The sequence below is a fragment of the Mobula hypostoma genome, chromosome 11, assembly GCF_963921235.1.
Source record: "Mobula hypostoma chromosome 11, sMobHyp1.1, whole genome shotgun sequence".
NCBI lineage: Eukaryota > Metazoa > Chordata > Chondrichthyes > Myliobatiformes > Myliobatidae > Mobula > Mobula hypostoma.
Genome location: NC_086107.1, coordinates 88,013,226 through 88,076,549, shown reverse-complemented (window position 1 = coordinate 88,076,549; position 63,324 = coordinate 88,013,226). Strand labels below are relative to the sequence as shown.

Below are 63,324 nucleotides of genomic sequence, written 5' to 3'. Positions count from 1 at the left end.
CTGTGCAGGTGCATTTCAAAGCTGAGATGCAACTTGTTCAAGGCAAAGTCACAGAAGGAGTTGGTTTGCTGTTGGAGTTGGAGTGAGCAATTTGGAGAGGAGTCGATGTGGAACAGTTTTGATGCCGTCCACCTAAACCACATGTGAGTTTGGATTGATCCAAGTGCTGAGCTGATTTAGTGAGATTGATAACGGCTTTGAGCTGTGCGGCTCAAGTTTGTCGCTGTGCTGGGATCTGAGTCCTAGACTGAGACACTACCCGGTGCTTGGACAATGTAAACACCAGTCCAGATAGATGGGGAAGTCCAAGTGTTGGGACCAGAGGGGAGGGTTGGGTTGATTTTGCTCGCTCTCTCACAGTGTTCATCCCTCTCTCTGCAGCACCGAGGCTGTGAACTGCTCGTCTCTGAGAGTCTTGCGGCATTTTTGCCCTGTGGATATGATGAACTCAGATCAAGGCTTGGGCCTATTCCTTCTGCTCCAGGGAGTTGATCTAAGGACTTAGTCTGGTTTGGAATGTCGTTTGCTCCAGTTTTTTGCATGATGTGTGTGTGTATTTTATTTTCTGGTTCTCAGCACAGTGGTTATAGTCGTTTTTTAAAAATTGTGTTCTTCAAGCTTCTTGCTTTGTGGCTGTCTGTAACCAATCAAATCTCAAGGTGTATAATCTATACATTCCTTAATAATAAATGTTCTTTGAATAATGAGTCTTTGAAATGGATGCTGTTATAGGTCAGTCAAATGATCCATAGTCAATGACACTGAAATACAACATCTGATAAGGAATCCATATAAAAGCAGAGGATTTCAAAGGCAAAATAGAGATAATTTTGAAGATTAACCACATCACAGAACAAGAGTGAGAGACCCTACATGGAACATTTGGAGACTGGATCAGAATGACAAGGAACTCCTGGTCAGCATAGACTATAAAGATACTTGCTGGTAATCACAGATTCTCTCTGTGCCTCTCTGACCATTATTACAAGGGGTGATCTGGGGCATTAGTATGGACGACTATTCGTTTGATGGTTATTTGTCATTGAAGTTGGAGTTTTCATATGCAGCTGTGGGAATAGCTGAAGTCCTTGATATACAGGTCAACCTTCAGTAATCTGACTACCTGTAATCTGGTTCCTTCGGTAATCTGGCACTGATTTCAAATTTTCTGCTCAACTGTAATTTGAAATTTCCCGGGCCACCGATCCAATCTGCTGGCATTGTTTTGGTTGCGCTAGATCTGTTCACATGTTGGCACGCTCTTGTAAGCACAGACAGGCAATTCCTGCTTGTTTTCCTGCATTTGTTAATAGCATTTGTGTGAGGCGCGGCCACCCAGCACCCGCCCGTCTCACCCACCAGCGGCGGGGGACCTGGCATGCGCTGGGCCAGTCCACCTTCGCGCACACCTGCCGGTAGTGTGCACTGCCCTCTGGCACTGCCCGGCTGGTGCTCCATTCTCTTCTACTTATGACCTCAGATCAGACGTGGCGACCCACTGAACTTAAGCATATTACTAAGCAGAGGAAAAGAAACTAACGAGGATTCCCTCAGTAAATGCAAGTGAAGAGGGAAGAGCCCAGCGCCGAATCCCCGTCTGCCTGACGGTCAAGTGAAATGTGGCGTATAGAAGACCTCTTTTCTCCAACTTCTGCTTCTGCTCACCCAGATGTGCTGCCACCAACATCAATAGTTTTTGAAGAAACTGTTGTGTCAGTTTCAACACCAGTTCCTGATGCTTCACTCATTTTTCAAGATGAAGATGTTGATGATCCTGACAACCCCACACCTACAGACATGTAACTTTGCCTGAAGGTATAGTAAATGTCTCACTTTAGAAGTGGTAGTGCTCAACTGTTCTGTGTAAGTTAATTCTTGTACATTTACCTGTACCCTTTTTATTTTATCTGTGCCTGCACCGTATATTAATTTACTAAAATTGCACTTGCTACTCATTTAATATTTCTGTTTCATTGTTATCTAACTTGTACTGATTTACCTTACATTTTAAAGGTATGATGAGGCGGTTGGCTATTGCTTAATGTGATCCTTCTGTAATTCTGCCTTTTCACTAATCTGGCATTCCTCAGGTCCCAATGGTGCCGCAGTACAGAAGGTCGACCTGTATTAGTGTTGGTTTGTCCAGACCTGGTCGAGAAGGACGAAGCTTCATTTCTTGTGGGGACAAATACACCTATTGTAGGAGAAAGTTGGAGAAAGCTTTCTGTAAACATTGTCCATTCACCCTGCATTCTGAGCTGCTTTTGAGGAAGCGTGTGGCCACACTGGGCTGGATGATGCACATAAGCGAGGGACTGTGTTGTACACCCGGTCCAAACCAGTCATATTACGGCTTGGGGAAGGAACTAGAATGACAGGACACCCCAAATTTCCCAGAATGCTTGAGGATGAGGCCCTCTTGGTGGATGCTCTGGAAAACCAAGAAGAGGAGTCATGCTTACCTGCTGGGGTACTGGTGAGTCCCGAACTGCAGACGCCATCAGCTATACAGGTGAACAGGATGACAATGAGTGTCAGGAACACTTCAGAGTAGGAAGGGGATGCCAATGGTGCACTCCTTTCCGGTGATGGTAATGTTCAGTGTCCTTGTGAGACAAGCCGGGGAGAAATTCTCTCTGAAAAAGGGAAAGTTGACTGCCAAGTCATTCAACTTTGGGGACTATCCAGTAGCTGAACGTTGGAAGAAAAGGTTGATAGAGAAGATGTTGAAGCTGGAAGATGTTTTTTCTACTGAGGAGTTTGATATGGGTTGTTCCACGAGCACTTGCCACACTAGCTGGCTGACAGTGGCGCCTGCAGAGGTGGAGGACATTCAGCAGCATCTGTGGAAGTTGAAGTAGGTTGGGATCATCACTAAGTCCAGAAGCCCTTGTCCATCTCCAATAGTGATGGCCAGGAAGAAAAATGGGAAGGTATGGATATGTGTTGACTATCGGACTCTAAACAGGCATACAGTCCCCGACCAGTATACGGTCCTGAAAATCAAGGACGTGCTGGCCTGCCTGAGTGGTGTGGTGGTTCAGTGTGGTGGACTTCAGGAGTGCGTATTATCAGATCCCCATTGGTGAGGCTGACAGAGAGAAGACGGCATTCATATGTCCACTGGGATTCTTCCAGTTCGAAAGGATGCCCAAGATCATATCGGAAGCCCCTGTGACTTTCCAGTGTATCATGGAGAAAACGGTGGGGGATATGAGCTTGCTTGAAGTATTGGTGCATCTGGATGATCTCATAGTGTTTGGGTCCACCTTGGAGGAACATGAAGTGCGGCTACTGAAGATGCTGGGCCGCCTGAAAGCTGAAGGGTTAAAACTTTCCCTGGACAAGTGCCAGTTCTGCAAAAAGTCTGTCAACTATGTTGAGCACATGGTCTCATGGGATAGAGTTCCTACGGATTCATCCAAGATAGAGACGGTGACCATGTTGCCAAGGCCCCAGATTGTGAGTGCCTTGAGCTTGTTCTGTAGATCCTCTGGGTATTATGGGAGGTTCGTGAAGGACTACACTAAAGTGAGTCACTCTTTAAATCAGCTTCTGTGCGGTTACCCTCCTCTGGGGAAGAAACGGAGGATGAAAGGAGAGGATGGTAAAGATTATCTTAGCCCTTCAGAGCGTTTTGGAGCGAGATGGGTTGCAAAATTTGAAGAGGCCTTTCAGTTGCTGAAAGAGTTAGATTATGAGAACACTCAGTCCTCTTTTATTGTCATTTAGAAATGAATACATGCATTAAGAAATGATACAATGTTTCTCCAGAGTAATATCACAGAAAACAGGACAGACCAAAGACTAACACTGACAGAACCATATAATTATAACATATAGTTACAGCAGTGCAAAACAATACCATAATTTGATGAAGAACAGATCATAGGCATGGTTAAAAAAAAGTCTCAGAAGTCCCCGAGTCGATCGACTCCCGTGTCCCCGATAGCAGGCGGCAAAAGGGAGAAACTCCCTGCCATAAACCTCCTGGCACCGTCAACTTACCGATACCTTGAAAGCACCCGACCACAGCTGACACTGAGTCCATCCGTCCGAAAACTCTGAGCTTCCGACCAGCCTCTCTGATACAGCCTCCCGAGCGCCATCCTCCACCAAGTGCCTTCGACCTCTCCCCAGCTGCTGAAACACACAAAGCCAAGGATTTCGAGGCCTTCAGCTCCGGAGATTCTGGTTACCACACAGTAGCAGCGGCAGCAAAGCGGGCATTTCAGAAATTTTCCAGATGTTCTTCCGTGCTTTCACATCTATCTCCATCAAATCAGGATTGTGCACTGTCTCCTACTGGACAGATAACAGATATCATCACCGAAGTGGCCGCACATGCTGCCATCGCACTGCCATCTTCTCCCCGCTCCCGGAGGGTTGCTGATGAAAGTGCCTGTGCTGGCTTTTGCAGATCCCTGGTTGCCTTATGTATTGCATACAGATGCCATCAGAGAGGGCTTAGGTGGTGTTCTGTATCAGGATCAAGGCACAGGGTTGAGACCTGTAGTGTTTGTCAGCCAGAGTCTGTCACACTCTGAACCAAACTACCCCACACACAAATTGGAGTCCTTGACATTGAAATGGGCTGTGGTGTATAAGACAAGTCACTATCTATATGGTGCCAAATTCGAGGTGAGGATTGACAACAACCCATTAACTTATATCCTGACCTCAGTGAAATTGGATGCCACAGGCCATCGGTGGTTGGTGGCGTTGTGTGCCTATGATTTCAGCCTGAGGTACCAGCCAGGTAGATGGAACATTAATGCCGATGCATTGTCCTGACGTGCACATGAAGGGCTAGACAAGGATGGAGAGTGGGAGAGTGTTCCTGCCCCTGGAGTGAAAGCTATGTGCCAGTTTTCTATCTCAGGGAAGGCAGATGGAAGGCAAGGGCAGAATCGAGCAGTGGATCATTTGGGAGCTTCTGATGGTGCCATTCAACAAGCTTAATGCAACCTGACTGCTCTGAAGACGAAGCAGTTGCCAGAATTGAGCCCTGAGGAAGTGGCAGCCGCTCAGTGACATGACCATGTGTTGTTACTATTTGGTCAGCGGTTGCAAAAGGGAATATGTCCAAGCAGACAAGATGGAGCACTCTGCAGTGTCTCTAGTACTGACAGAATGGCCCATATTGGAGTTGAGGAACCAGATCCTATACTGGGTCACATTGCGTCCGGACTGGACTCGGCGTTTCCAGCTCATTCTGCCTGAGAAGTATCAGAGGATTGTGTTGAAGTCACTTCATGATGATTCTGGCCATTTGGGAGTTGCCAAGACCCTATGGATTGCTCAGAGATTGGTTCTACTGGTCCTGAATTAACCCAGAGCTTGAAGAGTACTGCAAGTTGTAAATTTGATGTATATGGAGGAGGACACTGACTACAAGGGCAGCTCCTTTCTACCACTTGCAGAGTGTGGGGCCATTTGACCTGGTGTGCATGGATTTCCTGGCAATAGAGCCAGATGCCAGCAACATGGCAAATGTCTTACTCATCACGGACCACCGCCAAAGACCAAAGGGTGTCCACTGTGGCCAAGGTGTTATGGGAGAAGTATTTCATTTATTATGGCCTCCCCAGGTGGATACATAGCATTCTGGGATGGGATTTTGAGAGTAGGCTCATACATGAGTTACAGTGCATGCTTGGAGTCAAGAAGTTGAGAACCACACCGTATCACCTGCCGGGTGATTCCCAGCCCGAGAGGTTCAATCGGACCTTGCTAGACATGTTCAGGACCTTGAAGATCAGCAGAAAGAACAAGTGGAGTCAACATATTGGACATCTGGCCATCTGCTACAACTGTACACTGAATGAAGCTACTGGGTACTCACCATATTATCTGAGATTTGGGTGTGAGGCGAGGTTGCCCATCGTCCTCTGTTTTGGAACTGGCGAGGAAGATCTACTGCAGAAGACTTATCTAAATTATATGTCTGAGATCAGAAGGAAGCTGAAAAAGGCTTATGAATTAGCTGAGGTGTGTTACATACCCCGTAACTGGGTTGCCAAACCAGCAGAAATGGACCGCTTAGTTGGACTCTGGATTACTGGAACTAAGAAAGTTTTATTAAAGAAATAAGCAACACAGTACTCTAAATAGTAAGGATGTAAATGCAACAGGTTAGCAATGAATAAACACACATGTACACAGAACTAGGATAAATAGGATCAATCAAGCTCTATCGCAGTCTAGGGGTAAAATGATCAATCACAAGTGACAGAGTTCAGTTCGCAGTAATCGCCATCGTGCCGTTGGTGGGGAGAGAGAGAGAGAATGAATGAATATGCAAATCGGATTCCAAACAGACCTTTGATATTCCTCGCAGTTAGCTTTCGGGCGAGCCCTTTGTAATGTCTTCTGAGGTCACCGACTGTGACCCCTCCATTCCAGATACGATCGTTCTTCTGCAGTGAACCCGGCACCCAGGCAAGGGCGGACACACACACCAGGTTCCCGCCCAACCGTATCTTTCCACCCTGTGCGTCTATGGCTGGTCCCGCGACCAGACCTCCAGAACTCTCACCAACTTGTGGGGGCACACCGCTTCCAGGGTCTCGTTACCTCGTGGTGTCGTGTGTCTCTTGCCTTAGCGAACTTGTCCCTTTTTATCCCCCTGCTGGGCTATCGCCTGTCCATCAAACTTCAAACAGTTCAGGGTTCAAAGCAACCGGTCTCTGACAATACTTGGAACTGTGTCTCCTTTCGGTAATCTCTCTCGTCTCTCTCTTATTAGCATTTTTAATGTTCCCCCATTGTCCTCTTATCGGCATCAATCTTCTGATAACTGGGTCTTTTGTCACAGGTGTCAACTACCAAACAGAATCAAAGAAATAAGAGGAGGCATGAGCAAAAGGTTAGGTTCTCCCAACGTGCCTGGAGACCAAGTCCTCACAAATAATTTGGGGCTACGCCCTATGTAGTGGAAAGTCAGATGCCAAATGTACCGATTTTCCAGGTGAAACCAAAGGATGAGAATGGGCCTGTCAAAATTCTCCATCGGGACCACCTTCATCCTCTGGGACAAGAGATGCGTGTTGTCCCAGAGCCTGACTTAGACCCTACATTTAGTAAGAGGACTCTGTGGTGACGTGGAGAGACTGAAGGACCATTAGCAGAAAGGATTAGACCGGCCCCCTGCCCCTGAATGAGATACGGACTTAGAGGATGATGAAATGGGGGTGTGGTATATGCTGCCTTTCACTAACTCCCCACTAATTGAGCAAGAGATTCCCAATGCTTCTCACGATGAGGTTGGTGAAACTGGGGAGACCAGCAGTCTTGCAGGTGGACCATGCAGGGGAACTGGGCTGGAAAGGAATTGTGTATGATGCTGAACTCAGTCAAGTGGCAGAGGGATCTGAGTTGCCAGAAGGCATAAGTGATAGACCAGGGAAGGCATTGCCAAGTAGACCAGAAGTATCCCAAGGAGTGTCTGAAATTGAAGAAGTAGATGGTGGGATAAGGAAGTCTCAACGAGACGGGAGACCCTCAGATAGGCTGACCTATGTAGCACCGGGATAACAGCATGTTACGACTATCGGCCTAGTGAGAAATGCCACTACCATTTACAAATGGATTGGAAATTCTGACATCATGAAATTCCTTTGAAAACGGTGTTATTGATGACAGGATGACAAATTATTTCAAAGTCATGAGGACATGACTATTTGTGGTGGGGGAGAGTGTCATGCCCTGGTTCCCATTTCATTTCATTTAGCAGTTCTTCAGAGCAGTCTGTTCTGCTTTCAGCCTGTTTGGGTTATTGTTGAAGATAAAGGATGATGAGGAATGTGGGCCATTCATTTAGGATGATAAAACTGAGGGACATTAAGGTTGGTTTGGGGTTTATTTTTTTGTTTGGCGGAAGATGAAGAGAGAAGAAGCTGGGGAGAACTGGTCATAAGACACAACCCAGTGGGAGATGCGTTTGTTGATGGATTGTGAGTGACGTTCGGAAGGTGGTGTAGGCTTTCACGCAGACTGAGGGCCCAGTGCATGAGTGACAGGGAAGTTCATGGTGAGCTCCAGCTTTTGCACATTTGACTGTATAAATTAAAATGGACCCTTTTCCTTTTGTTTTTCTTTACTAACCCTTTGGTTAGGTGAAGATTCATAAATATAATTCCTTTAATTGTAAGCAGTATACTGTCTGTTATTTCCTGGCATTGAGCTGTAACAGGAGAGCAAATTGCACCGCATCCACACAAGCTGGGGTTTTGGGGTGGTAGAGCCACCTCAATCTCACAAGTTTGGTGGGGCCACAAAGTGTTTTTCCAAGACTTAAGCAGCCAAGGAAACCGGGAATTTCACAAGCAGCACATACAAAATGCTGGAGGAATTCAACAGGCCAGGCAGCATCTATGAAAAAAAATTACAGTCAATGTTTCAGGCCAAAACCCTTCGGCAGCATCCATAGATGCTGCCTGGCTTGCTGAGTTCCTCCAGCATTTTGTGTTTGTTGCCCAGTTTTACTCCCCAACTCTTCCTCCATTACATTGATGACTATGTTGGCACTTCTTCACGCACCCTTGCTGACCTCATCAATTTTATCAATCTTGCTTCTAACTTCCACCCTGCACTTAAATTCACTTGGTCCATCTCTGACACCTCCCTTCACTTTCTTGCTCTCACTTTCTCCATCTCTGGAGAGAAACTGACAACCAACATCTTTTATAAACCTAATGGTTCTTCACTCTACTTCTTCTGTGGCTCAGTCAGTGTGGCAGTGTCAGAGCCCTATGGAAAAGGAGCAGATTCTGGAGTGTTAGGAAAGAGAGAGGAGCAGGTAAAGGGGGAGGATAGATATACAAGTAATCAGGGACAATTTGGGTAGAACTCAGGAAAAGGAAGAGTGCAATCAATCGGATGGGATTTTACTGCCGACACCGTAAAAACCATCAGGATATTGAGGAACAGATATGTAATCAGATTAAGGAAATGTGTAAAAATAATAGGTTTGTTGTAAGTGGGGTTTCAACTTCCTAATGTAAACTGGGAGCTTAATGTAAAGGGTTTAGATGGGCAGTATTTGTTAAGTGTATCCAGGAAGATTTCTTAAATAAATATGTGGATGGTCCAGTGAGAGGAGGGGCTATACTGAACCTTGTGATAGATAATGAGCCTGCCAGGTGACTGGCTTTCAGTGGGTGAATAGTTAGGGAACAGTGAACATAACTCCTGAACTTTCAGGATAGTGCTAAGGTACCAGTGACCCCTGTTTCCATCCAGGGGGTCAGTGTGGAAATGGTGGAGGACTACAAATACCTGGGGATACGAATTGACAATAAACTGGACTGGTCAAAGAACACTGAAGCTGTCTACAAGAAGGGTCAGAGCCGTCTCTATTTACTGAGGAGACTGAGCTCCTTTAGCATCTGCCGGACGATGCTGACGATGTTCTACGAGTCTGTGGTGGCCAGTGCTATCATGTTTGCTGTTGTGTGCTGGGGCAACAGGCTGAGGGTAGCAGACACCAACAGAATCAACAAACTCATTCGTAAGGCCAGTGATGTTGTGGGGATGGAACAGGACTCTCTCACGGTGGTGTCTGAAAAGAGGATGCTGTCCAAGTTGCATGCCATCTTGGACAATGTCTCCCATCCACTACATAATGTACTGGTTGGGCACAGGAGTACATTCAACCAGAGACTCATTCCACCGAGATGCAGCACAGAGCGTCATAGGAAGTCATTCCTGCCTGTGGCCATCATACTTTACAACTCCTCCATGGAGGGTCAGACGCCCTGAGCCAATAGGCTGGTCCTGGACTTATTTCCTGGCATAATTTACATATTACTATTTAACTATTTATTGTTTTATTACTATTTATTATTTATGGTGCAACTGTAACGAAAACCAATTTCCCCCGGGATCAATAAAGTATGAATATTACTATGACTATGATAGGTATGGTCCTCGCGAGAGATTTTAAATGGAGGAAGGCAAATACCAAGGGCATTGGACAGGAACTAAGAGATAATTGGAAACACCTTTTCTCTGGCAAATACACATCAGACATGGGGAGGGTATTTAAAGATCAATTGCACAGTGTGCAGGAAAGGTATGTTCCTATTAGAGGTAAGTATGGGGATGGAAAGATAAGAGAACCTTGGATGTCCAGAGAGATTGATGAATTTAGTGAAGAAGAAAAAGGAAGAGTTTGTAAACCTTCAGAAGTTAGGATCAAGAAAAGAACATGAGGAGTCTAAGTAAACCAGAAAAAAACAAAAGAAGGGAATTAGGAAAGCCAGGAGTGCCTGTGAAAAGTCCTTGACAAGTAGGATTAAGGTGAACCCCAAAGCATTCTATCCATAAATCAAGAGCAAGAGGATAACTGGGGAGAGTGTGGGACCACTCAAAGATAAAGGGGCAACATTTGCTTGGATGCGGAGAACGTGAATAGTGTACTTAATGAGAATTTTGCTTCACTATTTACCAAGGAAAAGGATATGGAGGACCATGAGATCAGTGCTGAATGTGTAAATAGATTAAGGTGTTTGGTGGTTAAGGAGGAGTAATGAGTATTAAGTTGGCTAAGTCCTCAGGGCCTGATGGGATTTATTTCAGGTTATTGAAGGCAAAAGGTGAAATTTCTGGGGCCTTCACCAGTATCTGCATGCCCTCTCTAGCCACAGGTGAGATCCTGGAGGACTGGTGAGTGGCTAATGTTGTACCTCTATTTAAGAAAGGAACAAAGGAAAATCAGTTGTATGTCAGTTGTAGGGAAATTGCTGGAGAAAACTCTTAGGGATGGGATACACGAACCCTTGAAAACTCATGGCCTAATTAGAAAGAGCCAGCTTGGCTTTGTGTGGGGCAGGTCTGTCTTCCTAACTGGATTGATTTTTTGACAAGTGACGAGAGCGATTGATGAAGGTAGAGCAGTGCATGTTGTCTGCATGGATTTTAGTAAGGTGTTTGACAAGGTCCCTCTTGGGAGGCTAATCCAGAAGATTAAGATGCATAGGATCCGCAGCGAAATGGCCATTTGGATTCAGAACTGGCTTGCACATAAGAGACAAAGGATAGTGGTTGAAGGGACTTACTCAAGCTGAAGGTCTGTAATTAGTGGTGTTCCACAGGGATCTGTGCTGGGACCTCTGCTGTTTGTGATCTATATACAGTAAATGACCTGGATTAACATTTAGATAGGTGGCTTAGTAAGTTTACAGATGATACCAAGACTGGTGGAGTTGTAGATAGTGTAGAAGACTGGCAAAGAATAGAGCACTATATAGATCAGTTGTAGATATAGGCAGAGAAATGGCAGATGGAGTTTAACCCTGATAAGTGTGAGGTGTTTCACCTTGGTAGGGCAAATGCAAGGAGACAGTACACTGTTAAGGGCAAGATCCTTAACAGTGTTGCTGAGCAGAGAGATCATGGGATCCAAGTTCATAGCTCCTTCAAAGTGGCTATGCAGGTTGATACAGTGGTTAAGAAGGCTTATGGAATGCTTGCTTTTATTAGTTGAGGCATTGAGTTCAAAATTCAAGAGGTTATGTTGCAATTTCTAAAAACTCTGGATAGGCCACATCTGGAGTATTGCATTGAATTCTGGTTTCCCCACTATAGGAAGAATGTTGAGACTTTGGAGAGGGTGCAGAAAAGGTTTACCAGGATGCTGCCTGTTGAGAGAGCATGTGCCATCATTAGGGGCTGGATAAACTTGGGTTGCTTTCTCTACAGCGGCGGAGGATGAGGTGATATCTGATAGAGGTTTATAAGTTTATGAGAGGCACATATAAAGTAGGCATTGAGAATCTGTTTCATAGGGCCGAAAAAAAGAGATGGCATACATTGATGGGAAGAGGAAGTAGGTTCCAAGAGGATGTGAAGGATAAATTTGTACCTAAGTGTGGTGGATGCCTGGGATGCACTGCCTGTTATGGTGGTAGAGGCAAATACATTTGAGGCTTTAAAGAGATGTTTAGATAGGCACATGAATGTAAGCAGGATTGGGGGATATGGATATGGTGTAGGTATGAGAGTTTAATGTTTGAGTGTTTTTATTTGCTTTTCAGTTGGATCAGCACAACATTGTCAACTGAAGAACCCGTTCATGTGCTGTACTGTGCTACGTTCTGTACTTCATGTAAAGATAGGTCCTGTAAAAATACTATTCCTTTTTCCCAATTTCTTCACCTCTTCCTCCTCTGTTCCCAGGATGAGTCGTTCCATTCCAGAATGGAGTTTTCCTCCCTTTATTATTGATGCTGGCTTCACCCACATCTCCATGTCTCATTCATCCCATCTTCCCACCACCCTAATAGTGACAGAGTTCCTCTTATCCTTACCTACCATCCCATCAACCTGTGCATCCAACATATTATCCTCAGCAACTTCTGCTATCTTCAAAGGGATCCTATCACCAAACATATCTTTACCTTCCTCCCACCAGTTATCACAGGAATCACTCTCTCTGTGATTCCCTTGTCTATTCAACCCTCCCCAGCAATCTCCCTCAAGTCATTAATCCCTGCAAGTGGCCTAAGTGCTACACGTGCCCCTCACCTCCATCCAGGGCTGCAATCAGTCCTTCCAGGTGAGATAACAGTTCATCTGCAGATCTGCTGGGGTTGTCTATTGTGTGTAGTGCTCTCGATGTAGCCTCCTCTCTGCTGGTGAGATCCGTTGTAAATCTGGGGATAGCTTCATTGAGCACCTCCACATCATACGCCAAATGTGGTACTTCCCTGTGGCCAATCATTTAAATTCCAGTTCCCATTCCCGTTCTGACATGCCCATCCATGACCTCATCTTATGCCAAGATGAGGTCACCCTTAGGGTGGAGGAGCAAATCCTTGAATTGTATCTGGGTACCCTCCATTCTGATGGCATGAATATTGATTTCTCCTTCTGGTGAACACATTCTCCCACCCCTTCCTCTATTTCCCACTCTAACCTTTTCTAGCATCATAACTTTTTCATTGAGCAAGCTTTTTCTGAACCCATTATCCGGGATTCCACAAACTATTTTGTCTGTGACTAGTGTAACACCCTGGGAAAGGTTTCACTGCTAATGTAATGGTGTTTCTATAGCAACAGTGACTGGGTTATGGTTAGAGATAACAGGTGCTTTGGAATGTGAGCTGTCCAATGAAAGGAGTGTGTTTTTGTGCTGTGTGCCTGACACTGAGGTGATATGGGTCTTTTGTTCGGCAGGAGATGGAGAGAGAAGGTGCAAGAGAGGAGAGATCGTATGAGCGGTCTTGGAATTGGGCCAGGAGTTGATGAAGCCCAGGGAATTTGATGGAGGTTCGGAGAAGGGGAAACCATGAGCTCCAATTTGTGCACATTAGACTGTTTCATTAAAATGGGCCCTCTTCTTCTTGCTTTTTCTTGACGAATTAAGAATTATGAAGCTAAATCATTTAATTGTATATGGTGTACTGTCTGTTATTTTGTCATACTGATTTGTAACAGGGTAACAAATCACGCAGCATCCATCCAAACAGGGGGTCTCGGGTGAGTCTACACCTCAATTTCACACATTTGGCGGGGCGAGAGATTGTCTTTCCTAGACTTACTAGCGTACCCTTCAGATTTTGTCAGCTGCCTAAGTCTCTCAAGTCTCCAGACTCGCAGGACTTATTCAGTGTGTGAAGCTCAGCTAAGTATTAGTTAAAGCTAACACCTTGTTTCTGTTCACAGGAGAACAACTTGTATCTCTCAAACCTGACTTGTTTACTTGGGACAAAATACTCCTCAAATTTTGTCATCAGAGAGTCCAATTTAAAGTTTGTCTCATCAGTTTGAAAACTGCTGTAGATGTCCAAAACATCTTCATCAATTAATGTGTTGAAAGAAAGACCCGTTCAATTTTCCTCCACCCCTCCGACTATACTCGCCATTAAATATATATGAAATTGCTGTTTGAAGAGTTTCCAGTTCTAGAGTCATTAAGGGGTACTGCAGAGAAACAGGCCCTTCTAGTCCATGCAGAAACCATATCGCGACTATCCATGTACCTAGTCCATGCAGAAACCATATCGCGACTATCCATGTACCTATCCAAACTTCTCTTAAACATTGAAATCAAGCTGGCAGATCATTTCACACTCTCACAACACTCAGAGTGAAGAACCTTCCCCTCATGTTCCCCTTAAACCTCACCTTTCATCCTTAAACTATGACCTGTGGTTGTTGTCCCACCCAACCTCAGTGGAACATGCCTGCTTGTATTTACCCTATTGATACCACTCATAATTTTGTAAACCTCTATCAAATCTCATCTCAGTCTTCTACGTTCTAAAGAATACAGTCCTAACCTATTCAACTATAATGCACTGGTCAGGATTTCTACTGCTATGCTGTGAGGTATTTTTCTTTAAGCATTTTTCTGCAAAAACAGTGTGTCCTGTTAGTAATAGTGCTTTGGCTTTGGCTAAAGGCAAGGAACCATGTCGTCCAATTTAGGAATGTTGGGTAAGACAATCAGGATTATCTCGGTACATGCTGTAATTTTCTGCCCAGTGGAAGATTCGGGAGAGCTGGGCAAGATCAAAGGAACGTGGTCTGGTTTGGGATCTTTTGAGTGGGACACAAGGGAAGATGCTGCATAATACCCTTCGGAGGAGAGACCCCATTGTAAGAAGTGCTTTGTGCAGATGAATGGTTCCAAGGAGGAGGGGCCACTATGCCCGAGAGAGAAATCATTTGCAGTGGACTTCAAGGGAAGTTCAATCTGTGGCCGGTATCCTTCATGCAGAACGTGGGTTCAGAGCATGAGTAAAGCGATAACCCTGACTTCTCCAGAAATTAGCTCAACGATTATGTGCACATTGGACTGGTTTACCTGTAATGGGCCCTTTTAATTTTATTTTCCTTTTTTGTAATTATTTGATCAAGTTGAAAATTTGGTAAGTATATCTCCTTTGTAATTTTATGCCGGTAAATGGCAGGATACTTGGTAGTGTGGAGGAGCAGAGGGATCTGGGGGTACATGTCCATGGATCCCTGGAAGTTGCCTCACAGGTAGACAGGGTAGTTAAGAAAGCTTATGGGGTGTTAGCTTTCATAAGTTGAGGGATGGAGTTTAAGAGTCGCAGAGTAATGATGCAGCTCAATAAAACTCTGGTTAGGCCATACTTGGAGTACTGTGTCCAGTTCTGGTCGTGTCACTATAGGAAGGATGCAGAAGCATTGGAAAGAGTACAGAGGAGATTTACCAGGATGCTGCCTAGTTTAGAGAGTATGCATTATGATCAGAGATTAACGGAGCTAGGGCTTTACTCTTTGGAGAGAGTGAGGATGAGAGGAGACATGATAGAGGCATACAAGATATTAAGAGGAATAGATAGAGTGGACAGCCAGCATCTCTTCCTCAGGGCATCACTGCTCAGTACAAGAGGACATGTCTTTAAGGTAAGGGGTGGGAAGTTCAAGGGGGATATTAGAGGAAGGTATTTTACTCAAGAGAGTGGTTCGTGCATGGAATGCACTTCCTGAGTCAGTGGTGGAGGCAGATACATCTGTGAAATTTAAGAGACTGCTAGACAGGTATATGGAGGAATTTAAGGTGGGGGTTATATGGGAGGTAGGGTTTTACGGTTGGCACAACATTGTGGGCCGAAGGGCCTGTACTGTGCTATACTATTCTATGTTCTATACAATCTGTTAATTTGGAGGCGAATGATGTTTGCATGGAGCCATATTTACACAGCATTCGCTACGATCAATATTCTTCCCCGGAAGATCCCAAATTTCTTGTTTGGTTGAACCCCAAATCATTACCAACCCTAGATGTATATTGCTTATGAAAGCGGGCCTTCTCACAGCTTAGGTAGCTAGTAGTAGTTAGCTAACAAGCCAAGTTTGTATACTAGCCCCGGTGAGAGGATTACATAATCTTTCCTTATAACAGATCCTCCAGACTCGGTTACCCGTTAGATTGCCGATAAACTGCATATGTGTGAATGGACATAGATCAGTGATTTCAGTGATTTCCAGTGGAAGTGGTTACCTGTCCTAAGGGGGCGTTTGGGGACATGGAAGTCGACAGGCGCCGTTCAAGATTCTTGTGGTGGGGTGCGGGGGTAGTGTAGTAAGCGGCGCCCAAACTTGAGGCACGACACCTGACCATTAGTGGAGCAGGCACTTACAAAAAAACGGATTTGGCAGTGGAACACAGGACGAACCACAGCTCTGTAGTTGGTGAGCACTCGTCGACACAAAGCGTTTTAAACTCAGTAATCTCATCCGACCTGACCAACCTAACAGACATTATTGGGGATGCATAAATTAGCAGCCGGGAGGCCTTGACTCAAGACACGGAACGAGTTCGTGCAATTTAACTGTTGGTAATCAAGTAAACCCTCTCACCTTTCTCTTCAGATCTATGGAAAACAGGTCATGCAATGATACAGCGCTGGCCGGAACCACATGGTAAAATAGAGCCACTCACTGAACCTGCCATCACTGAGGATTCCCGTTGAGGCGTTCAAAGCGACCTTGGCTTCATATGTGCGATCAAGAAGCATCATTGGGGGATACGAGACCTTACGTGATTGATCCATCGCGCTAACTGGAATAGTATAAAGGTAGTTGGCCGAACATCAGCTCTATCCCGACTAACATTCAGATTCCAATCTGAATCCTTATCAGCAAATTTCGCTGTTGTGATCGTCTTGATCTTCACCTCGCTGTTCCTTTGCGTGCCGCTACCATCGTTCCATTCGTGTCAACTCGCTGCTGTCGTCAGCGTCTAATAGGCATTCCCAGTTTGTGTTTTTCTAATTTTAATTTAGCCCCATTAGTGATGGATAAAGACGTAGGATCTCCATGAGTCTGCATACAGTGAAGACTTAAATTCTAATCCTGCTAAGAATTAGAAACTACAGAAAGTGCGTCAAAGCTATGTTACATACATGGAGTATGGTTATAGTCCATTCCGTCAGATCAGCAACGCCCCATGTGTGTAATTTGTAATATGTGCTTCTAATGAAGCCAGGAACACATCAAGATTGCAGGAACACTTCTGTAAAAGACACACTGAAAAGGCTACTTATGGTATTATTCAGTTCCAGAAGATGAAAGAAGCATTTGAAAAGCATTGCACATGGTCATGTGCCAAGAAAGCTAATAAAAAACCTTGATTGTGGTCTCATTCCTTCTTATAACATTTGCAAAATGATAGCAAAATGTGTAAAATCTCATACAATTGGTGAAAGATTAATAATGTCTGCTGTATCAGAACCGTAACAACTGTTCTCAAAATGGACACCAGTAATTTAAAATCAATTCCTCTGAGTAATAATGAAATGAATGAAGACATAGAGTATCAGCTATGCACAGAGCAACAAAAAATATAATTCGGGATTCAACTGGATGAGTCAACTGTGTGGGACAATGTGGCATTGCTAATGACATATGTACGTTTTATGAAAAATGGAAAAGTTTATGCAAAGATTTATTTTTTGTAAAATTGAAAACAACCATTGATGGAGAATCAATCTACGATGAGCTCAAAATGTATATTGAGGATAAAAGTATTCTGATTCGGACCAAGATTTCTTGGGCAACAAGATGGAGCACCAATTACGACAGGTCGCCATGCCGGTTTAGAGGCATTTATGAAAAAAAATCCAAGTCTGTTTGCAATCCATTGTGTAATTGATCGTCAACATCTCAGCGCCAAACATCTCAGCCAGCGACTTTTTCAAACAGAATAAGCAAAATATTGAATCCGGCCAGAAAGTGCAGTCTCCACTTTTATTGGAAATATACAAGCAAAACATTGGGGAAGATGTTATGTTTCCCTGCATGGAAAGTATGGCTCTCACTTTCACAGGTGGTGATTCGCAAGAGAACAGCTTACACCTGCAGTTACTGAAGAAGGAGTTTCAGAATTGATTCAAGGATTTGAACCATCTGGAAATTCCGGACTGGGTAATTAACCCATTTCTTTGCAAGGTGGAATAACAGTAAGAAGAAATGATCGGAATTCGGAATGATGAAGAAGCTAAAATGCTTTTCAAAAGTGTCGTCTTTTGTATTGCGTGGTTACACTGTGATACGAAATTTCCTAGTCTTGGAGAAGAGCCAAACTGCTCTGTTACATTTTCATCCTTTTACCTTGTTGAAAGAGACTTCAGTGCAGTGAACCGCATACTCATACAAAAAAAAAACAAAAACCATTTGGACATTGTTACGCATGGGGACTTAAGCTTTTGCTGTCACAAAATGAACCAGATATTTTAACTCTTGCTAAAAACGATGAAGCTCAAGGATCATATTGATGCGGGTACTGTGTAAATTCAGATTACCGGGGCGTTGGGTTTAAAGAGGTTGGGAAACACTGACTTAGATTATCCATAACAGACTATTTCCCCCTACAATTCGCCTACCAACACAACCGATCAACAGATGGCGCAATAGCCACAGCTCTACACACCGTCCATACACACCTGCAGAAGAGAGGTAATTTTGTGAGAAGGCTGTTCTTGGACTACAGTTCAGCTTTCAGCACCATAATTCCCTCTAGGCTTGACAAAAAGCTTGGAGACGTCAGCCTTCACCCTGCCTTGTGTAGCTGGATCCTGGACTTCCTGTCAGATCGCCGGTATGTGATGAGAGTGGGCTCCCTCACTTCTGCCCCTCTGACCCTCAACGCTGTGCCCTAAGCCCGCCCCCCTTTACTCTCTGTATACCCATGACTGTGTCACCACCCACAGCTCCAATCTGCTAATTAAATTTGCAGATGATACTACATTGATTGGCCTTGTCTCAAATAATAATGGGGCAGCCTACAGAGAAGAAGTCATCACCCTGACACGGTGGTTTGAACAAAATAACCTCTCCCTCAATGTCACAAAAACAAAAGAGCTGGTTGTGGACTCCAGGAGGAACAGAGACAGGCTCATTGCTATTGCCATCAATCCATATGGGGCTAAGAGGGTGAACAGCTTTAAGTTCCTCTGTATACACCTCCCTTGGTCTGTACATGCTGGCTGTGTGGTGAAAAAAGCACAACAGCGCCTCTTTCACCTCAGATGGTTGAAGAAGTTTGGCATGAGTCCCCAAATCTCTACAGGGGCAGAATTAAGAGCATCCTGACTGGCTGTATCTCTGCCTGGTATGGGAACTGTACTTCCCTCAATCGCAGGACTCTGTAGAGAGTGGTGCGGACAGCCCAGCCTATCTGTAGATGTGAACTTCCCACTTCTCAGGACATTTATAGTGACAGCGTGAAAAGGAGCCAAAGGATCATTGGGAACCCAAGTCCCCCAACTACAAAATGTTCCAGCTGCTACCATCTGGGAAACAGTACTACAGCATTAAAGTCAGGACAAATAGGCTCCAAGACAGCTTCTTCCACCAGGCCATCAGACTGATTAATTCACACTAAGCTATGTTGACTGTTTTGTTGTATATCTTACTGCACACACTATTTATTACAAATTACTATTAATTGCACAATCAGACGAAGACATAACATCAGATTTTTACTTTTCATGTTTGTGAAGGATGGAAGAAAACAAGTCAATTCAATTCTATCTCCAGAGATGGAGTTGTCCATCCATTTTGAACATCTAGCAATGCTCAACGGAGATCCTGAAACCTCTGAGGTGGCAGGCAGGACAGAGGAGCCCCACAGGACCCTCTCTAAACCAAAACCAAACCCTTGTAAAAGTAGTGATAGTAGGGGGCTCAGTAATCGGGGGTATGGTGGAGAATCAGATGTATACCAACAAAGAGTCTCGTACAGTGTGTTGCCGATCAGGAGCACAGGTAGGAGACCTCCCTGGTCAAGTCAATAAGTACCTGGCCAGAGCTGGGGTGAATCCAGTAGTCCTTTTCCACATCGGGACAGTGACATTGGTGTAACCCTCAGGCTCGGCCAGCTTGGGTTCGTCTAGGAGAAAACAGCCTTTGGCCCCTACAAACTGAGAAATCACGTTTGTGTGGATGCTGTGTGATGTACCACCCAGTTACAAATCCACAATGCAAAATATCGGACAGTACTCCATATGCAATTAAATGATTGAACTTTATGAATCTTAATCTGAATATAGGGTTAGTAATGAAAATAAAAAAGGGATCCAATTCAAGGAAAAGTCAAAAGTGCATGTTTGAACTCACTCAGTCGCCATTCTTTCACCATCGATCTCCTCTGAGAGTCGCCGAACTTCGGGCCCTCAGATCCCAGTCCACTCCGTCTGGTGGTCTACCAGCTCTCTCAACACGTGTCTTCCCTCTTCATCTCTCCTCCACTAAAGACCACAAAAAACCTCCTTCCAGATTCACAAGATAGAGCAACAACCTCTGATTGGCTAACATGCATACCAGAGTCCTGTTATCTCCAGCCATAATCCAAACATTGCTGCTACAGTGAAACCATTACCTCAGCAGTGAACATTACAAAGAAGTCATTACATTAGCCTTAGCAGTGAAACATTACAAAGAAACCATGACATTAGCAGTGAATCCTTACAGCGCATTACATAGGTAAGGGCAGGCTGTCAGTTCTGCAAGACAATTTTAAAGAGTTAGGTGGGAAACTTAGAGACAGAACTGACCAAGTGCTCTTCTTGGAAGTTCTGTCTGCACCACACGCCAGTCCAGGTAAGATGGAGGAGATTAGAGATTTAGCGCATGGCTCAAATCATGGTATAGGCTAGAGGGGCATATGTTTATGGGACATTCACACCTTATGGGGCAGATGGAACCGGTATGACCAGATGGGTTGCATTTGAACTGGAGGGGCACTAATGTACTGGGCAGGCTTATGCTTTAGTGAGTTGAGAGCTGTTTAAATTAGGGACTGGGATGGGCCAGCGAACACAGAATAGGCCAGGCTCAACTGTTTAAACACCGTAGTGGAGAATAACATATTAGAATATAAACCAATTATAGGTTTCAAATATATAAAATGGGTTGGAATAGGATGAAAAACATCAGTAATAGCCTAAGGATAGCCTGTATAAATGCAAGATGTACTAAGAATAAAATAAACAAGCTGGAATTGTATGCAGTGTGTATAAGTATGATATAATAACAATTACTGAAACCTGGCTGACCTCAAAGAATGGTGATGAATGTAATATTCAAGGATATACTTTACTTAGGAAAGATAGGCAAGATTGTAAAGGTGAAGGAGAAGCCATATACATGGGAGAGAAATTAAATTTATGGTAGAAAATAAATCAAGACTTAGTGAAGATCTCTGAGTGAAAGTTGGAAGCTATAAGGATAAAGGAATAACATTGGGTGTATGTTATATGCGCCCTAATGCTGACAGTAATTTTAATAAACAACTCTATCAGAATATTAAAAAGCAAGTTCTGAGGGTGATGTTATAGATATGGGTGATTTAATTTCCCAAATATTGAGCGGGAGAACCCAGTGACTAATAGGTTACAGAAAAGTGAATTCATTGAGTTGTTAAATGATTGTTTTTTGACCCAGTATGTTAATGCACCAAGAGGGGAGGCCTGTCTAGATTTGATATTCTGTAACAACCAGAATAGAAGTTTTGAGGATGGATGTTGTTGAGCCTTTAGGAACAAATAATCATAACATTTTTAGTCTGCATTTTTTGGGAGAATATCAGTTAAAATCAAAGCCATTAAACTGAATTTCAGAAAGCCATAGATTGTGCAGCTGTGGCAAAGGCTTCAGAAGGTAAACTGGAGGAACTGCTTGACGTTGAGTCAGTTGAGGAACAATGGGGTTGATTCAAAGAGGTATTATACTCAGTGCAGGAAATGTTCATATCCAAGGTCAGAAGAAGCAATAAAACAATATATCAACTACATGGATGAATAAAGAAATATATTATTTTTTTTGAAGAAAAGACAGCTATATAAGGAATACAGAAAAAATAGTAATGATGTTAACTGTAGGGCATATGAAAATATGAGAGCTGTCGTCAAGAGGGAAATTTGGATTGCCAAAAAGCAGATTGAGAAGGATATTGCTGATAATGCTAAGATTGACCCCAAGATATTTTTTCAATACATTAGTAGTAAAGGAAATGCCAAGAAGGAAGTCATGTAAAAACATCATGTAATATTGTATAGAGCAGTCCTCTTGTTCTAAGAGTGTTTCAATGAGCCTTTTGCTTATTTTTGCTGAATAAAACACTTCCATATCCATTAGTTTCAGTGTCTCTCTGGTGATATTGCTCACATACCTCACCTCTATTTTGAGCCAATGTCTTCTGGTCCTAGATTTCCCCACCAAAGGAAATGCACTCTAACTAGGCCTTCCAATATTGAATATGTTTCAATGAGATTCCCCCTTCATTATTCTCAATTCTAGTAAGTCCTACCCAGAGCTTTCAATCACTGCTCATACAGTAACCTTTTCATTTCTGGAATCATTTTCATGAACCTCTCTGAATCCACACAAATGTCAGCACATCCTTTCTTAAACAAGGGCCTCAAAACTGCTGACAATATTCCAAGTGAGGCCTCACACTACACTACACCTTTGCTTTTATATTCTACTCCTCTTGAAATGAATGCTAACTTTACAATTCCCTTCCTCACCAGCATATCATCCTACAAATTAACGTTTGGGGAATCGTAACCTGCTGACCCATCGTATCTTTCTCCACAAACAAGAGAAAATCTGCAGGTGCTGGAAATCCGAGCAACACCCACAAAATGCTGGAGGAACTCAGGAGGACAGGCAGCATATGTGGAATAAAGTGCTCATGGATTCGGCCCAAAATATTTTTCCATAGATGCTGCCTGGCCTGCTAAGTTCCTCCAGCATTTTGTGTGTGCTGCCATCTTTCTCCATATCTATTCAAAAATAAAAACTGATTGAGTAATGGTCCCCATCCCTAAATGATCCCAAATAACATTTTAGTTATTTGTCCCATCTCATTCCCTAAGAGGGGTCCAGTATCGAATGCTGTCTGTATGTTGATTAAGACTTCTGAGAGACATCTCACAATCTCAACTCCATCCAAGATCTTTGCACTTTGAGTGTTCTATTCCATGTGGCATCTCCCCTCTTAATTCTTTCCAATACCAACCTCACTTCTTTTTATGAATCATCCAATGCTCACCTGTTTTTTCCCAGACTCCTGATGCAGCTGTAATTGAAAAATCCATCAATCTCAACATTAGAAAAATTCACTTGCACCTCAGATCTCTGAAAGACACAACATATGAGGAGTGTTTGATGTCTTTGAGTCTGTACTGAATGGGAGTGTGGAGGCTAGAGAGGGGTGAGGTGTCTCTTTAAAATAAACCAGATACTGAAAGGCTGGATAGGGTGGACACCAAGAGGATTTTTTCTTCAGCGGGACTGTTTATCTGAGAATATAAAGGGATATCCTTTTAAATCTGAGATGAAGAGGAAACTGATCCCACAGATGGCCATGGAGGCCAAATTATTGGGTGTATCTAAAGCATAAATTACAGATTCTTGATTGGTTAAGGGTTGCAGGGAGTAGCAGAAGAATGGAGATGAGAAGAAAATCAGCCATGGTTGGTTGGTGAAGACTTGATGTTTTCTATTCACTTCTATATCTCATTGTTCCTTTTAATGAGAATTCCTAAGATCCAAAAGGAAAAAATCTTACTTGTCACTCTCTGAAGTGAGCTGACCCTTATTCTAAGATGATACCCACAGTTGTGGATCTTCTTCCTACCATGGAAAACATCCTCTCAAGACTGAAGAAATCATTATGGTTAGAAAAGCTTTGTTCCTCAATATGGTGCCAGTGGACTATGGACCACTAATGGACTATGAAACTATGTTAATGATTTTCAGATCTCACGTTCGATGGCAGGAATCTTTTATAGTCAATTCTAGTTGGTGCAAGGACATTGGGATCATGCCAGCTTCTTGATTCCTGACTTAAAATAACTGACAATTAAATGTACACCATTCTATTTGCCTTAGGAGTTCTCATCCGGGATCCTGTCCACAGTTTATATCCCACCAGTGGCTGACTATAAGCAAGCACTCGTGAAACTGTATGATGCAGTCTTTAAACAAGAAACAGCCCATCCCAATGCATTTCTAACTATAGTCGGTGACTTTCAACCAGGCCTGTTTGAATAAATGAAATCATGAACTTGCTGGAGCCAGATCAGAGGCATTCCAGTCTAGAGATCAAGAATGCTACAAGAGGTGTAGGTATGTTCTCTGGAAAGTCCTCTCTCAGACGAAGTAGAGGCTCTGGACAAGACTGGAATGAATGATGGATGCAGGACAGCAATGTCAGTATTTGAATGCCACAACCTCCTACAGTGATAAATCTTACGACGTAGGGGACAGCAGAGCTTCACTTGCAGATAAGCGCATTGCCTGTTATGTTCACTTTGACCACCAGAACAGAGAGAAGCCATCGCGCACCCCAATGTCTCTCAATGATCCTTTGGTCTCAGTATCTGAAATGACGTGCGGGCTGCCTTCAAGAGAATGAATCCCAGGAAAACATCTGGTCCGGTTGGAGTACCTGGCCAAGTACTGAAGACTTATGCTGACAATTGGTTGGTGTATTCACACATTTCTTCAACCTCTCGCTCCAGCAGTATGTGGTTCCCACCTGCTTCAAGGAGGCTTCAATCGTACTGGTGCCCAAGAAGAGTGTTGTAACCTGTTTAAATGATTCTCGCCCAGTGGCACTTACATCCACCGTGATGAAGTGTTTTCAGAGGTTGGTGTTGAAGCATATCAGCTCCTGTCTGAATGGCAATTTGGATCTGCTCCAATTTGCGTATCAAAGCAACAGGTCTACAGCAAATACTATTTGGTTGGCTCCACACGACTCTGGAACATCTGGATAGCAAAGATACAGTCTATATATATCAGAATCGTCTTTATTGATTACAACTTGGCATTTCACACCAAACACCCCTTCAAATCTAATCAGTAAACTCAAAGACCTAAGCCTTAATACCTCTTGTGCAATTGAATCCTGGATTCCCTCACTTGCAGCACCCAGTTAGCTTGGATTGGCAAAAACATTTCCTCCGCAATCTCCAACACAGGAGCAGGGACGTGTACTTAGCCCCCTGTTCTGCATGCTGTATACCTGTGACAGCTCCAACATCATATACAGTACAAGTTTGCTGTTGTCACCACTATTGTGGGCTGTATCAAAGAGGATGATAAATCAACATACAGGGGGGAGATTGAAAACTTGGCTGAGTGGTGTACTAACAGCAACCTTTCACTAAATGACAGTAAGACCAAGGAACTGACTGTAGACTTCAGGAGATGGAAACCAGAGGTCCATGAGTCAGTAATCTCTGGGGGATCAGAGGTGGAGAGGGTCAGTAACTTTACATTCCTGGGTGTCACTATCTGACAGGACCTGTCCTGGACCCATCAATATGAAGATTATTGAAAAGAGAACACAACAGTGCCTCTACTTCCTCGGGAGTCTGCAAAGGTTAGGCATACAATTGAAAACCTCTGCAAACCTGCATCAATGTGTTAAAGAAAGTGAGCTGTCTGGCTGCATTATGGCCTGGTATGGGAACACCAATGCATTTGAGTGGAAAATCCTACAAAATGTAGATGATTCGGCCCAGTATACCATGGGTAGAACTACTCCCAACCACTGAACACATCTACATGAAACATGGCTGTCAAAAAGCAGCATTTATCATCAAAGATCCTCACAACCCAGGCATCAGGAAGAAGGTACAGGTGCCTCAGGACTCACACCACCAGGTTCAAGAACAGTTCCTACCCCGAACCATCAAGCACTTCAACAAAACTACACTCATTTAAGGATTCTGCTATATTGTTATTTCATGCTTGTTATTTATTGCTCTTTACTTGTATCTACATTTGCACATTTTGTTTACAGGTTATATTTCCTGATGTTTACAGTCACTGTCCTATAGATTTGCTAAGTATGCCCGCAGAAGAAGAATCTCAAGGTTGTATGTGGTGACATGTATGTACTCTGATCATAAATTGTACTTTGAACTTTGAAATATCCTGATTATTTTCTGTCAATTAACTAAACTGTCAAAAATCTCTCAGTTCTTAAATTTTTTTTTCTTATTTCTCTCACCATTCTATAGTCCAGCAGATAGAATCCCCTCTTCTCTGTTCTTTGTGATTTACATCCTTGATGGTGAATCGTTAAAGGTGAATGTTAAAGGGAGTCATACATACTTTTCCTGTTCCCTGCAAGCTGGTCTGGAGACCGGACTTCCCCATTCACGCTTCTGGATTACTGTGTATTGCAGACTGTAACCCACTCCTGGGGATCTGTATTTCTCATATAAACTCTCCAAGCTCCTGGATTAGATCCCGGTGAGTATCACACTGCTAGGGATCTGTTATACTCTAAATAAACCCTAAAGGTTGTTACATCCGGGAGTGGCAGTGTGGATAAGCCTCCACTCCCTATCAAATGCTCCCAATGGCGTGTGTCACAAATGGCCTCTGACAAACAAGTCCAGCTCCTGGCCTTCATGTGTGGCATAGCTATTAAGCCTGGAGGAAGCAGATCTACTGACAGGAGAAGGGGCAAAGATTGGTTTTAAGGTGCCAAAACCTTTCTCTTCAAGCAGATTGTCACAATGGGGGTGCTGGGAACGGACCCAAATGCAAGACACAGACACTGATGTACAAGGAACAGGACTTGACTAGAGCAAGGGCATGACAGGATTCAGGCAAGGAGCAGGGACCAGAGCGCAGACCTGGGCTAGGGAAAGTGGGACCAGGACTAGGAACCGTGGACTAGGAGACAAGGCTTAGACTCCGAGCCCGAGGCTGAACAAGGACCCAGAACCTGGGTCTTGCCTTGGGCTCAGACCCCAGAACCAGGCAAGGACAAGGCTTGGTTGGAGGCTGGGATCTTGGGTCTTAAGGTTTGGCTGGAGGCTGGGGTCTTGGGTCTTGGGTCTTGAGGCTTGGCTGGAGGCTGGGGTCTTGGGTCTTGAGGCTTGGCTGGAGGCTGGGGTCTTGGGTCTTGGGTCTTGAGGCTTGGCTGGAGGCTGGGGTCTTGGGTCTTAAGGCTTGGCTGGAGACTGGGGTCTTGGGTCTTGTGGCTTGGTTAGAGGACCATCGAGGCTAGGGGTCTTGGGACTTGAGGCTTGGCTGCGGGGCTGTCGAGGCTGGGGTTCTTGGAGCTTGGCTGCGGGACCGTCGTGGCTGGGGTTCGTGGAGCTTGGCTGCGGGTCCGTCGAGGCTGGGGTTCTTGGAGCTTGGCTACGGGACCGTCGAGGCTGGGGCTCTTGGAGCTTGGCTGCGGGATTGTTGAGGCTGGGGTTCTTGGAGCTTGGCTGCGGGACCGTCAAGGCTGGGGCTCTTGGAGCTTGGCTGCAGAACCGTCGAGGCTGGGGTTCTTGGAGCTTGGCTGCGGGACCGTCGAGGCTGGGGTTCTTGGAGCTTGGCTGCGGGACCGTTGAGGCTGGGGTTCTTGGAGCTTGGCTGCGGGACCGTTGAGGCTGGGGTTCTTGGAGCTTGGCTGCGGGACCGTCGTGGCTGGGGTTCTTGGAGCTTGGCTGCGGGACCGTCTTGGCTGGGGTTCTTGGAGCTTGGCTGCAGGACCGTCGTGGCTGGGGTTCTTGGAGCTTGGCTGCGGGACCATCGTGGCTGGGGTTCGTGGAGCTTGGCTGCGGGTCCGTCGAGGCTGGGGTTCTTGGAGCTTGGCTGCGGGACCGTTGAGGCTGGGGTTCTTGGAGCTTGGCTGCGGGACCGTTGAGGCTGGGGTTCTTGGAGCTCGGCTGCGGGTCCGTCGAGGCTGGGGTTCTTGGAGCTTGGCTGCAGGACCGTCGAGGCTGGGGTTCTTGGAGCTTGGCTGTGGGATTGTCATCTTGAAATGCAGAGGCTAATAACTCGGAGGCTGGAGCTGAGAGACATACTGGGAACTGAACATCAACATAGAGCCGGGGCTTATCCTTCGACAAGCCAGGACTCTTCTTTAACACAACACAAACATGAGACAAGACAGAACATTGACAGAGCCGGGACTTATCCTACAACAAGCCGGGACTCAACTTCATCTCCACACCAAGGTGGGACAGGCCTCTCCATCAGGTAATGGCCGAACAGCCAGACTTACCCAACAGAGGTAAGGACAAGACAAGACAGATCCCCCCACAGGGCAACAGCAAAACAGCCTGGCTTACCCCACAGAGGCAAGGACAAGAAGAGACAAACACCAAACAACAACAGACAGTTCCATCTCTGCTCCGGGGAAGCACCGAGTCTCAGTTCGGCCAGCAACAGCCAGATTCCTACCTAGCTTGGAGTGGCTGGCAGCCACTCAGCTGGCCCGGGAAACAGCCAAATCCATACTGCAAAGACTACTCCAACAAGTGGCAACAAGGCTTCATGAACCAGTGGTCCTCCAACCAGGCCTAGAGATCACAAATGGTTTCACTAGCCTTCCATCAGCAGGTTGCTCCAAGGGGGACTGACAAGACAAACCAGCAGCCCACACTTCTTCTTTGAGTTTTTACGGCAGTTGGCATCCACATTGTTGCATTACTACCATCTTCAGGATTTATTGTCCTTCATTGTCCATTTACTTTAAAGCCATCTTTCCAGTCCCGTCGCCCTTAAATAACTAAACAACCATTTCCTCCCCTGATCACTCTCCCCATATTCCGATAAACCTTTAACACTGTTCTCTCCCAGTCCTATCTTGCGTAATTGTTGTAACATTTGTTGCCTTTCCTGTGCAAATTTCCGGCATGAAATAAGGATATGCTCTACTGCTTCAGTCTCCTGACATAGATCGCAAAAACCTGTTGGATGCTTTTTTATGATGGCCAGAGTGCCATTAAGGTTGCTGTGCCCAATTCCTTTTATTGCTCTATCCCAATGCTGCTGCCACTGTTGATTTGTCCTTCTCCACACTATGCTCTTCCCCTCTGATTCTGATAGTTTAATATTGACCTCTACAGATCCTTTTTTGACTGCTGCTTTTGCCAGCCTATCTGCTGTCTCATTTCCCATAATACCCGAATGTGCTGGAACCCACATGAATGCGATATTTTTGCCTTGTCTAATCAGTCTTGAATTTGCAAACAGGATTTCATAAAGCAGATCCTGGTGACCTCTAGCTGTACCCACCTTAATGCTTGCAAGGGCCGATACAGAATCATTACATATCACAATATTATTACAATCAACCTGCTCACTCCATTCTAGTGCTAACAATATGGCAAACATTTCAACTGCATATACACTCAAGCAATCAGGTGTTCTCTTGCTGATTTCCACTCGATAACTTGGTACAACAATTGCAGACCCTGTTGCACCTGTTTCTGGTTCCTTTGATCCATCAGTAAAAATCTGTACGCCTTTATATTTACATTCCCTAAAACTATGATATTCACTGAGTATATCAGCCGTCTTATTACTGTGCTTAATCTAAAGCAATTCCAAATCTACAGAGGGATTTTCTAATACCCAGAAAGGTTTGACAGGCCACACCACACTTGGACAAACTCTTTATCTTTTGCTGTTTGCTCTCCTGTTCAGCCAAAACTTTCTTTTTGTGACCTCTCCTTCTCCCAGCATGTCTACAACACCCTTTTTGTAGGATGGCTATCACCATGCCCCCTTAAATTAATCCAGTAATTGGCCTCCAGCTGTTTACACCACAGCCCCAATAGCATTTCATTTGCCTCAACTTGGAGTGCACACACTGGGGAAGTTCTAACCTCTCCCAAGCACAACCTTAGAGCCCGAGCTTGCATGATATCCAGTTCTGCCAGCACAGATTTTGCTGCTGACCCGTATACAATACTTCCATACTCTAATCTTGATCTTATTAATGCTACATAAATATACTTCAGTGATGTAAAATTAGCACCCCATTCCAATCCAGCAAGACACCTCATGAAATTTATCACATTTTTACATTTACTAACTACATATCTAACATGTTCTCTCCATGTTAATCTCAAGTCAAAGAGCACTCCCAAAAACCGAAAACTTTCAACTCTCTCCAGGTTACTTCCATACAGATTCAAATTAAGTCCCCTGAACTTTTTCCTTGTAAAGAACATGGCTTTTGTCTTCTCCACTGAAAATTTAACACCCCACTTTGTCCCCCACTCTTCAACTTGATTAATTCCATCTTGCATTTTCGTAACTATATGTTCAATATTTCTCCCTCTTTTCCACAAAGCCCCGTCATCTGTGAACAATGACCTCCCCACTTCCGTTGGAATATTTACGAATATATCATTTATCAAAATGGAGAATAAAGTTGGACTCACTACACTCCCCTGAGGCGTCCCGTTTTCTACAACATACTGGCTTGATAGCTCTGATCCTATCTTCACCTGAATAGTTCTCCTGTTTAAAAAGTCCTTAACCCAATTGAACATTGCCCCCACAATTCCCATTAAATGTAGTTTGATTAGGAGCCTCTTTCCATAACATATCACAAGCTTTCTCAACATCAAAAAAACTGCAACCACTGTCTCTTTATTTACTTGAGCTTTTCTTATTTCATCCTCTGGACACAACACTGGATCCATCGTATTCCTTCCTTTCCTGAACCCACTTTGATACGAAGCCACCATACCTCCACTTCTCAAGAAGTACACTAACCTCTCATTTATCATACGTTCCATAAGTTTGCATACATGTGACGTCAAGGCAATTGGCCCGTAGTTTTCTGGCCTGTTGGCATCTTTCTCAGGTTTCCTGATTGGAATAATTATTGCCTCTTTCCAGCTCCCTGGTATTCTCCCATCATCCCAGACTTTGTTATACAGAAGCAGTAGTTTCTCCAGACTTCCTTCACTCCTGTTTTAAAATACTATAACATATTTCATCTTTACCTGGCGCAGTCTTTCCTGTTTTATCTAGTGCCTTTCTTAATTCTCCCATGCTGAAAGGGACATCTTGCACACTGTCAAGGTTAGTTTTCCTACATAAAGCCTCCATATTTTCAGCTTTTGTTGTCTCTCTACCTCTTCTGCCCTTCTCAGACAAATTATCGGAACTATGTGCCATAACAAAAGTGTTTGCCAACAACTCTGCCTTTTCCTTATTTGTTACTGCAGTCACATTTCCATCAACCAGAACTGGGTACCTCCACTCTTTCCTGTTCCCTCCCACCCTTTTTATCATCCCCCACACCTCTCCTACTTGAGTTGTGTTTCCGGTTGAATCACGATACTTTCTCCAGTGCGTCCTTTTAGCATGTCTTATTGTCCTCCTTACTACTGCCTGAGCTTGTTTGTACTGAATCATATGTTGGAAGTTATGAGTTCTTTTAACCAGTTTAAATGCCTTATTTCTATTTCTCACTGCTCCCTTACAATTATCATCCCACCATGGTATTATTCTCTTCTTTATTCTTCCTTTACTTTTAGGAATGGATTCTAATGCAGCTGATATTATACCTTGTTTTAATATGCTGTCAAGTGTTTCTATGTCCATTCCATCACTGACCTGACTTAGATATCTATCACTTTTTTCCAGAAATTTCTCCCAACTGGCTTCCTCAAGGATCCATTTCCCACCTGTATTCTCTGTGATCAATGAAGCAGAACTATTTATCTTGCACCAGATTGGGTAATGATCACTCCCTACAGTTCCTTCTTGGTACACTAACCAATCACACACTGATGCAATAGAGTTTGATACTAATGTAAGATCAAGCACAGATTCTTTACCTGTATTAACATCAATTCTAGTACTACTGCCATCATTTAGGCACACTAAATACTTCTCATCTAGCAACTCCTCTATCACCTGACCATTGATGTCTGTTCTGTCACTCCTCCATAATACATTATGTCCTTTAATATCACCACACCAAACAACGTTACTACTATTCTGCCCTTCTATCTCCTCCAGATTGTTTAACTCTAGTCTTTTGCATGGATTATAGTAATTCACAATCACCAACTCTTTCCTGTCAGCCCATACTTTTACTACCACATACTCTTGTTCACTTCCTACACCTATAAGGAATACTTGCTTTACATAAATTGCACATCCTCCTCCTCCACCCTCTCTCCTGTCTTGCCTTACTGCCTCATAACCATATAAAACAAAATCTAAATTAGGTTTTAACCAGGTCTCCTGGATACACACAACATCTGGCTTTTCGCTACTACTAGCTATAAACTGCTTGGAATCTTGTTCATTAGCAATCAAGCTTCTTGCATTCCATTGAAGCAGTAGCATTATTAGTAATATAACCCACACATACCGTCTCTTGACTTGACTGTACCCTGAGTTCATCGTTTACTTCTTCCCATTTTAATCCTATCAAACCCAAATGGTGCTCTGCAGCTTTCACAATAATCTGAATCCTTTCAGTTTTAGATTTGATTTCCTATGTTGCGTTTACCACTCCTGCTATAAAGGTCACCAATTTCTTCTTCTCTATCCATGCATTCTTCTTATCTTGCCTTTCTTCAGCTGCCGCTTGCTCTTTGCTACACCCTCCCTCATTCATTTTCTTCTGTCCTGCCAACTTGACTGCCTCAGCATATGAGACTTTTTCCATCACCCTTATCTGCTGCACCTCCACCTCCTTTTTCAACACTTCACATCCCCAGTACGCTACACTATGGTTACCTCCACAATTACAGCACTTTGGTCTCACTCCCTCTCCACTTTTTCTGTATTTATGTTCCCCACCACACGTTGCACATCTTCTCTGTCCTTTGCACACTTTGGCCACATGCCCAAACTCCTGGCAATTGAAACACCTCATAGGTTTTGGTATATATTCTCTTACATTGTATCTTAGAAATCCAAAATATAACTCCTTTGGAGGCAACTTATCCTCAATTCTACCAGAACGGTTTCAGTCTCCCTTTTCTCTGCTCCCCTTGTCATTCTTTTCACAGTCTTCACTGAACTATTCCTCACCCTCAAGTTCTCCAGTAGCTCCTTCATATTAACACTAAGGGGAACCCCGGATATCACCCCCTTGCAACTATTGACCCTTTGTGCTCCAACTCCTACAACCCTGGACACTTTGACTTTCCCAACATTAGTCACCTTCATTGCCTTCTCCATCTGCTCTTCAGCTTTACATCCTATCAGCAGGTTTCCATCTCCTAAAGTTCTCGCATGGTTCCCCTACTTGTCCTCTAATGATTTTTCTTAGCTTAAGCAGATCGATTTTCTTTACTCCCCCTTCCCCCTCAAATGTTATCACTACATTTAGCAATTTTGCCCTTGGGCCCTTCTCCACAACTTCTCTTCCCTCACTTTCTGATCCACCTACACTAGACCCACTTCCTTTCTTTCTCTTCCGACCCGTCATCTTCCTGTTCTTAGTCCCTTTCCCTACTTCTTCCCACTCACACTCCGTGCTATTGCTGTCACCATCAGTCTCCCTCCCTGCCATCCTATCAGAGTTTGCAAGGGACTGTGTACAAATATCATTCTGGACCTATAAAGGCCATCGGTCAATATTCCCACAGAATGTCCCCCACAACACCCCACAACCAGCAGCTAACTCATAACTCTGGCCCAGCAGTTGGATCTTCACACTCAGCCTTAGCAACAATCAATCTCCGCCCCCAGCAGCCAGCCAGCCCTAACTCAGCAAATGAAGCTGAACCCAGGAGCTATTTATGTAGCCAGCCCAAAATGGTCTGGTGCCTCAAACAGAGCACCTAACCAAACAAGGGAAAACCGGAAAACCTGGAATAGGGATCGATGGACTGGACCATAAATCGGAATGCGGACTTCATGGACGGGACTATGACAAGATTTTCTCAGGGAAATGCACAACAGAAATGTGGCAAATGTACAGGGAACATTCCCTTGATGTACTGCATGAGTATGTTCTATTGAGGCATGGGAAGGATGGTAGGGTAAAAGAACCATGGTGTACAATGTACACAGAAAATCTAGTTAAGAAGAAAAGCTTACGAAAGGTTCAAGAAACTAGGTACTGTTAGAGTTGTAGAAAATTACAAGGGTGTCAGGAAGGAGCTCAAAAATGAAATTGGGGAAGTTAGAAGGGGCCATGAGAAGGCCTTGGCAAGCAGGATCAAGAAAACCCCAAGGCTGTCATGGTCCCTTCAGGCAATCCCCTACCATGCCATTTACCTCAGGAATTAGGCCTCAACCACCTCCTTTAAATTCCAATCATTCCCAGGTTCCAATATCTACACACACCTGCTTCCCATCAGAAACTGCAGGATAAAGACCCTGTGACCACAACAAGGAGTTGTTAGTTCGTTGGTCGACTCTTGGATGAGTAGCCTCGTTCCCTAGTTCTTAAGACTATCAGTTCTAAGGCTAGCAAGACTTCGGCAAAGATTCTCTCTGGACACCAATTCCATGCTCGCTACGACCATAACGCCTCCCAACTCGGCCTCCGCGCTTGTGTTCAGCACTTGGGTTCGTACCACCGCCACGTCCTTGCAACAGAACGAGCGAGCCACGATGAACCCAGCGGACACAGATTCCGTACAACAGGCCCTGGCCAGTTAAGTCTATCTATTGTGCACCCACGACCAACTACTTCGGGATATCACGGGTAAACTTCGGACACTATCCACAAATGTTCAGAAGGCCAGTGAACAAGCGGACCGATTCTCCGCTTCTGTTCCCCCGTCCTCCGTCCCCTTCAAGAAACCCGACTACCCAAACCGCACAGCTCGGGATGGCTTCGCCCCTGGAATCAGCAACACCATCCCCTCGGGAGCCTGAACCATACGCCGGGGACCTAGGTAGGTGCCGGGCCTTCCTGTTGCAATACTCCCTAGTCTTTGAACTGCAGCCGCGTACCTACACTTCCGATAAATCAAAGATTGCATACATCATGGGACTGCTACGAGGGGATGCCTTGGCTTGGGCAACCGCGATATGGAATAACAAACCAGAGATTTGTTCCTCCTACTCCTCCTTTGTCGCTGAAATGAGGAAAGTATTAGAACAGTCTATTCTCGGGAAGGACGCCGCGAAACGGTTGCTTACTCTTCGTTAAGCTTCGCGAAGTGTGGCCAAGTATTCCATCGAGTCCCGGACCTTAGCCGCAGACTCCGGGTGGAATGACGAGGCCCTGCAGGAGGTGTTTCGACAGGGGCTCTCGGATAAGATAAAGGATGAGTTGGCCGCGAGGGATGACACGGATTGTCTGGACTCTGATCTCATTAGCCATTCGATTAGATTATCGACTTCAGGAGCGTCAGAGAGAAAGAACCAGTCGCCCCGCTCCCCGGGAAGGGCCACAGTCCACCTGACCAGTCTCAGCCAGCCCCGCTTTCCTAGTCGCTCCCAGTGTGGCTCCTGCCACGGCCGAACGAATTCGGAGGTGGAGAGCTGGGGAAAGCTACTATTGTGGCCAGCCAGGCCAATTCCGGAATACCTGCCCTCAGCGGCCCAAAAGGGAGGGCTCACCAGTGAGAAAGGGAGTTCGGGTGAGCCGAATGATACTCCCTTCGGAACCCTAGACTCGGATGCAGATCCCGGCAGCCGTGAATTACCAACAACAGTCCCTGTCCCTATCCGCCTTGGTGGATTCCGGTGCTGAGGGCAATCTGCTGGACGAAGAGATGGCTACCCAGGCCGGAATACCTCGGGAGCCGCTAACCATCCCCTTGGAGGCCTGGGCTCTGGACCAAAAACTGCTGGCTCGGGTGCCCCAATGTACGCCGCCCCTGAACTTGATCCTATCCGGCAACCATCGGGAGGAAGTAAAATTCAGTCTCATCCATTCACCTCAAGCCCCGGTAGTTCTAGGGTATCCATGGCTGACCTAACACAATCCCCATATAGAGTGGTCTACCGGGAGGGTAGCCGAATGGAGCCCGTCTTGCCATGCCAACTGTATGCGGTCAGCCCCATCTCCCAGAGAAACTACCGCGACCCCGCCTGTTTTTGGAACCCCTTGACTTGTCCCGCGTCCCCACAGAGTATCATGACTTGGGACAGGTATTCAGTAAACAACGGGCCCTGTCCCTGCCTCCGCACCGCCCATATGATTGTGCCATCGATCTTCTCCCCGGGGCCCCGCTACCCACCAGTCGCCTTTTTAACTTATTCCGACCGGAGAGAGCCAATGGAGAAATACATTAGCGAGTCCCTCGCGGCGGGCATTATCAGGCCTTCATCCTCCCCGGTAGGCGCCGGTTTCTTTTTTGTAGAGGAAAAAAAATGGGACGCTTCGCCCTTGTATCGACTACCGAGGCTTAAATAATATAACAGTTAAGAACAAGTACCCTCTACCACTCATTAGTTCGGCATTTGAACCACAGCATAGAGCCACCATCTTCTCAAAGCTGGACCTTCGCAACGCCTACCATTTAGTCAGGATGAGAGAGGGGGACGAATGGAAGACGGCCTTCATTACACCTCTGGGCCACTTTGAATATTTGGTTATGCCATTTGGCCTCACCAACGTTCCCGCCGTTTTCCAAACCCTGATCACTGACATACTGAGGGACTTTATCAATCGGTTCGTATTTGTTTACCTTGACGATATCCTGATATTTTCTAGCAGCCCCCAAAAACACACGCACCATGTCCATAAAGTCCTCCAGAGACTATGGGAAAACCAGTTATTTGCAAAGGCGGAGAAATGCGAGTTCCACGTTCCTTCGGTCAGCTTCCTAGGCTGTATCATTGAAAGCCGGCAGGTAAAAGCAGACCCCGAGAAGATCCGGGCAGTGGTGGAATGGCCTAGACCCTCGACACGCAAACAACTTCAACTATTCCTGGGGTTTGTAAACTTCTATCATAGATTCATCAGAGACTACAGTCGAGTGGCGGCCGCCCCCCTTACCCGGCTTACCTCGCCTACCACACCGTTTTGCTGGGACTCCGAAGCGGACTCGGCATTCACCGACCTGAAGAGGCGTTTCACCACCGCTCCCATTCTGATCCATCCGGACCCATCACGTCAATTCATCCTTGAGGTGGACGCCTTCGACTCCTGGATAGGATCAGTTCTGTCCCAACGATCAAGTTCGGACGAACAACTTCACCCCTGCTCCTTCTACTCTCGCCGACTGTCCCCCCGCCAAGCGGAGTTACGACTTGGGGAATCGGGACGGCTGGCGGTCAAACTAGCACTGGAAGAATGGAGGCACTGGTTGGAGGCGGCGGAACACCCGTTTGTGGTGTGGACTGATCATAAGAACCTGGGGTATATTCTGACCGCCAAGCGATTGAACTCCCGCAAGGCCCGTTGGGCGTTGTTTTTTGGTCGGTTCAAGTTTACCCTCACGTACCGTCCAGGATCCAAGAACGGGAAGCCGGACGCGCTATCCCGCCAGCATGACTACAAGGATGACACCTCCGGGTCCCGAGACTATCCTCCCACCATCCTGCGTGGTTGCCATCCTCACTGGGGAGATCGAGGCTAAAGTAAGGGAAGCCCAGCGGGACGACCCCGACCCTGGCAATGGACCCGGAGATCGCCTGTACGTGCTCGTCTCCGTCAGGTCCCAGGTTCTGCAATGGGGGCACACATCCCAGTTTGCCTGCCACCCCGGGAGTGATCGGACCCTGGCTCTCCTGAGGAAGCACTTTTGGTGGCCGTCCATGGAGGGGGACACCCGTTCTTGTGTCTCAGCTTGTTACATCTGTGCCCGGGGAAAGGTCTCTCATCGACCACCTGCGGGACTACTTCGTCCTCTAACTGTACCTGGTCGCCCCTGGTCACACATCGCCCTAGACTTCGTCACCAGTCTACCCCCTTCCCGCGGAAACACCACTGTCCTCACCGTGGTAGACCGATTCTCCAAGGCGGTGCACTTTGTGGCCCTCCCCAAACTCCCTTCATCTCAAGAAACTGCAGATCTCGTCCACCACGTCTTCCCCCTCCACGGAATCCCCGCGAACATCGTCTCCGACCGAGGTCCCCAGTTCGTCTTGCAGGTATGGAAGGCCTTCTGCCAAGCCTCGGGCGCATCTGTCAACCTGTCATCCGGCTTCCATCCCTAGACGAACGGGCACACGGAACGGGTCAACCAACACCTGGAGGCGACGCTACGTTGTGTAACGGCAAACAACCCGTCGTCCTGGAGCAACCACCTCCCGTGGGTTGAGTACGCCCACAACTCTCTGGTGAGCTCTGCCATTGGAAGGTCTCCGTTCGAGTGCTGCCTTGGGTACCAACTCCCGCTGTTCCCCGCGCAAGAGGAGGAGATTGCGGTAGCGTCGGTTCAGAACCATATTGATTGGTGCCGTAAGATTTGGGAGCAGACATGCACGGCTCTACTTAGATCAACAACTCGAAATAAGACAGCCGACCGACACCGCACTCCGGCGCCGGAGTACCAACCTGGGCAGATGGTATGGCTTGCCTCCAAGGACATCCCGCTCAAGAACGAACATAAGGCATCTCGCCCCTCGCTTATTGGGACCATTCGCGGTTGAAAGGGTTATCAATCCCACAGCGGTCCGCCTTCAGCTGCCAAGATCCACGCGCATCCACCCAACGTTTCACGTGTCTCAGTTAAAGCCAGTTTCTGTCAGCCCCTTGTGTCCCCCAGCTGAGACTCCCCCACCTGCCCGTATCATCGACAACCATCTGGCATACACCGTCCGACTACTAGATGTGCGCCGTCGGGGCAGGAGTCTCCCATACCTGGTGGACTGGGAAGGGTACGGTCCAGAAGAGTGTTCCTGGGTCCCCCTCTCCTTCATCCTAGACCCTTCCCTCATCCAGGACTTTCATCGGGACCATCCAGACAGGTCTGGAGGATCGCCTGGAGGCTCCTGTTGAGGGGCGAATACTGTCATTGTCCGTTCTGGCAATCCCCTACCATGCCATTTACCTCAGGAATTGGGCCTCAATCACCTCATTTAAATTCCAATCATTTCCAGGTTCCGCTAACTACACACACCCGCTTCCCATCAGAAACTGCAGGATAAAGACCCTGTGACCACAACAAGGAGTTGCTAGTTCGTTGGTCGACTCTTGTATGAGTAGCCTTGCTCCCTGGTTCTTAGGACTATCAGTTCTAAGGCTAGCATCTTTCCTGAATTCTCTACTAAAACCAAGACTTTGGCTAAAGACTCTCTCTGGACACCAATTCCAGACCATAACGCCTCCCGACTCGGCCTCCGCGCCTGTGGTTAGCACTCGGGTTTGTACCACCGCCACATCCTTGCAACAAAGGCATTCTGCAAGTGTGTGAAGAACAAAAAGATGAGCCATGTGAGAATAGGACCAATCAGGAGCGATAGTGGAAACATGTGCATGGAGCCAGAGGAGTTAGCGGAGGTAGTTAATGAATACTTTGCTTCAGTATTCACCAGTGAAAAGGACCTTGGCAATTGTGGGGATGACTTACAATGGACTGAAACGCATGAGTGTATAGACATTAAGAAACAAGATGTGCTGAAGCTTTTGAAAGGTATTAAGTTACATAGGTTACTGACTCCATACGAGATGCACCCCAGGCTACCATGGGAAGCAAGGGAGGAGATCACTGAACCTCTGACAATGATCTTTGCATCATCAATAGGGATGAGGAAAATACCAGAAGATTGCATGGTTGCAAATGTTGTTCCTTTGTTCAAGAAAGGAAGTAGAGATAACCCAGGAAATGATCCAGAAATTATATACCAGTAAGTCTTACTTCAGTGGTGGGCAGGTTGTTGGAAAGGATCCAGAGAGGCATGAGCATTTGGAGAGACATATCTTATTAGGGATAGTCAGCATAGCTTTGTCAAGGTTCATGCCTTGTGAACCGAATTGAATTCTTTCAGGATGTAAGAAAACACATTGAAGGTAGAGCAGTGGATGTAGTGCATATGAATTTCAGTAAAGCATTTGGTGAGGTTCCCCATGCAAGGCTCATTCAGAAAGTATTGAGGCATACAATCCAAGGAGACCTTGCTTTGAGGACCCAGAAGTGGCTTGCCCACAGAAGACAAAGGGTGGTTTTAGATGGTTTGTATTCTGCATGCAGGACAGTGATCAGTGGTGTTCTGCAGGGATCTGCTCTGGGGCCCCTCTTTGTGATTTCTATAAATGGCCTGGATAAGGAAGTAGAAGGGTGGGTTAGTAAGTTTGCTGATGACACAGGGAGTTTGCTGTTGGGGGTGTTGTGAATAATCTGGAAGGTTGTCAGAGGTTAATGCAGAACTGGGCTGAGAAGTGACAGATGGAGATCAGCCTAGATATGTGTGAAGTTGTTCATTTTGGTAAATGAAATTTGAAGACAGAATATAACATTAATGGTAAGACTTGGCAGTGTGGAGAATCAGTGAGATCTTGGGGTCCTTGTCCACAGGATCCTAAAAGCTGCTGTGCAAGTTGACGGTGTTTTTAAGAAGGCTTATGGTATGTTGGCCTTCAGCAACTGTGGGACTGAGTTCAAAAGCCATGAGCTAATGTTTCAGCTATATAGGACCCTGGTCAGGTCCCACTTGGAGTACAGTGCTCAGTTCTGGTTGCTTCACTGCAAGAAAAATGTGGAAACTATTGAAAGGGAGCAGAGGTGATTTACGAGGAGCAACACACATCAAAGTTGCTGGTGATCGCAGCAGACCAGGCAGCATCTCTAGGAAGAGGTACAGTCGACATTTCAGGCCGAGACCCTTCATCAGGAGGATCTCGTCTGGATTGGTGAACCATGCCTTATGAGAATAGGTTGAGTGAACTCGGCCTTTTCTCTTTAGAGCGATGAAGGATGAGAGGTGACCTGATAGAGGTGTATAAGACGAGGCTTTGATCATGTGGATAGTTAGAGGCTTTTTCCCAGGGCTGAAATGGCTAGCATGAGAGGGCAGAGTTTCAAGGGGCTTGGAAGTAGGTATAGAGGAGATGTCAGGGGTAAGCTTTTTTACACAGAGAATGGTCAGTGCATGGAATGAGCTGCTGGTGACAGTGGTGTAGATGGATACAATAGGGTATTTTAAGAGACTCCTGGAACATGGAGTTTGGAAAAATACAGGGCTATGGGTAACCCAAGGTAATTTCTAAAGTTAGTACATGTTTGGCACAGCATTGTGGGCCAAAGGGCCTGTATTATGCTACAGTTTTTCAATGTTCTATGAATTGTGGAAATGCCAAAAGCTGTGGGAGAATACAGGCTGTCTCTTGGCTGATGTCTCTCTCCTTTTGTGGAATATAATAAATTGCATAGGATTAATGTATAAAAAAGGCTGTGACTATTGCTCTTTGGAAGACTGGTAATCACACTGTTGGTGAGCCACATCCTCCCTTATTCATGAATAAATGTATTCACTAGCCTGTTCGAAGTCCATGTCCAATTTACTTGTGAATAACTTTGATTGTAAGTCCTTTGCAAATTTTTCCCTAACATGGGGGCAGGGGCTTTGGGGGGTCAATGTTCTTGTGGTGTTTTTTTTTTGTTGTGTGATGGGGTCTGGGGGTTTGACATTCTTGCTGTGTTTGTGTGGAGGAGAGGGATACGAAAGCCAATGTTCTTGTTGCATCTTGGGAGGGGAGGGAGGTTTGATGTTGATGTTCATATTGTGTCTTTATTAGATTTGTGCAGGGGAGAGGGATTTGGGGCTAATGCTCTTGTTGTGATTTATGCAGCAGGAGGGGATTTGGGATGTTGATGGTTGTGTTATAACCATATAACAATTATAGCATGGAAACAGGCCATCTCGTCCCTTCTAGTCCATGCTGAACTCACTCTCATCTTGTCCCACTGACCTGCACTCAGCCCATAACCCTCCATTCCTTTCCTGTCCATATAGCTGTCCAATTTAACTTTGAGCGACAACATCGAACCTGCCTCAACCACTTCTGCTGGGAGCTCGTTCCACACATCTACCACTCTGAGTAAAGAAGTTCCCCCTCATATTACCCCTAAACTTCTGCCCTTTAACTCTCAACTCATGTCCTCTTGTTTGAATCTCCCCCACACGCAATGGAAAAAGCCTATCCACATCAACTCTATCTGTTGCTGTTGTGTTGCTGTTTTTTTTTTGCTTGGGGGGGATGTTTGCTGCTTTTCACTGAACTAACTTCCAAGGTTCATCTTTGTTTTGTGGCTATCTGGAGAAGAGGAATCTCAGAATTCAATACTACATGGATAATAAATGAACCTTTGAACCAATTATCTTTATTCTTACCTACAAAGATCTGGGTTACAATTCATGTATCCTGATTCTTGTTGTTGCAGTTATATTTATTTGGTTAGTTGGAAAGGTCATTTACTTGTTAAGAAAGAAAACTTGAAAGTAGCATCTATGTTACTTACCAAATCTATTAACGAAAACTATTCTTCAATTTATATAAAGCAATAACCTGCTGGAGAAACTCTGTGGATCAAGCAGCATCTGTGGTAGGAAAGGAATTGTCGACATTTTGGGCTGAGACTCTGTGCTGAGGACACATTTCTCAGTTCTAATACATGATCTTGACCCAGCATCAACAATTCCCTTACCCTCACCTCCACCAACAGATGCCGCTTGACCCATTGAGGATTCTCCCATTTTCTTTGGTGTTCCAGATTCCAGCATCTGCAGTCTTGCGTTTCTCTGCTGAATGTTCATCTGTTCTCGCATTTCAGCATCCAATTGTTCATTGCTGGCAGTCGGATTTAGTTCCTGGATAATTAGTGTGATCCAGTAATCACACTGATCGTGGATTGATGGTGGAAATATAACAGCCAGAGGGAGGTGACAAGTTCCCATCCGCCTCTGGGAGGAAACTCTGCTGGTGAGAGAGATCCACAGAACACAGAGCAGAGTGGAGGAAGGACACATTATCAACACAGGGTCAGTATTGAATAGAGCTGACTGCTGACCCAGAACACTGAACCAGCTGATGAGGAGGATATGGGAGCTGACATTCTGTGCCAGGGAGAGTTTGATGAATTGTCCAAGGATATTCAGACCCCCTTACAATTAAACAACTGATGGTTCATATAATTGTGGTACAGTGTGGACAGGTATTTGAGTGGATTTAAATAAAAACTTGTACTTGGATAGCTAAGGACTAGATAGGTAAATTTTTAATGAGCTTCCAGAAACTAGGCAGAGCTTGAAACCTGTAAGTGGGAATGCATAAAATGGAGTGTCAGAAGATATTTGGTAGTGGTAACTCCAGAGTCCAAAAACTGCAGAAGAGATGTTCTCAACACTGTCTTGGAGAAGAACTCACGGCATTGAAATCTAAATATGTTCACCTGGAGCAGGTAATGTATGAACACTAGTGGAGATTGTGAAACTAAAAAGTAACCAGAATTGTTTGAAACTTCATGCTAAAGGTTTGACATGTTTGATCTAATCTTGATTGATCAAGAAAAGTTATCAGGCAAAATTATTACGTAGCACGTTTCTCAAGCACTGTATCGAATGCAAAATAGAGGATTCAGTGGGTGACGGAGGGGTGGGGGAAGTGTTGGCGGGGAAATGTCCATGAGCTGTGGGAGGGAATTAAATGGGTTGGGGAGAGTGTCTTTGGGCTGCAGGAGGGAATTCAGTGGTTGGGAGTGAATGTCCGTGACCTGTGGAAAGGAGTCAATGGGTGGGGAGAGTGTTCATGGGCTATGGGTGGGTAATTCAATGGGGGGCAAAAATGTCTGTGACCTGCAGGAGAGGATTTAGTGGGTGGGGAGAGATGATAATTGGGAAGAGTCTGTGGGCTATGTGAGGGAATTCAGTAGGTGGGAGAGTTGGTGATGAGGAAGACGGTCTGAGATTCTGGGGTGGCTTCAGTAGGTGGGGAGAGCAGGTTATTGGAGAGTGTTCCCATCAGCTGTGGGAGGGGATGAACTGAGTTGTTGGGTGGGATTGGTGATGATAGACCATACATTGAACATGCAAGGCAATTCTGTGGGGTGAGGTAGTTGGTAACTGGAGAGTGTCTGTGGGCTGTAGGAATCTGTTTGGTGGATGGTGGGAGAGTGATTGGGAAGAGCATCCATGGGCTGTGGGAGGGGGTTCAGTGGGTGGGGACAGTCAGTGATGGAGGAGAATGTCCATGGATTGTGAAAGAGGATTTGATGGGGAGGGACATTGCTGACTGGGGAGATTGGGGCTGTGGGAGGGGATTCAGTGAGTGGGAATAATTAGTCCTGGTGGCAAGTGTCTGTGGGCTGTGAGAATGGATTCAGTGATGGGGGAGTGTCTGGGCTGTGAGAGGAGATTTAGAGAGAGGGGGGAGTGTCCATGGACTGTGGTAGAAGATTTAGTGAGTGGGACATATTACACTGGGTCATGGGGAAATGATGATCTTATTCACATCCCTGGGATTCTGAGATTCACCAGCTGGTATCTGCGGAGAAACTGAAGGGAAATTCCTGACCCTGCTTCAAATGTTCCAGTCTGTGTGCCCCAAGATCAGGCTGATGATGTTTGGGGTGGACAATATTTGGGGTCTAGTTCATTGATCAGACTTGGGGGGGGGTGCGGTGGGCAGATGTTGGAAGCTGTTAGAGATGTCATAGGTTTTGTGCTGTGGACACATTTCTAAATGTACGCATCTTTTATGGCAACACCTTTTTTGTATTCTACCATAGTGACCATCACAATTATCAGCACAGCACTAATCTCAGGAGCATGCTCCCTTATAAATTTCATGAAACTCCTTTCTGTTGGCTCTTCATGTTTCTTCATGTACTTGTACCTCTGCCAAGCCCTTCCAGCATCCTCCTCCCTGCCCTCAACTTTGTATTTCTCCATCTCACTCCTCATATGTTCCATGGCTTCCTTTAGTTCCTCTGCACTGCACATTTTCCCGTTCTCAAACATTTTCCTGATCTGCTCCTTGATCTCCTTATTCCTGTGTTCCTCAGTGGCCTTCCTCTCCTGCTTCATCTTCTCCATCTCCTGTTTCACCCTTGAGAGCTCCTCTTCCAAAGCTGACAAAAGGGGCAGAGGATGAATTGATTAGTCCGTGAAGAGAGTGGTGAAGGGGTCTGTTCTTGAGATGTGTGTGATAGGACTTTCAGAGGGTTATTCATTCACTGTTCAACCTAAGACAACACACATAAAATGCTGGAGGAACTCAGCTGGTCAGGCAGCATCTATGGAAGTTAATAGACGGTCAATGTTTCACCAGAGGCCCGATTTCAGGACTGAGGAGGAAGGGGGAAGATGCCAGAATATAAAGGTGGGGGAGGGTAAAATACTAGCTGGAAGGTGATGGGTGACTCCAGGTGGATGGGAAAAGTCAAAGGCTAGAGAGGAAGCAATCTAATAGAAGAGGAGAGTGGACCATAGGAGAAAGGGAAGGATGATGGAACTTGGGGTAGTAACAGGCAGGTGAGAGAAGTAAAAGCTCAGAGTGGGGAATAGGAGTGAGGGGGATATGTTTATCAGAAGGAGAAAATGATATTCATACCACCAGGTTGGAGGCTTACCAGACATGATATAAGTATTGTTCCTGCACTCTGAAGGTGGCCTGGCCTCTTCTTATCACGAGGAGGCCATGAACCAACATGTCAGTACAGGAATGGGAATCGGAATTAAAATATTTGGCCACTGGGAAGTCCTGCTTGAGGTGGATGGTGCAGAGGTGATCGATAAAGTGGTTCCCCAATTTATGATGGGTCTCACCAATGTAAATGAGGCAGCATCAGGAGCCAAAAACAATACACAACTCTAGCAGATGCACAGGTGTAGTGTTCTCTCACCTGGAAGGACTGTTTGGGGCCCTGAATGAGATGATGGAGGAGGTGTGTGGGCAAGTGTAGCACTTGGGCTGCTTGCAGGGATAAGTGCTGGGAGGGTGATATTTGGGGGGTCATGGGGATGAATGGATGAATTGTGGTGGGAGTGATCCCTACAGAAAGCAGAGGGAGGGGGATATAAAGATGTGTTTAGTGTTAGGATCTTATTGGAGATGGTGGAAGTTGCAGAGGATGCGGAGACTCCTGGGCTGGTGGGTAAGGACAAGAGGAACTCTATCACTGTTAAGATTGCAGGAAGGTGGGGAAAGTGTGGATAATCTGGAAATGGTAGAGATGTGGGTGAGGTTTGCATCAATAATGGAGGGAGGAAAATCCCTTTCTTTGAAGGACATCAGTGTTCAAAGTGTTTGGTTTTTAACAATCATTTTTAGAAATTTCTCAGATTATTCTTTACAAATATACATGCAATCAACAACAACATTTTTAAAGTCTCATCTCTGTCCTCTTCCTCAATTTTCTGTACTACTTGGTCAGCGCCTAGATATACTCCTGACAGAGGTGACATGTGAGCTTTGCTCATGAACCTTGGGGAGGGGAAACTCGCCTGCTCTCCCTCCAAGTCAGAACAAATCTTGGAAATAGGCTGTTCTCCAGCCTGTTAAATAGCCAATATGTGGACCCTGCCCACATGTCTGATAAAATGAGCTCTGCCCACAACAGGTGGTGGTCCGAGCACAGCATCAGGTGTATTGGAGAATGCTACAGCCACCTCATGAGCTATGCCATTTCCAACCCAGCCAGCGGAGACTTATTCCGGGAACTAGGATGAGAGGAATCATCGTACAAGAGGCATGGCAGTCCATCTTCTGTCAATGGACACCTCCAACTACCAGAAGTACCTGTTCCCCTCCCGGCAGAAGCCATTCATACTAACACGTGCATTCCTCTGTCTGCAGTAAGTCTCCCAAACCCACCAGCTTGTTTCATCTCCAACACAATCCTAACCCCAGGATCAGTGGTGGTGAAATCCTCAGACACCTCAGGGGAATCTGATCCTGTAGTGACCAGAGGGGAGGGACCCTCTCCACATCAGGTGTCAGAGTAAAGGATGGCCTCATTGTTCCCGGCACTGAGTCCATACAGAGCCACGTCCTGAGGTAGAGAGGAGCAAGTCTTCTCACTGCAACCCTTCGCACAGTCTCTGCACCCTGGTAAACAAGTCCAGGGAAAGTATTTTCCCATAAAGAAATGGGCAACTCTTGGCCTACCCTGGAGTCTGAACAGGAAACACATCCTTCACAGTCTGTGTTCCTTGTTACCCCATTCCCTGCTCCAACAGCATCACCAGGAGGTCCCCCAGCCACTGGAGCACCCTTATTTTGCCCTATGAGAGGTGTCAGTGTCCCACAGCTTTTGTCCACCCCATCAGCCACAGCCATGATCAGTGTAAATACTTGGGTCCCACTCCTGCAGCCACTGTCCCACCATGTATCCTGTGTTTCTAATCTACATTATCTAAATCTTCTCTCATCCCGTTGTATTCTCTCTTGTTTCAGCACCATACATCAATTTTTGATCAAATTATTGACCCTCCATTTGTATGAAAAATTTAATGATACTCCGATCACCCTTTCCAAGATGATCTCTAACTACAAGATCATTCTCCACTCTCGTTATCCAGGATGAGAAAAAGATAGTGCATTCCCTTGTAGGTTCAGTAACACACAGTTTCAGAAAGCTATCACAGATGCATTCTACATAATCCTCCTCAAGATTGCCTGGACCAATTTGATCCGTCTGCTGAATAAGCAAGTCCCCATCACATCTACTGATCTATTCTAACATGCATTGGATGTTTGTGTTTACTGCCTTTGCCTCTGTAATGTTATTATTTCATGCCACCACTGCGTCCTACTGCTCCTCGTCTTCTACCATCCTTCCCCATTCACTCCTGGTATCCCATGCTTCCCAGTATCCCCACCCCTTTCCCCCACCAAGCCCTCCTCTTTTTACCCCTCTACTTCCTACCATCCTACAGTTCTTTGCACATTTTGTTTATTTTCTCACCAGAGACATGTTTTTCTTTCTGTCCCAGCTTGCTGTCCATCTTTTGTACTTGGTCTAGATGAGGTTTTACCTATTCCAGGAAGTGGGTCAGGACAGCACACCCCTACAGAGAAGAGAAGATACAATCATTCATGTCCAAATCTCTCCTAACACACCAGTCCACAAGGGACCAGAGACAGGTTCTCCCCATCAAACATCTAGTGCTGGGGATTGATGCACAATTAGGAAACTCCTCTTACCAATCTACAGGAAATTGGTAAGACCATGATTGGAGACTATATTGTGATCTTGGCTGGAGGCAGAATCTTTTTTAAGTGGCACAAGGATAAGTTCTAAGAATGACACACAGAGGTGACGAAGAATAGAGATGGGTTCTGAGAATGTTCAAGGGTCTGGCAAATCAAGCACAATGTGGGATAATGCAAAATATCCATTACAGCAGAAAGATAAATAGAAGCATATTAACCAAATGGGAGAGCTAGTGAAGTTCTAAGATGTAGAGGGATCTGGGTGTCCTGGTGCAAGGTTCACAAAATGTTTGTGTGCAAGTAAGTGGGAGAGAGAGTGTGTAACAAAAGTAAAAGGGAAAATCTTCAGTTATATTAGGTTTTGGTGAGACTACATCTGGATTATGAACAGAACAGGTCTCCTTTAACACTACCTGCTGGAAGCAGTTCAGAGATGGGTTTCTGGACTGATACCTGGAAGGACAGATTACCTGATTAGAGAAGGTAGGAAAGGCTGAGACTAGACACTTCTGTGGAAAAACCCAGAACTAGAGTCATAGACTGGACGGGTAAAGTATGGGAGATGGTCATGATTCACAAAGCTGAGTTAGATAAACAGGTAGCTTGATCAATGGAGATATGAGACAAACATTTTTCCCTCAGTGCCTGACTGGATTTTGGAACTCTCTCCACTGAAGCACAGTGGAAGCAGAAGGTTTTTTTTTAAGCAAGAGATTGGAAGATGTTTGAAAACTAGCATTAAAAGATAATTTCCACAGCCCATGGATACTCTGCCCTGTTACTGACTCGGCACCCACTGAATCTACTCGCATCCCATGAATAGCTCCTCCATCACACACTCTTCCTATTCACAGAATCCTCTCCCATGACCCCAGAGGCACTAACCCCCATCTCTGACAAACCCCACCCAATGAAACTCCACCGAGAACCCGCCATAACTGGTTTCTCAATCGCAGATTCACTCCACCCAGTTAATCCTGTTCCAGATGTCAGAGAGTGGAAATCAAATTCACATTTGTTGGGTGAATGGAAGGAGGCAAAGGGGGGAGTTTTCTGAATTCATATAAGGCAGAGGAAAGAAAAGCTCTGAAAATTGAAAAGTAAATGCCTTGCTGTAATATATTGAACACACCTCCATTTCGTCCTTGGTATTTTTTTCGTACTCCTTGATGGCCTTATCAAGATCCTCCTTCAGTTCCTGGAAACCACCAGGTCTCTGGTAATATCTAGATGCCAGGTTTTCCTCTATAGTTGACACTTCTTTTGCTAGGTGTGCTTTACATTGCTCTTGTGCAGTTTCCTTGATCTTGGCCATGAGAGACTTGTAAATGTAATGCATCTTCTTCTGGGATTGAAGGAAAGATGTACAGTAAAGTAGGATACCAAGTATTGTACACTGACCAGTGTCTCTCAGTCCCTCTCTCTCAGGGGAGATCTGCACACTGACTATATCTCTGAGTTGCTCTCTCTCAGGGAGAGATCTCCACACTGACAAGGAGTGATCTGTATACAAACCGATGTGTCTTCACCACTCTCACTCAGGGAGGGATAGTGCTATCTGGTGTCCCTCAGTCCCTCACTTTCAGGATGATATCTATGCTCCCTGTCTCTCAGTCTATGTCTGTATGGGTTGGGTCCAGGGACTGGTGTTCGGAGGTGAGACAGTTGGCAATCATTGCATATTAAAAGCTCACCTCCAGCCGTTGGATGTATTTGCCACTGTTGTTGTTCATAGATCTTTTGTGGAAGATATTGAATGCCTCTCTGCTCTTCATATTGCAATTCTCGAGGAGTGTGCTCGTGGTAAGACAGCCAGATTCTGAGATTATTCTCATTTCATTATCATAGAATTTCAGGGCTTCATCTACTGCTGCTTGATTTTCCACCTCCGCTAATTTGGTGACACAGTTCTCCACACACGGTAGGACCCCATCCGCCATCATGCCCACGTACACCTTGGTCAATTCAACAAATCCTGTGTGGGATATTTCTGGAGGTCAGTACCTGGGGATCTGATCATACTCTCAATTCCCACTCTCCATATCCCAATGTACTCAACCATTCTCATTCACTTCCAATGAGATCCCCTCCCCTCCAATTCTCTCCCATCATTCATACTCCCAATGGGAAACCAGCACTTTCCCATTCAATCCCAGTCCATGCTCCCAATGGGACTCTAGTCCTTCCCATTCAATCCCACAGTCAATATTCCCAATCCTTCCCATTCAATACCAAAGTTGATTTTCCCAATTTGACCCCACCATTTTTCCATTCACTCACAGTGGACTCTATCTCTTTCCATTCACTCCTACCCTCTACACTCATGCTGGTATCCTACACCATCCCACATATTCCCATCATCTGTATTCCTAATGAGATCCCATCCCCTTCACATTCACAGCTATTGTACACACTTCCAATTGATTTCAGTCCCTTACCAGTCACTCCCATTGTACATACATCTAATGAGATCCCAACTCTTTCCCAAACCACTTCCAATGGGATCCCAGCCCCATTCCCATTCACTTCCATTCAACATACTTCCAATGGAATCTCAGCTCCTTCCCATTCACTTCCATTGTACACACTTCCAACGGGATCCCAATACCTTCCCGTTGGAACTCAATGTCTACACTCCCATGTAGTCCAATTGTATATTCCCATTCCAGGTGTGTATTGAGCCAATACTCTTCATCAGGAATGCAAAGGAAGGGGAGATATCAGAATAAGAAGGTTGGGCAGGGGGCAGGAAGAAGTCCAAGGTGGCAGGTGATAGGTGAAACTGGCAGAGGAGGAGGGGGTGACGTTAAGAGCTGAGAAGCTCATTGGTGAAAGAGATAAAGGGCTGAAGTGGGAGGAATCTGAAAGGAGAGGACTTAAGACCATGGAAGAAAGGGGGGTGGGGTGGGAGAGGAGCAACAGAGGGAGCTGATGGGCAGGTAAGAAGTTTGAGAAAGCTACGTAAATGCCATCAGGTTGGAGGCCACCCAAACCGAATAAAAGCTGGCCTCATCATTCCAATAGAGAAGGCTATGGACTGACATGTTGGAAAGGGAATAGGAGGTAGAATTGAAATGGATGGCCACCAGGAAATCTTGCTTTTTGTGGCAGTTGGAGTGAAGATGCTCAACCTGATGACATGAACATCGATTTCTTGTACTTCCAGTAATTGCCACCACCTCCATCTCTTTCACCATTCCCTATTCTTGTTTCCCTCTCACACCTTCTCTTCTTACCTGCCCAACACCTCCATCTGGTGCTCCTCCCCCTTCCCTTTTTTTTCATGGTTTTCTGTCCTCTCCTAACAGATTCCCCCTTCTCCAGCCCGTTATCTCTTCCATCAATTGACATCCCAGTTCCTTACTTTACCACCTCCCCCTCTCCCAGTTTCACCTATCACTTGCCGGCTTGTACTTCTTCCTCCTCCCCCTCCCCCATTTTCTTATTCTGATATCTCCACTTCCTTTCCAGTCCTGATGAAGGGGCTAGGCACAAAACATCGATTGTTTACTCTTTTCCATAGATGCTACTTGGCATGCTGAGCTCCTCCAATATTTTATGTGTGTTGCTTTGGACTTTCAGCATCAGCAGATTTTCTCATGCCAGGTTAGTGTGTTATACTGAACAGAGGTGATGAGGTTTTGTCCGGTTACTCACTCCTGCCTGTGACCAGCTGACCTCCAACAACTCTCTTGACTTTCTTGTGGGTGTGAATGTAATTGATGAGGTTCTGCCGCTCCTTGACAAAATCCTCATCCAGATCCTTGTCCTCCAGTTCCTGGAGCTGCCTGAGTTTCCTGCGGAATGTGGGAATGGGAAATGCAAAACAGCAACGTGAGGGAAAATGATTGCGGATACACCTGCGGAGTTCATTATATTCCTTATCCTGCTCACTGATCTCACCTGTAAAAAAAAGAACCAGGAATCAGGCAGGAATCACCCTCACTGAGTCTGTTCTCCCATTCCCAATTTGGTGACTGTTACCCACAGGGCTGTGGGGAGGGATAGGGGAAGTACAGGAAAGAAACAGAGGGGAGGAGTTTGGAAGATGTGATGCCGTGGGACAGGATGTGTGGGAGGGGCATCAAGTGCATTGTAATTGGGTGATGGGTGACTTGTCATGGAGGGGAATGATGTGAAAGTGGTGTCATACAGGGTAGTTGAGGGTCACATTGATTGAGTGTGGCACCCTGTCAATCATTGGAAACTCTGATGAGAAGGAGTTGTTAGTTTGGTGGGAGTGGTGTATTTATACCATCAAACCAGAGGACGCTGTACGCTGGCATCAGGTTATTCCAGGGAATTGTGAAGTAATGTGAATTGGATGTAGGTTGAGGTGTTTGAAGTTTAATGAAACTTCATTAAATGAAACACATTTTCTCAGGCATCTGTTAGTCTTGCGAGACCATAGATCTGCAAAGTCTTCACTCTCCAGGGCACAGGCCTGGGCAAGGTTGTATGGAAGACCAGCAGTTGCCCATGCTGCAAGTCTCCCCTCGCCACGACACCAATGTTGTCCAAGGGAAGGGCATTAGGACCCATACAGCTTGGAACCAGTGTCAACACAGAGCAATGTGTGATTAAGTGCCTTGCTCAAGGACACAATACGTTGCCTCGGCTGGGGCTTGAACTCCCGACCTTCAGGTCACCAGTCCAATGCCTTAACCACTTGGCCACGTGCCCACACAACACATTCTATTGAACTCCAAAACCTAAACACCAGAACAGCCCTAAACCGCCTTATGTAACAATGTCATCACGACAGAAACCCCAAAACAATGTCGATGGTTGGGAATTATCTACATTTCTCCCAATTATGTAACCCTCCAGGGAATTGTGAGGTAATGTGAATGTGAACAGGGCAGGGGAATGCAGAGTAAGTGGGGAATGAGAGATGTGAAGGGGCTGGGAGACTCTGGAGAGTTTGTGCACAGATTCTCAAAGGTAACCAGCTGCCCCTTCCTCCACCACCCTCTCACACATTGAATTCAACCCTGCTCCCTCCCTTCTCTGGCCACTTTCCAGGTTCGCTCTATCTCCTCAGAGACTGGCACTGTCACATACTCACTGTCCTTCAGTTTCAGACGTTGGGCTGGGACTTCAACAGGATCCGCTTAGACACTTCAGTCACAAAACTAGGAGTGATATCAAGGATAAAGGAATGAAGGGTTGGCAGGAAAATGGTGAGGATTGTCAGTCACTGTACAGAACTGCCCCGAGAGAGAAGAAATGAGTGACACTGGTCAGTGTACAGATTTTCCCCTGAGAGAGAGTGACTGAATAGCACCAGTCAGTTAGTGGACTAAGTTTGAAATGGGTGGTTACACTACAATTGTACAGAGCATTGGTGTAGTCACACTTGGAGTACTGCGTACAGTCCTGATCATGTGGTTGTAGCAAGGGTGGGATTAAACCAGAAAGAGAGTAAAGAAACATTTGAAGGATATTGCTAGGAGTCCTGGAACTGAGAGGTTAGACACCATGGTCTTTAATCTTCAGAAGATTGAGGGGTGATCTCACAGGTGTAATAACAAAATCATGAAGGGCATTGATTGGGTTAGTGGTCTTTGTTTGCAAGGTTGGGGAAATTAAAACTACAGGATATAGTATCATGGTTAGAGTGAAATGTTTAATAAGAAACTGAGATGTAATTATTTATACAAACGTTTGTACATATAGAGTGGTGATTATATTGAACCAGCTAGTGGAGAAAGTGGGTGAGGCATGTACATTTGACACATTTACTAAGTATGTAGACTGGTAGGAAGATGACAAGAATTCAGAGGGTTATGGGAACGTGTTGGAAAATGGGATCAGCTTGAGAATACATTTTAGTCAGTATGGACATGCATGGCTGAAGGGATACTTTTTTTGCTGTATTACTCAATAAATCTACAATTGAAAGACACTGATCAGCATACCAAAAAGAAAGGGGCAGAGAAACATCAGTCCGTGCACTGATATCCAACTGAGAGAGACAGGTGCTGAGATAAACTGATCAGACTACAATAACTCCCCAAGAGCATGGGACTGAGCAACACTGGTCACAGCATTTATGCCCGAGAGAGAAGAACCAGTCACTGCAGAGATATCACCCTGAAAGGGAGGGGCTGAGAGACACCAGTGAAGGATACTGTAGGTATTGCAGGGATTGCTGGTCTATTTGTTTTTGCCCATTGTAAATGAGAATGCTGCTCAGAAGGATAGCCAGTGTATAGATGGAATTATCATTGTCGATGTCTTCCTGCAGGTAGAACAGATGAGCAGTTAGTGAGAGCTCTCACTCAGAGATCAGTCGAATAAATAAGCATCCCATTTCTGGACATTTCTTGCTCAGTGTTTACAGAGGTTGGTGGGTGAGGTTTCCCTCCACAGCATCCTTCCTGTCAATGCCACCGGTGACAGGTGTATGGCCAAGGGAAGCCTTACAGACCAAGCCTCAGCCAGTGCTCACCACCACAGTGCTGGGGGAGAGCACACTGTCATGGTACCTTAACATCCTTTTCATTTTGCAGGATGGGGGTAGGAATTGGTGAGAGTGGGAGAGGAAGCTTGGAGTGTGTAATTGTCTTGGACCACATACAGTTCCAATGGAAAAACGGCAGAATTCCTTCCTGAAGCTCAGCATGAACTTGTGATGACAATGTTCATTAATTAATTAATTAATTTTTACTTTAAATCTAGATTGTAAACAGTATTTAACCATCCACACTGCCTGTGGTGGGATTTGAAATCTGGTCTGTGGATCATTCCTCTATCTGTGGGTTACCCATTTGGTAATGACACCACTGTTCTGAGGAGGGGGATAGTTGAAAGGGAGGGACTGACCTTCTCAGGATCTCCCAGACCCTCGGTGTCCAACAACAGAAGGACCTCATTTGGTCTCTGAGGGAGGGATCAACACCACATCCAGATTCCTTTGGCATGAGCCTGCGTGGTTGGAGCCACTGAGAATCCTGCAAAGAGAGAGAGACACAGAGGCGGAGAGGTAAACTTTGTTAGTAGAAAAGTGGACCTATTACATTCATAGCCCAAAGATGTGCATGTTTTTGAGTGGGATAGGGTTTGCGTGGAATTGATGGGAATATGGGAAGAAAAAAAGGGAAACACAAGGAAATCCGCAGATGCTGGAAATTCAAGCAACACACACAAAATGCTGGTGGAATGCAGCAGGCCAGGCAGCATCCATAGGAAGAAGAAAAAAAGGGATTTTTGTAGAATTCATGAAAAAGAACGATTGATGGTCAGTGTAGAGTCAGTTATACAGCAAGTAACTCTGATTGCCATTAACAAGACCAATGTGCTCTCTGCATCTGAGATATGAAGCAAGCATGCTGTTGAAATTCTCCAATCTCTCTGGATCCATTGGCCAAAACAGTGATGGGAACATTAACGTGACACCAATAGATGTCTCCAGTACACCTCCCACTACTGACAGCTTGACAATGCAAGTGTGCTCTGTGTGTCCCATGTCTCAAAATAATTTCTGCATGACAGATAGTAAACACGGGTGAAAGGTTAGAGGTGGAAATTTACAGCCACTGCCCTTACCCTTCTTGTCTCCCGCGAGACAGTTCATGAGGTAGGACTTCCCTGTACGAGCAGCACCAACCACAGCCACAACAACCATTGGATCCTCAATGGACTGGAGGACCTTCAGAGCCTCTGGGTTAAGTTGCAGCTTCCTGTCCTTGTTAGAAAACAGCTGCAAGGGTTTCTCCATCTTCTGTTTGGTGGCAGCAGTGTCCCTGGGTACTGACATCTGACAGTGCTTTCCCAAAATATCTACAAAGTCAGAGCAAGGGAATCACGCACAGTTTGAATCAGAGGGAACGGAACAGACAAGACATGGAGCACATCAGAAAAACAACTACATTTCAATCCTGAGACCCTGGAGTAGATCACAAACTTTAATTTACTCACCAGGGTCTGTTAATCATACAGTATAAACCAATCCCCGATACCATGGATTGTAACCCAGCCTCTACATCTCTACCGGAGATCCTGAAAATGTTTTTCTTTGGTTCCTCCCACTTTACAACCAAGGGGTAGCTATGGGCACTAGTGTGGACCCAAGCTATGCCTGCCCCATTGTCGGCTATGTAGAAAAGTCTATGTTCAAAACCTTGCCCAGTTTTACTCCCCAACTCTTCCTTCACAACATTGACGACTGTGTTGGTGCTGCTTTCTTTACTCATGCTGAGCTCATCAATTATATCAATATTGCCTCAAACTTCCACCCTGCGCTTAATTTCACTTAGTACATCTCTGGCACCTCCCTTCACATTCTTGATCTCTCTGTCTCCATCTCTGGAGACAAACTATCAACTGATATCTTTTACAAACCTACTGATTTTCAACTATACTTTTTCAGTTGCGGTTGCTCATTTACGGTGAATGTGACTGTCGTAGTCCTACAGAAGTTGAGAAAGAGAGACTGTGTAGAAAAGGCACGGATTCGGTAAGTCCATCTTTGTCAGTTTCACAGGCACAGTAAGAGGCCTCGACTCAGGTGCAGATAACAGGAAGATCGGGTCAAGCAGAGTGGCTATTATTGGAGCGTGCCAGTGATGGAGTGGGAAGGCTTTGGCTTAACAGGCAAGAGAATATTTGCAGATGCTGGAAATCAAAGTAACACACAGAAACTGCTGGAGGAACTCAGCAGGCCAGGCAGCATCTATGGAAAGGAGTAAACATTGATGTTTCAGGCCAAGACACTTAAAGTCAGGCAGTGTGATAGTTATAGGGGTCAGAAAGGAGATTCTCTGGCTGCAAAAGAAAAAGGAGATTCTGTGTTGCATCCTGGCTGCTAGGGTCCAGGATGTATTGGGGCGGCTGCAGGATGGTGAAGAGCCAGATGTCATGGCGCATATTGGCATCAATGACAGAGGCAGAAAGTGGGAAGATGTGATACGCAGTGAGTATATAGAGTTAGGAAAGAGGCTGACAAGAAGGATGTCCAGAGTAGTAATCTCCAGATTACCAGTGGTGCCATGATCCAAGAATTTGAAACCCTGTCCGCTGCAACGTCTCCTCAGCCACTCATTCATCCATGCTATCATCCCATACCTGCCAATAATCAGCACATGGAACTACAATGTTGTAACCATTACTGAAACTTGGCTGAGAGAGGGGCTGTAATGGGTGATTAGTGTACTGAATTTTAGAAAAGATAGAGGAGGAAGTAAAACAGAGTGTGGAGTTGTGCTGCTAGTCAGAGACAATATCACAGTTGCACTCAGAGCAGACATAATGGAGGGGTCAGACACTGAGTCCATTGAGTAGAACTCAGGAATAGAAAGGGTACAATCACATGGACGGGGTTGTACTATATCAATAGCCTCCAGGACACTGAGGAACAGAGATGTAATCTGATTCAGGAAATGTGTAAAAACTTATCAGGTTGCTGTAATGGGGGATTTCAACTTCCCTCATATAAACTGGGACCACCTTAATGTAAAGAGTTTAGATGGGGTAGAATTTGTTGTCCAGGTAGTTTCTTAAATCAATATGTGGATAGTCCAACAAGAGGAGGGGCCGTACAGGACCTGGTGTTGAGAAGTGAGCATGAACGTAGGTGAACAATGACCAAAAGTCCTAAACGTTCAGGATAGCTATAACCATATAACAATTACAGAACCAAAACAGGCCATCTCAGCCCTTCTAGTCCGTGCTGAACTCTTACCCTATCCTATTCCCACCGACCTGCACTCAGTCCATAACCCTCCATTCCTTTCCTGTCCATATATCTATCCAATTTAACTTTAAACAACAACATACAACCTTCCTCAACCACTTCTGGTGGAAGCTCGTTCCACACAGCTACCACTCTCTGAGTAAAGAAGTTCCCCCTCATGTTACCCCTAGACTTTTGTCCTCTAATTCTCAACCCATGCCCTCTTGTTTGAATCTTCCCCATTCCCAATGGAAAAAGTCTAACCATGTCAAGTCTATCAATCCCCCTCCTAATTTTAAACACCTCTATCAAGTCTCCCCTCAACCTTCTATGCTCCAAAGAATAAAGACCTAACTTGTTCAACCTTTCTCTGTAACTTAGGAGATGAAAGCCAGGCAACATTTTAGTAAGCCTCCTCTGTACTCTCTCAATTTTACTGACATCTTTTCCTATAATTCGGTGACCAGAACTGTACACAATACTCCAGATTCAGCCTTACCAATGCCTTATACAAATTCAACATTACATTCCAACTCCTATACTCAATACTCCGATTAATAAAGGCCAGCAAAATAAAAGCTTTCTTCACCACCCTATCCACATGAGATTCCATCTTCAGGGAACTATGCACCATTATTCCTAGATCCCTCTGTTCTAAAGCATTCTTTAATGCCCTACCATTTACCATGTATGTCCTATTTTGATTAGTTCTACCAAAATGTAGCACCTCACATTTTTCAGCATTAAACTCCATCTGCCATCTTTCAGCCCACTTTTCTAAATCTCTCTGCATGTTTTGAAAACCTACCACATCATCCACAACACCACCTATCTTAGTATCATCTGCATACTTACTAATCCAATTTACCACCCCATCATCCAGATCATTAATATATATTACAAACAACACTGGACCCAGTACAGATCCCTGAGGCACACCGCTACACACTGTCCTCCAATCTGACACACAGTTATTCACCACTACTCTCTGGCATCTCCCATCTAGCCACTGCTGAATCCATTTTACTACTTCCATGTTAATGCCTAACGATTGAACCTTCCTAACTAACCTTCCGTGTGGAACCTTGTCAAAGGCCTTACTGAAGTCCATATAGACAACATCCACCATTTTACCCTCGTCAACTTTCTTAGTAACCTCATCAAAAAATTCAATAATATTTGTCAAACATGACCTTCCACGCACAAATCCATGTTGACTGTTACTAATCAGACCCTGTCTATCCAGAAAATTATATATACCATCTCTAAGAATACTTTCCATCAACTTACCACCACTGACGTCAAACTACCGATAATTGCCAGGTTTACTCTTAGAACCCTTTTTAAACAATGGAGCCACATGAGCAATACGCTAATCCTCCAGCACCATTCCCGTTTCTAATGACATTTGAAATATTTCTGTCAGAGCCCCTGTTATTTCTTCACTAACATCCCTCAAAGTCCTAGGGAATATCTTGTCCGGACCCAGAGACTTATTCACTTTTATATTCCTTAAGAGTGTCAGTACTTCCTCTTCTATAATTGTCATACTTTCCATAACTACCCCACTTGTTTCCCTTACCTTGCACAATTCAATATCCTTCTCCTTAGTGAATACCGAAGAAGAGAAATTGTTCAAAATCTCTCCCATCTCTTTTGGCTCTGCACATAGCCATCCACTCTGATTCTCCAAGGGACCAATTTTATCCCTCACTATCCTTTTGCCACTAACATAACTGAAACCCTTTGGATTTATTTTCACCTTACTTGCCAAAGCAGCCTCGTATCTTCTTTTAGCTTTTCTAATTCCTTTCTTAAGATTCTTTTTATATTCTTTATATTCCTCAAGTGCCTCATTAACTCCAAGCTGCCTATATTTATTGAATATCTCTCTCTTTTTCTGAACCAAGCTTCTAATATCTCTTGAAAACCATGGCTCTCTCAAACTTTTACCCTTTCCTTTCAACCTAACAGATTCTGAACCCTCAAAATTTCACCTTTAAGTGATCTCCATTTCTCTGTTACACCCTTCCCACAAAACAAATTTTTCCAATCCACTCCTTCTAAATCCTTTCGCATTTCCTCAAAGTTAGCCTTTCTCCAATCAAAAAGCTCAATCCTAGGTCCAGTCCTATCCTTCTCCATAATTGTACTGAAACTAATTGTATTCTAATCACTGGACCCGAAGTGCTCCCCAACAAATACCTCTGTCACCTGCCCTGTCTCATTCCCTAACAGGAGATCCAACACTGCCCCTTCTCTAGTTGGTAAGAAAGTTCTTGAAGGAGAATTTTAAATTGGAATAGGGCAAAATACAAGGGCATTACAGCAGGAACTGAGAAGAGTTAATTGGGAATATCTCTTTTTCTGGCAATTTTAGAGGATGCTTAAGGTTCAATTGCACAGAGAGGAGTAAAGATATGTTAGAAGGAAGGATGGGGATTGAAAGACCAGAGAACCTTGGATGTCCAGAGAGGTGATGAACTTATTCAAGAAGAAAAAGGAGAAGTATATAAAGCTTAGGAAGTCAGGATCAAACGGAGCACAGAAAGAGTCTAAAGAACCCAGAAAAGAACTAAGAAGGGGATTAGGAAAGTCATAAGTGGCCATGAAAAGTCCTTGGCAAGTAGGATTAAGGTGAATCTCAAAGCATTCTATACATACATCAAGAGCAAGAGGATAACTAGGGGGCAGATGGGACCACTCAAGGATAAAGGATGAAACACCTTCTTGGATGTGGAGAAAGTGAGTGAGGTACTTAATGAGTACTTGGCTTCAATATTTACCAAGGAAAAGGATATAGAGGACCAGGAGATCAGTGCTGAGTGTATAAATACATTGGGGTGTTTAGAGTTCAAGGAGGAGAAATTGTTGGGTCTCCTCACGGCTATTAAAGTGGATAAGACTCCAGGACCTGATGGGATTCACCACAGGTTATTGAAGGAGTCAAGAGGTAAAATTGCTGGGGTCTTGACCAGTATCTTCATGTCCTGGTAGGATCCCGTAGGACTGGTGAGTGGCTAATGTTGTACCTCTATTTAAGAAAGGAACAAGGGAAAATCTTTGGAACTATAGATAGGTGAGTCTCATGTCAGTTGGAGTGAAATTGCTGGAGAAAATTCTTCGGGATAGGACATATGAGCATTTGGAAACTCATGGCCTAATTAGAGAGATTAGAGCATGGCTTTGTATGGGGCAAGCTGTGTCTTACCAACTGGATTGATTTTTATGACAAGTGACAAGAGAGATTGATGAAAGTGGGGCAGTAGATGTTGTCTTCACGGATTTTAGTAAGGTGTTTGTCAAAGTCCTTCATGGGAAACTAATCCAGAAAATTAGGATCCATGATGAATTGGCCGTTTGGATTCAAACTGGCTTGCGCATAAAAGACAGAATAGTAGTTGAAGGGAATTACTAGAACTCTGGGTCTGAAATTAGTGGTGTTCCAGAGGGACCTGTTCTGGGATCTCTAACGTTTGTGAAATATATGAATGACCTGGATGAAACTGTTACTGGTTGGTTAGTAATGATACCACGATTGGTGGAATTGTGGATAGCGTAGAAGACTGGCAAAAAATATAGCACAATATAGATCAGTTGCTAATATGGGCTGAGATATGGCAGATGGAGTTTAACCCAAATTAATGTGAGGTGTTGCACCTTGGAAGGGCAAATTCAAGGTGACTTATACTGTTAAGGCCAGGAGCCCTGATAGTGTTGCTGAGCAGAGATATCTTGGGATCCAAGTACTTGCTCCTTGAAAATGGCTACACAGGTCAAAATGATGGTTAAGAAGGCGTATAGAATGTTTGCTTTTACCATCGCGGCATTGAGTTCAATATTCAGAATTGTAAATTTATAAAACTCTGGTGAGGCAACATCTGGAGAATTGCACACAATTTTGGTTGCCCCAATATAGGAAGGATGTTGAGGCTTTGGAGAGGGTGCAGGAGAGGGTGCAGAAGAGGTTTACCAGGATGCTTCCTGGTTTAGAGGGCATGTGCTATTTCAAGAGGCTGGATAAACTTGTTTGTTTTCTCTGGAGTGACAAAGACTGAAGGGAGATCAGATGAAGGTTGTAAGATAATGAGAGGCAAATATAAAGTAGACAGGGAGTATCTGTTTCCCAGGGTTGAAAGAAAGAGGTCATACATTGAAGGTGAGAGGGGGTAGGTTCAAAGAGGATGTGAGGGTTAATCTTTTTTTCTCATTGTGGTGGATGCCTGGAATGCATTGCCTGATATAGTCATTGTCATACTTTATTGATCCCGGGGGAAATTGGTTTTCGTTACAGTTGCACCATTAGTAATAAATAGTAATAGAACTATAGATAGTTAAATAGTAGTATGTAAATTATGCCAGTAAATTATGAAATATAGTAGTAGGGACAAATAAATTAGAGGCTTTTAAGAGGTGTTTGGATAGGCACATGGATGTAAGGAAGATTCAGGGATATAGACATTGTGTAGTAGGAGGGGTTAGTGTTTGGGTGTTTTACACACACAAAATTTTGGAGGAACTCAATAGGCCAGGCAGCATCTATGGAAAACAGTAAACAGTTGAAGTTTTGGGCTGAGACCCTTCATCAGGATTGGAGAAAAAAGATGAGAAGTTAGAGCAAGTAGGTGGAGTTGAGGAGGAAGAAATGAAGTGCAAGGTGGTAGGTGATGGCTGAAACAAGGAGAATGGGAAGGATGAAGTAAAAAAAATCTGGCAAGCTGATATCTGAAAGTGAGAAATGGTTGGAGAAGGGGGAATCTGATTGGAGAGGGCAGAAGACCATGAAGGAAAAGGAAGGAGCAGGAGCACTAGAGGGAGAAGATGGGCTGGTAAGGAGATAGGTTGAAAGAGGAAAACGGGAATATTGAAGAGTGAGAGCAATTTCTGGAAGTTCAAGGAATCAAGGTTCATGCTATCCTCCTATTAGAGCCATTTAATGACTTCAATTAGAGTCATGAAACAGAATTGGGCATTTTGACCCATTAAGTCTTCTCTGCCATTTCACCATGGCTAATCCATTTTCCCCTTAGCCTCAATCTCCTCCCTTCTTTACATGTCCCTTTTTGCCCTGACTGATCAAGAATTTATTGTTAGGGTGTATACCTGATTTAGGCTATATAGCAAATATTAATTTCAATGGCAAAGAACCTTCAAATCTGAGTATGGAATGTAGATTGAAATTAAAATGTGGTTTGGAGCAATGGTCTTCCTGAAGCTGCATTTTAGAGTAAACTGCAGACCAGGAGATGTCCAATTGACTGATATATGTCTGCATATACATGAATGCAATCAACATCCCATTGCATGAATACAACTCAATGACCACAGCATCTAGAATAAGTTGTAGACCGGGAGACATCCATATGACTGAGATGTCTACATAGGTATGAACGCAATCAACACCCCATTGCATGAATATGACTGAGATATATCAGTGTTGCAGTGGATTAAAGGGACTTACAGAGGCATGAGAGAGGAGTGGGCCAAAATTGATTGGAAAAGAACACTGGCAGGGATGATGGCAGAGCAGCAATTGCTGGAATTTCTGGAAGAAATTCAGAAGGTGTAAGATGTATACTTTCCAAAGAGGGAGAAGTATTCCAAAAGCAAGATGACACTACCATGGCTAACAAGCAAAGTCAAAGACAACATTAAAGCTAAAAAGAGGACATATAATATCGAAGGGGTGAATGGCCTACTCCAGCACCTATTTTCTATGTTTCTATGTTTCTATAATACAGCAAAAATTAGTGGGAAACTAGCAGATTGGGAAGCTTTAAAAACCCAAAAGAAGGCAACTACAAAAGACATAGAGAAGGAAAAGATGGAATGTGAAGTTAAGCTAGCCAATAATAAAGAGGATATGAAAAGTTTC

The 63,324-nt window shown here is 45.0% G+C and overlaps 1 pseudogene; it reads right to left on the bottom strand.

Annotated features, from left to right (window-relative positions):
* Window positions 1–44,295: 44,295 nt before the first annotated feature.
* On the bottom strand, window positions 44,296–55,550 carry LOC134353493 (guanylate-binding protein 1-like; annotated as a pseudogene).
* Between the last annotated feature and the right edge of the window lie 7,774 nt (window positions 55,551–63,324).